Source organism: Dermacentor albipictus, chromosome 5 (genome assembly GCF_038994185.2).
Source record: "Dermacentor albipictus isolate Rhodes 1998 colony chromosome 5, USDA_Dalb.pri_finalv2, whole genome shotgun sequence".
In the NCBI taxonomy this organism is placed as follows: Eukaryota; Metazoa; Arthropoda; class Arachnida; order Ixodida; family Ixodidae; genus Dermacentor; species Dermacentor albipictus.
The window spans coordinates 44,413,929-44,486,017 of NC_091825.1; the positions used below are offsets into that span (position 1 = coordinate 44,413,929).

The window sequence follows — 72,089 nt, forward strand, 5'->3', positions numbered from 1 at the left end:
CTATCGGCAGGAAGTCGTCGCGGCGCTTACCCGATGCGATTGACAACGGACGAGGCAAGCGCGCTGTGTCTCTCGGTGTCAATCGAAAAAGCCGGTAGTCGCGATAACTGCTCGTGATTTTATCACTTGCCGCTATCCGTAAGAGCTTTGAAAATTGCAAACACTTCCAGAACCATGGTATATTCAACAAGACGTGAGGCGAGAGGACGATTAAAATGGTTTGTTCACCAGCCCATGATTCCGAGCCTATGCGGAGCGTGCTTAGCGTGCGTTTTGTATGTTTCAATTTATTAAGTTTGGCAGTCTACTGTGTACGGAACGCTGTTGAAATAAGGAGCCACAAAACAGAAGACGTCATTTTGCTGGCGGCATGCTTTCGTTATAAACAAGCCGCGCGCATGACGGTCTCTCGCCCATGGGTACTCTGTGAACACTGCAGTTATGTGCAGCGCTAGAGCCAGTTAGAAACTTTGTCGCAGGAGTTCAGCTTCGTGCTGCAAGAGGTCAATTGGACGCGTTATCTTGAACTTACACAGAAAACGCACGATGAATCCATGTTTTATTCTGAATAAAGTATAAACCCCATATAAGCGATCTTGCGCACGACAGCTAGAAGAGATGCGATGGAGATGCCTGTCGCGTTCGCTCGACGCCTAGAAGTCGTACACCGTGCGAGCGACGATTTCGAGTAACGTCTCCCCGCTGTTGCCTGTGTGAGGGCTCAGGCACATACCCAAGATTTCTTTCTTCAGGGGGGGGGGGGGGGGAGGCAACCAAAGGTAACTTTTCTATGCAAATGGAGGGGGGGTTACCTTTAGTAGTACAAATGTGAATAACACCCACCATTCGCCATATGTACGCGTAAACCCACAAAAGTGAAATGAAATAAGGTGTATATCACAGGTTGTGTGGATTAGGGGGTCAATCCCATCGCTCGTAATCAGTAGTCAGGATTGGAATCGGGCATGAATTAGATGGTAGCTAGCCCATGCCGTCGTCCAACTTATCCACGCTGAGGGCGTTGTTGAAGGGAAGGACTGCTTCTCATCGAGAACGAGGAATATGGGTTTATTTACAGTATCTACATCAGGACGTTGCAGTTCATCAGTCTAGCATGACTGCGAGATAAAGTACACTGAGCAGCCGCACAACAGCGGTTTATAAACACTCGGTCCCCCCTCGATCAAAAGGTGAGGGAAATGGTCGACCAGTCATCGTAAACGAGTAGCCTCTTTGCTCGAGAAATCACACACATACACTTCCGCACAGGTTCACGGTCCTCAACCGAGGTCAGACGGTCTTCGCAGAACTCGGGGCTGACGTCACAAACGGTGCGTGGGAAGGGCCCTCGAACTACGTTCCCTCGGGGACTCCATTGTTGACAGCAGACCAGGTCGGCGGTGGCGGGTTCAGGCACAAAGCCTGCTTCGTCGAACTCATCTTGGCTCCTGCGATGGAGAGTCGAGGACGCGCGTATTATTCTCCACACACAATCGACTTAGTGACCCCATGGCTAGAGGTTTGTGGTGGCGTTCCAGGAAAAGCTGACGCCGCTTTCACAACTGGCTGGCAAAAATTGCACCTCAGCGAGCTGTTCTTTACCTCTCCTTACCTCTCCTTTACTTGGCAAACAAAGAACCACGTCAAATGGACTTGCGCAGGAAAGATGTGCAGAAAGAACACTGCCAAGATCAACTAAAGAAGCGAAAGTGTAAAATAAAGATGTCTTTAGTAGAATAGAACTTAAAAGAACAGCAGTTGGCAACAAAGACACAAGCACCGCGCCGAAAGCACGCAAAATCGACGTCATGCGGCCTTTTGAAAATGGCGTCATACTTCATACCTCGGGAGCGTCTGTTGTTCTTGAAGAGTCTTTTCACCGGCGGAAGCAATGAGGTGTGCAACAGACATGGACAAAATATATGGAGTCTTCAAAAGTCTGCGATGTAGTTCATTTCACTGCTGCACCCGTTTTACTCATGAAACTTCATTGCCAGCTGAAGTGAAACTTCACCACAAATAGTTGTAGCGAAGTAAGTATGTTATTTTAGTTCAATAAAGAATTAGGCATTCGCCATTCCACTATAATAGGTGAGGGAAAAGGTATAAAAGTACACGCTAATAATTTTTTCGGCATTACCGCCTTATTTGGGTAACAAAAAATTTGAAGCATAAATTATTTGCAGCCTCGTGAAGGAAGAGTGCCTGGTCGTTATGAGGGCGTGAGCGGGCATATCACTTAAGTTGTATCCAACTATAGTAGCGTTTTTTTTAATTAGCTCTGCAAGAATTATACAGAAACATATATTTGCTGAACAATCACAGTTCTTTTCGATCCCTCGTTTACTGCACTATCAAGTGCCACAACCGACTTGCATTGTTATTTGGGAAGTTACGTAACGATTAGTGGCCGCCAGTCGCGTAAAAGCGCGTATGACGCAGGAATTGCGATTTTAGACGTACTGCGCCCACCGCGGAAGGTTAGAAAAACGCCCACATAAGCTCAGCAGAGAAGTGGCTACGTTAAGCGGCTCTAATGATAACTGTACATGCGTCATTCAGAACACACGGAATTGTCCTGCACTTCCGGCGGCGTTTTCTCTACTTCCTTTCTAAATAAAATGATGTTGATCCATAAATATTCTAGCTGGTTTCGGATCAAATTAGTTCAAGCCTTCGATCGTGCGACACTAACGCACTTTGTTCGAAGCCATCACTGCACATGTAGTACATCAAGCAGCAACATACACCATTCTGCAAACATCCGAATGTGGCCTTGCAGTACGAAGCGAAATGCGGCTAAAGATCGACCATGTGTTAGAGTTCCGTGTGAATTTCGGATTTTGCCTAAACCGGCACTAGACTATTTCTCGATCTCTAATTACCCCTGACCCGTGCTAGCTGATTCAAAGTTGCACCTGCAAATTTCCTTGTTTCATAACCGTACTGAGTTTCCTGCCTTTCTCGGCAGCGCCTCCTTTCCCCTAGCAGTAACTCTTTATTTCTAATGAAGCACCGATTGTATACCCTACGAAATACGCGGCCTGCCCAGCTCCAATTCGTCCCCTTAATTTCAACTGCCACTGCCCCCGCTTGCTCTCTGATCCACACCGCCCTCTTCCTGTATCTTAATGTTAGGCCTAACGTTTTTCGTTCCATCGCTTGTTTACGTGGTCCTTGACTTGTCCTCAAGCTTCATTGTTAACGAACAAGTTGCTGCCCCATTTGTTGGCACTGAAGGAATGGAATGATTGTACACTTTTCTTTTCAACGACAGCAGTGAGCTCTCGGTAACGAATCGGTAATGCCAGCCGTATGCTTTCCGACCCATCTGAATTCTTTTACAAATTTTCCCCTGACAATCAGGGTTCCCTGTGAGTAATTCACGTAGGTAAACTTACTCCTGCTCACACCTTGGAGGCTGACTGTCGATCATGAATTCTTGTTCGCTTGACAGATTATTTAAAGTTCCCCTTTTCTTCTGCGTAGGTATCTTTAACCTACTCTTACACTTTCTCAGTTAAGGTCCTCAATCAATTGGGGCAACGTGTACCCAGCGTTGATGAACAGTACAATGTCATCGGCAAGCTGAAAGTTGTTGAAATATTCGCCGTTTAGGGTCGCTTCTAATCCTTACCAGACTAACACCTTCAATATTTATTCTGTGCATGCAGTGAATACCAATGGAGAGATTGTGTCTCCTTGCATGACCGCGTCCTCGATAAATATTTTTCCAAATTTCTTGTGGATGCCTAAAACATGTGAAGCCGGAACCATCACTGAAGCAGAGTCGTAGCCCGTTCAGTTGCGGATACGTGCGCTATGGCTGAACGTAAGTATGGAAGTTACGCTTAAAGAATATTTGTGTTCTTAGCCGAATGCTGCAAGCACCACGGCCTTGATGTCAAGTGCACTCTACCCTTTAGTACAATCTATATGACAAGCAGTTACGCCGCTAATGAAGCACAAACGTCATAACTTCGTCCAAACGCAGTGCATTAAGTGATCGAACTGCGCGCCGTCGGCAAAGCATTAAAGACGGCGTAATTCGAGTGACGGATATGCTGATCTTGCTGAAACAACGTGTTTTAGTGACCGCCGCATAGCTTCGTGCACGCTTCACTCTGTTCACTTCGTGATACCAAGCTGCTGCGGTGCGATTTTTCATCCGTAACTCTGACCTGGGCGCGATCGGAGATCGTTATTCGCAGCGCGCGTACGGTTACGCCGCGCATGATCGGCCTAGGCCGCGCCGACGAGAACGCAGAACGCTACGAGAGGTGTGCATCGAGTTTTAGTTTATTATTCTTTAAATACAATGTGTTGGTAAGATTACAAGATACAGACGAGAGTCCCAAAGTCAAATACTGCAACTGGACCCTCGGTTAATAATAACAATGTAGAGATGTACTAAAGAAGAGCAAGCTAACTAAAACAAAGGAACACAATCGCGAAAATACAACATAGGAAAATAATATAAATGAAAACAAATTGCGTTTATATGAGCCTATAGAGCGTAAAAAAACTGTCAATACATACAAATGGCAAATAGAGTGTAATGAATGACGTAAACTTAGTTGCACATGTAAAACAGCTTAAGAGCATGACTAAATGTATGAAAGGGTGAAGATTTAATGCTAACGGGTAAACCATTCCACAGTTTTATAGCAGCGAATGATAATGTCACTTTTCCATAGTTAGAATGGACCGTAGGTAGTAGAAAATTGGCGTTACGTGCAAACCTGGCATTATTGTTTGTGATGAGGTGCCTGTAATCAATGAAATGGTATGAAAGCTGTTTAGTAAGTAATTTATAACCCATAATTATTCGGTGATATTTGAACAAGCTCGGTACAACAAGGATGTTATTTTCACGAAGTAGAGGAATAGCACTCGTGAGAAACCCACTGTTAGTGATAATGCGTATTGCTTGGTATTGTAAGTGCCGAATAGATGAGATATGACAGTTATATGTATTTCCCCAGGAAACAATGCCATAATTAATGTGACTGTGAACGAAGGCATAGTATAATGCTAATGATGCGTCTTTAGAGAAGTATGGTCTTGATTTGATTATTGCTCTAGCACCGAAAGTACACTTTTGCTTAATGAAGGCAATGTGTTCAGAAAACTTAAGGTTAGAATTTAATTTGATGCCCAAAAATGATGCAGTCGCAGAGGGAAATGTGATGAACATCTAGAGTTATCTCGGGTAAGCCAGGTAGTATTCTTTGGCAAGATCGAAAAATCATCAATTGAGGTTTTGAAGGATTGATAATTAATTAATCGGACGGACACCAAGCAGCTACATGGTGAAGCTCATTGTTTAGTTTGAAGATTAAGGTTTTTAAAGAATTGTTACGCAACGAGATAGTAGTATCATCTGCGTATAGTACACAATGTGCCGACTTAAGACAAGTGGGTAAATCATTAATATGAATAGAGAATAATAACAGAGCTAGTATGGAGCCTTGTGGTACACCTTGGTTGATAACTTTACTATCAGAATAAGCACTTCCGAAAAAAACTGTTTGTTCTCTATCATGTAGGTAACTTTTTAAAAGATTTGGTACTGGACCGGTAATTCCCAGGGTTTCTAGCTTAGTAAAAAGTATGTTATGATTAATTAAATCAAAATCTTTAGTGAAATCCAACAATACCGAACCAACGATGTTACCCGCATCAATCGAGTGACGAATGTAGTCGGTTAGAGATATTAAAGCTAAGTTAATCGAACTGCCAGCGCGAAAACCAAATTGAGAGGATTGCATCAAACTAACCTTTTTAAGTAATTATTTAGGCGCTTACAAAATAGCTTCTCAACCATTTTACTAATCGACGACAGAATAGAAATAGGACTATAGTTCAACGCCCCCGTTTTATCACCTTTCTTGCGTACAGAAATAATCTTAGCCCTTTTAAGCGAAGTGGAAAAAATACCACATTTAAAAATATTATAATTATTATACAAAGTGTATTGAAATAAGCGATGCAACAAGTTTTAGATGAAATACATAAATATTATCTAAGCCAAGGCCAGAATTCTTTAGAGCTAATACCATGGAACATACCTCATCTGCAGTTACGGGAAAGAGAAAAAAAGAATGATTGCAGCGATATATGGGATAAGTAGTAGTCATAGGACGACTGCTGTATATATTGTAGAAGTAGTCATTGAAACTATTTGCTATGCTAGAAAAATCAGTATGAGTTTTATTGTTGTAGTTTATTTTATCAGCAGCATTACCGGACTTAGGTCGTGAAAGCGTTAAGAAGTTGACATTGTTTTTTGGGATTTTTCTTGTATTTAGGAAATTCATTTTCGTAATACTGTCGTTTAGATTTTTTAGCGAGTTATTCAGAATGTTACAATAATTTTTGTAGCGTGCCGCTAAGTTTACATTAAAAGGTTTCTTTTTAGTCTTTTTGTATAGGTTTTCTTTTTTTCACATACTAGTCAGTAACCCTCTCGTTACCCAAGGGTTACCGGGAAACTTAAAATGTTTCTTGCATCGGACGGTAGAGGTGTTAGCGCGAACGGCCTCTAGAAAGATGGAAGACAATTTTTCCAGAGCTTCATTGTTATCATGCAGAGAGTTAATTGCAGACCATTCAGTATTTTTTATAGTGTTAAAAAAACTGTCTCGGTCAAACTTGGAGGAAAAGTAGCAAGGCTCGGACTGAGGTATTTCGGCCTCAAAGGAGACGAGTGGTCCTGCGCTCGCTATGAGATCGGCTTCACATGGCACGTTTGGTGGATTAAATTAGATCCAAACTCCGGCTGCGGCTACGGAATGGCACGTTCCGATTCAATCCATACACTATGTGGGGAAAATAGCGCTTATAAAGGGGGCGTCGGTTGTTGCGTTTGCGTTGCTCGAGGATGAAGCAGAGTGATCGGAGGTGGGAAATGCGTTTGAAGAGATCGAAAAATGTGAATTCGGGCGTCGCTTTCATTTCGAGAAACGAACAGTGTGTTGGTCTTGTGGTGAACTCGACATGCAGTGGAAAGTTTTTGCGACTCCACCTACCTACCACGAAGAGAAACTAATAGTTGTTAATTATAATGGTTATATATAATAGTTGTAAACACATATCACTAATTGAGAACGTGTTTAGGATTGAGAAGAAAAAATACGTTATCATATAAAGATTTCATTCATTGGAAGACGAGAAATGTTTTGTTTTGTAGCGTACTGTCTGCAAGCAGACGACAAACGAGGCACGTAAACTTCCGGGGAGTTCACCGCTTGCCGAATGACTGCTCTTCCCTCCCGTTCTCACAAATCTCGCATACTGCACACTTTTGTGACGCTGCCGCAACTGAACAGAGCGCGTTTCGAACAAAGATCTCATATCGCGCCCTCGTCAATTGCGCCCTGTGCCATCGTGACCCTCTGCCGTCGTTGTCAGACTTCGCTAAAAAGGAGCCACGTGACCTAGTGGGAGATGAAAAGAAGAGCTCAACAGGGGCAAAGGGGTCCCTAGCTAAAGAGAATGCTATCTTACACACGAATTTTACAGAGTTGACACACGGTGCATTTTCGGTGATTGAGCCAGATCGGCATCGAAATTATCGGCGATTGATTCCACTCTGCCGCGAAAGAAACAAATGCGATGCTGGCGGTTTGCGGCACAGCGACTGAAATGCGCGTGGCTGCAGGCACTTCTCGCTGACGCCAGAAGTGCCGGGACAACATCAATCATCAAACCAATCTAACCCAGCCCCCGTATCTCCAGTAGTGGGCCTCGCGCCCAATATACGGAGCTTTGGATTAGCGGTTCAGCACATTCCATCCGAGCTAACTCTATGGAATGAGTACGAGCAGTGCGTACTTCTCAGGAAGAAGCTGCCTACCGCGAGTGTGAGCGAGAGTTGGCTCGTAAATGGCCTCATCGTCGTATGGCCGACCCCAAGCGGCGCGCCAGAGATGCCGAGTTTAAACGGCAGCGAACACCATTAACAAATGCATGGCGCAACACTTGGTGTAACTAAGACAGCTTCGCCGTTCGACCATCTTCATGTACTGGAAAGCACCGCGATTTTTTTTCTTCTGTCATCGTAGTGACGTCAAGCGCTTTTGCTCAAGCCACAGCTTGAGCAAAAGCGCAGGCACAGGCACAACGCTCAATTCAACCTTTGAGCAATATAATAGAACGCTTAGGCTAACAGCACCAAACACGAAAACGAATTGCCCAAAAGCAACGAGTATTCATAATTAGAAACGTTTAGGCGTGTTTTCGCTGTTTCATATCGCATGGACAAATACAGCCTCAATATTGTCTGAAAAAATAATCAACCACATCCGTATCAGCGAGATCAAGCTCCGGCAAGAAAAAAACTATACAAGCGCTCAAAAAACGTCAATGGCAAAACACGTTGGCGGGCTTGATGGTTAGAGTCCATGGTAGAGTGTATAAGCGCGACTGGACGAGGACGTAGCGCTGTGTCTGTGTATTTGTTTCTTTCTACGTCCTCGTCCAGTCGCACTTATGCAGTCTACCAAGGGTCAATGGCAAACTTGACGGACGCTACACTTCTATTTTGTACCACCCAATAGAGTCTCATGACGCGCATGAAAAGTCAGGATATTGTGCGCAAAAGAAAACAGAACCTATAAAAATTTGGCAGAATTTCACAGCACAGGATTAATGCTCCTGCTTTCCACACCAATGCATGCCGAATAGACTTATGGCCAAAAGTTTCTGAATGCACATTGAGATTACAAGTCAGAGGACGCCACAAATGTGAAAGCACGCATTATTTTCGGCTATCAGTTATGGCATCTGCTCAACCGGCCGCAACAGCGCATTCCAGCAGTTACCCGTGTCAGCTCGAGCGTTGCAGGTAGAAATGATGTTCGTAAGACTGCTACACCATTATCGTAGAAATTTCTTCTTACATCTTGTAAACCGACCTACGCTTACCATCCGCACAAGTACTGAAGTTTGCACCTGTGCTACTACTACATGCATACCTTTTTGTTTCTTTTTTTGTTTACTACAGCGCTGGTCATTGAAGGAGCGGGCACCGTAAGTTTGCTAATCTTACGAGAAGTTTTAGCTTGGTGACTACGCGTTTTTCATAAGATTTTTTCTTTTGCGCCACAGTTTGTTCGCAAGTTCGGTTAGTAAATTCCAACCACATTTCCTCCATTTTCGGTATCATAAAAAGCGAACCGCTGCAAAATATATTCAGCATTTTCAATCATTGGTTCACTCCTCATTCCCCTCCCCACGTGTAGGGTAGCAAACTGGACTCAGTCTGGTTAACCTCCCTGCCTTTGCTTCTTCTCTTCTCTATCTCTCTGTTAATTAGTCTTCTGAGAGTAACATAGGTAGCAGCAAAGTATTTCCACCTTTGAGTACGGCTCGTATGCGAAGACGGCATATGTCTCATGGTCATAGGTTTTTAAAAAAAAATGGCTGTGGCTTAGGTAAGGTTAAGCCCAGGATGCGAAGCATACTAGCCTTTATTTTAGTTGTTGAACCACTGTTTAGCTTGGTGAACTGCTGTTGCTTGGCTATATTTGGTTCGGCTAGACGAAGAAACAACTCATGCGTTACTCTGCTTCGCCTTGGACGCCCCGCATTGGACGCGGTGAGCGTCGAGCAACGCAGCGTTCGGCGCGGCAACGAAATGTGTGCCTGAGCAAGCGACGCACGCCTGAGCCTTAGAAACAGCTCGTTTCTAAGGCAACACCGCATTCACTAGAGGCGCTTTTGTACCGCTTTGAAGCATCGTACTCGTGGCTCACTCCGCGTTCGGCATTCGAGGAGGAAGGACGCGTGATGGCTCGCTCCATGCGAGGTTCTTTGGCGGCCGCCGTTGGCCGCGGTGACAGGTTTTCTTCGGCACCCTCGGATTATAGGATGTTGCTGCCTACATTGCCTTCAGGCGAGAGCATGCAGCAGTGCGTTTTTTTGCACGGGGACCTGGCAAGAAGGCCATATCGGCTGGAAGATTTTCGCGAGCCATTGGAAGAAGCTGGTATCATCAAGAACATCACGGGTATTGGAGCCTACCAGATGAATCACGTCTGGCTAGTCAAGTTGCGCAGCAAGGTGGACAAGGATGTTCTCGTGAAAAAGGGTGGACTTCAAGTCAAGGGCGGCTTCTGCGCTGTCATTGACCCCGTCCAACAAGACGTCACCGTGAAAGTGCACTGGGTCGACTTTGCTGTCCAAAGTGAGAGCTTTCGGCAAGCGTTGAGTAGCTTTGGTGACGTGCTAGACGTGTCGAATGACAACTGGTCCGTCACCGGTTTTGAACATGCGACGTCCACGACGAGAGTCGTGCGAATGAGACTTAAGGAAGGTGTTGAGCTTGATGACCTGCCTCATCTGTTCAAGTTAGGAAGTGGCACTGTACTTCTTGTGGCGCCGGGCCGGTCCCGCTATGTTTGAGGTGCCGCAGGCAAGGACACATTCGACGGGAATGCCAGACGCCACGTTGTAGTGTGTGCCGGGCGTTCGGACACGAAGCCAATGATTGTGCAAGGAGCTACGCTAGAGTAACCAAAACGGTTCTCCCTACAGAACAAGACCAAGAGAATATAATGGACGCGGAGGAGGCCGAAGAGTCTGCCCAGAACAGCAACACCAAGGAACGCGAAGACAAGGCCCGGGAGACGGACGCCGAGAAAGCTGAAGGGACGACACCTGAGAGCCGCGATTTGAGGAACGCAACTGAGGAACGTGCCGAAATAGGCGACACGCAAGAGCCACTGCCCTTAAGTCAAGCAAGTGAAGAGGAAGACATGAGCGACAGCACCGAGATCACTACGGCCGAAGACCAAGCAGACGCTACGGGGGCGACCGCGGCACGCGGGAAGCGTCCCAGAACAGGCATCCCGAAGTTGACGGAGGACAGCACCGAACGCAAGGTTAAACGCCTGGAGCGTCAGTGGCATCGCGTTGCTGGCGCCAAGGGTAAAAAATATGTCCCCGAAGTCCGGTCGGCGTCTTCGTCGCCGGTTCGGGGTCAGGAACGCGAGAAGTAATACCCCGGTATTCCCACTGCAGGGTAGAACCACGGTAAGCGTTGTACTGGTGGTTCGCGCTTACAATCACCATGATTAGTATACCTGCACCATTACGCATCGGTACGCTCAATGTACGGGGTCTAGGGGCCAGTCGCAAGCAATATCAGGTCAAACGCATAATGCAAGAAAGAGACCTGGATTTGCTTGCGGTCCAGGAGACTAAGGTTAGCACAGAGGAAGCGACCGAACGCTTGGTAGCAAAATTTTCTTTTAGGTACAATGTATGCGTGAGCCATGCGGTGGGAACATCAGCCGGGTGTGTATTGTTTGTTAAAAATTCAATTGGCATTGTCGTTGAAACGGTTACAAGTTGCTTGCAAGGACGTTTTGTTTTGTGCGATCTTTCTTACGGGGAAGCAAAATTTAGATTTATTTGTGTCTATGCACCTACAAAGCCGCATGAGAGATGTCTGTTCTTTCGCGAATTGAGTATGTATTTTGATTGTGAGAGGTGCTTAATCGTGTTGGGTGACTACAATTGTGTCCTTAATCAGGAAGACCGTTCAACCACTGCTCGTGTAAATGATGAAAGTGCTGTGTATCTTAAAGAATGCGTGAGCAAATTCTCTTTAAATGATGTGGCACAGTTTGCAAGAGGTGGAAGTCGCCAGCACTTTACACACTTTCAAGGCACCAGCCATGCACGACTAGATCGAGTGTATGTGTGTTCGGAGATTTCACCTTTTTGTCAGAACTACGAGGTTGATACCGTTTCTTTCAGTGACCATTGTTTAGTGACCTTCGAGATCGGCCAAAAGCAAAAAAGGAAACTTGAATGGGAAAGGTGGAAATTGAACGCCAAGCTTATCAAGGATGACGTGTTCATAGATAAAACAAAAAAAGAAATAGAGCAGTTTTTTAATGACACACTACGCAGTGCCGCAGAGAAATGGGAGTTATTTAAACAAAGGGTAAAATTGAACGCTATAGAAAGAGGTGGGCATATAAAATATCAAGCTCAAAAACAGGAACAAGGTCTGCGGCAGGAGCTAGAGGACTTAGTGCGAATCGAAACAGCTAATCCGGGTTTGCTGACGCAAGAACTGCAAGACATTAAAAGAAAACTAGAAAGCTTAGAGGAGGATAAATACAGAGGTGCAGTTATACGTGCACGTGCTGAAAAATATCTCGCGGGGGAAGTACCAACAAAGCGAGCTTTATCAGATGAAAAGGCGTACGCTCGAGGAAATGAAATATTGGAAATAGAATATAATGATAATATATCCAAAGAACAGAAAGTTATCATGACGGCATTTGAAAGTTACTATAGAGAATTGTTCGCTTGTCGTGAGCCAAAGGTGCCGGGCTACGAGGATGACTTCTTGGCAGAAATGCCGAAGCTAGGCAAAGAGGAAACGAATTTATTAGAAATGAATATTAGTATAGAAGAGATTGAGAGGGCTATTGAGGAACTAGGCTCGGGCAAATCTCCCGGTCCGGATGGGATTAGTGCGACATTTTACAAGGCGTTCAAGACGGATATGGCAATAGCATTGCATGAAGTATTTTCAGAGGCACTCGAGCGGGGGTCTTTACCTCCATCGTTCAATCGTGCGCACACGGTACTAATCCCAAAAGGCAAAGATAGAAATACGTTACTGAAAATAACAGGATACAGGCCAATCACGTTGACAAATGTAGACTACAAGGTTTTCATGAAAGTTCTTGCAGCAAGGCTGCAGGGAGTTATACGGAAGTTAGTTGGACCGCATCAGACATGCGGCATCAGGGGCAGGAAAATATTTACAAATATTCATACAGCCAGAAGCATTTTAGAATATTGCGATAGCGCTCTCCTCAAGGTAGCGATGCTGCAAATAGATCTAGCTAAGGCTTTTGACATGGTACCGCATAGTGTTCTCTTTTTATTAATTAATTATGTAGGACTTGGTTCCGTCATATTTAAAGGCATCAAAATGGCATATCAAAGTTCATGTACCAATTTAATTGTTAATGGTGAACTCTCACAACGCATACAAGTACTCTCTTCTGTTCGACAGGTTTGTCCGTTAAGTCCTTTACTTTTTGCTTTATTTTTGGAGCCGCTCTGTAGAAAAATAGTTAATAGTACAGAAATCAGGGGTTTTAAGATACAGTCCTGTGAAGTACGTGTTCTTGCTTATGCGGATGACGTTGCCCTATTTGCTGTAGATAGGGAGAGTGTTAGCGCATTATTAAGAATTACTGAAAGGTTTTGCGAGAAAAGCGGTAGTGAAATCAATAAGCAAAAGTCCATTGGTCTCTGGCATGGCCACTGGAGTGCCACGCCCGGTGTTTTTGAAAATATCCGGTGGCTCGCGACACCTAGCTCTTACCTGGGGGTGCCTTTGGATGGGTATCGTGAAAGCGAGTCACTCTGGCTCGAAAAAACGGATGAAATGCGTGCGATGGCCGATGCATGGGGTGGCCGCGAATTGTCGATTTTTGCACGTGCCACTATTTGTAATGTTTTTCTCGCTGCGAAAATTATGTATCTTCTGCAGGCACTGTATTGTACACGTAAGCACATTCAAAAATTTCACCGAATCTTTGCCACGTTTATCTGGTGTTCTACGTGGGAGCGAACATCAAGGACAAATTTGTTTCGTCGAGTAAAGAAAGGTGGTCTGTCGGTGTGCACTTGTTTCTTCAGCAAGTTGTATCACGTTTCATATTGATAAGGGACGAAAGAGACCCGTTTTTGTGCAGTTTTTTTCAAACTATGTTAGCAGTTTCTATGCCTGATTTTTTTGTTTCTTCAGCCATTGGCCCTCATTACACAATTTCAAGGTTCTTGCGTGAAGTTGTAACGTCCTATCGTTTCCTTAGGGCGCGATTCTCTCTTGAGTACCTCTCTAATGTAAAAAGAAAGCGTCTTATGAAGGATCTCTCTGAAAGTGTGTTCCCTGTTCCAATGTATCGGCTAATGTTTCAAGAAGGGCCTGGGCAAGACGTACTTAAAAGGGTTAAAAATATGTGGATACCGGCAAACGTTAAAACATTCTTCTTCAAGCTTCACACGGGAACCTTGCCTGTTAAAACGTGGTTGGAGGAAAGAGGAATTTATGTGCCATGGGGAAGCAGATGCTTTCTGTGCAACAAAGCTGAAACGATCGAACATGTTTTCATTGATTGTAATAATGCCATATTCTTTTGGGATATATTACAGAGAACGTTAAAGATAGACCTACCCCTCAATCCACATGGCATTCGTTTTTTACCACCTGAACACGATTTTGATCAGATGGATGTCATCTTTTTACTTGGAATGCACGCAGTCTGGCGTAGTCTGTTGGCATATAGACATTGTGATGTTAAAGGCCGATCTGTGTATGAATATTTTGTGGAAATGGTTGTGAAGGTACGTGACGTGTACAAGACGAAGGACTGTGATGAAGCTGTGGTGTCAATGCTTGACACTTTGACACATATAAAACGAGTGTGATCTAGGATCACAATCTCTTTTGAAGCTTGTAGCCAAGCTGGAAATAAAGAAAAAAAAAAAGTACTCGTGGCTCAGTGGTAGCGTCTCCGTCTCACACTCCGGAGACCCTGGTTCGATTCCCACCCAGCCCATCTTGCAAGAGTTGAGCCAAAGCCACTTCTCCTCTGTCGTGACGTCACGGTGTCACGTGGTTTCAAGGCGACACCGCCGCGCCTGAGGAGCTGGGTTGAGCTCTCGTAATATGCTTCGCATAATATCTGTAATATATAAAAAACAACCTGTAGTTTTATACTGAAAGGCTCCCTCACTGTATACAGTCTCTTCCCAAATATTTATTCTGCTTAGCTTTATCACAAAGTTCATAAAAATCACTTATGAATAAAGGGAAAATCAGACATCCACCCGTTCGTAGCAATTGCTACAAATGCGGGTTTCCGCAGAACTACTACGTCAAACTCTTGCCATTGCTTCGTGTTGTCGACAAATTCGACTTCGCCCTGCCATCTGCTAGCCGCCTGGTTAGCTCAGATGGCAGAGCGGCTGCCCCAGAAAGGCGGTGGTCCCGGGTTCGTGTCCCGAACCAGGACGAATTTTTCTTCAACTATGAGGCTTCTTTTTTCGAGGAACCCGTATGGGTTTCCTTTGTAGCAATTGCTACGAACGGCTGGATGTCTGATTTTCCCTTTATTCATTACTTCTCTCCACCTTGAGGGTTTCCGCAGAACTACTACGTCAAAAATAACTTAAGTAGGCTTCCCGAAACATTATAAACGTTTTTTTTTTTTTCCGAAGCGTGTAGGAAGTTTGCCTGATCTTCTGACATAACTGAATGTGTCAAATTTCGAGCAAACAAAAAGCATTTTACGGGTGATGCGTCAGAGAAGTTGCAAGAGCGGGTGGTAATTACGGGATTTGCGAAAAAATTACTTTGACAAGTGATCGAAAGCGTTACACGGCCAGTATAGGCAACGTTTCCCGCTGTCTTAATAGAGCTGCACGTCGCACCAAGTTCATATTGTATAAATATAGACGCCGTGGTAGTAGTGATGTGTGGAGAAAGTATCTGGCCTAATTTTGGTTGCTGCGAATAATTACTAATTACTCGCTTGCTGCCTCATTCACGCGTTCCACGAGGAATGTTTGCGTGTTGCTGCTCTTTATTCGCTAAATTCAACTATATGCATACTCTTTATGGTCACTGAACACAAGAGAGAAAGCATAATTGTAGGATATAAGTTCTGAGTGGGTACATAAATGGGCACGTTTGCTGCAAATTGCGTGCAAACTGCGAAGACCTCCGCAGCGTAATGCTCTTCATTTACAAACAGCGCATAACTTGCCACGATATCCTGGGAGAACTATAATAGTTATCTAGATCACACAGTCAAACATTGGCGAACAATATGTATAATGTACATAGAAAACTAAATGAGCTTTTTTGAATTGCTGCCCTGGTGAATATTCCTTCATCCGGTGATGAAAACCGTTTTCCGGTCGTTATCGCCTATATATTCCGGTGTTCCGAGTGAACTGTGCCTTACACAGCTCTCATTTGTTATAAATGTCAGCGTTGTTTCTTTCTTTTCTTTTCTCCCCGCCTTTCCACTCTCCCGTTCTTCTCCCCTCGTCTGGGGAACGAAGCTCGCAGACGTCGGACGACAGCGCTCATTATCCCTGAAGTATCTCCCTTTATAACCAGCCGCCACCGACAACGTCCACACGCGACGTGGCTGCACTAACCCTTTAAGACTAACATGCCGAGGATGACGAAGCCGCCTTTGACGAAGATAGGTCCTCCTATCGAAACGTTGGCCAGCCTTTCTGAGGCACCTTATCCCTGTTTACAAACTTTATGCCACAGGGTTGTTTATAGTAACGTGTAGGAAAAATTACGTTGCCGGCTTCTTTACGAGGAGGACGAGGAATAAACGTTTATTGTGCGAAACAGCGAGAAAGTCTTTTTTTTCTCCAGCGTGCTTCGCGGCTTTCTCAGTCCAGAAATCCGTTGGCTATTTACGCGGCTCGCGCCAGCCCACCAGACTTCACTGATCCTCCAGGCTTTGTGCTGTTAACATTGCCTCCCACGTTTCTTCGATGGCTTGTAGCGGTTCTGAAGCTTCACCTTGATTGTATTTCTCGTGGTGTGGGCACACCAACACAATGTGTTGGGTGTGTCCGGTGCATCACAAGATCGGCATAAGTATGCGGATTTGTAGGGTGCATCCGGTGCATGATAATTCCATGCACATGTGTAGTCGTTTCTAGTCTGCGCAGAGTATCAACTTCTTCCTTGCTTAATTTGGATGCGGTAGTCGATAGTCTTTACAGGTTTACAAATATTCGATTAATTTTCCTTTTCTTTGCATCTTCACGCGTTATGCGACTTACCCGTGGAAACCTGGGTGAACAAAGAGTCACCTGTGACATGCTTGTCTCATTCTTTGTGGGTTTGTTATCGCACTACTTTGTCTGTTAGCAGGCACCAGCCAGCCTTCCAAGATGTCCTCCTGCAGTTATACTCAATTCGTCTTTTTAGATTTCGTGCGAATAGGCGGCGAGTTTTTCTGGGTTGCCCGGAGTTGAACTTGTTCGAAATAAACTAACCAGTAGAGTCCCCAGCTGCGTTTTCACACTAACAGCGCGCCGTGATTCAGCGCAGACGCCGTACGGAGTATTTTAGGCATAATTTACCAACCACCCGAATGTCACAAGCTTTGGTCGAGTGGTACAGGTGATGATTATTACAAACAAGCGGGTGACTTTTAAGATTCACTAAAAGCGTTTGGTTCACTAGGCTGCTGCAGTTTGCCGCAAGCATGCCCAGTCCTATACGCTTTGACATAGGAATACTTACCTATATCCCAAATGATATATATTGACATGTGTTAATAATAAAGTAATGCTCCATCTGCTGAAAACATGGTGGCGCAATATCGGGCAAGTTGCGACGGTATAGCTTACTACTCCACAGCGCGTCTATTGTGTCGGCGAACAGAAAATGTCACTTATGCACCCGTAAGTCAAGCGAATTGCATGGACTACAGGCCGACACAAGCTTGTGCATATCCAATGAACCATTTATTTCAGCATGTTCATGTGGAAATGTTAAGGGCAGCTCCTCAAATATAACTACGCCACATAAAGAACAACAGTAAGCTCGCATGCGCGTAAATCAAAATTCACATCGAAACAGAAATGACGCGAAACCGCTTAGCACCGTACACAAAAATCGTACGCTAAGAAGCTTTACCACCGTTTTCCTTCCAACATTGGTTGATAAACTTCGGAGTATGGCATAGGGCTTGGAAACCCCTCTGCGATCCCCAGCAAAGCTATTAACTCGAAACATCCCAAGATAATGTATACATTCTTGTGGGTTACCAACAAATCATAACGATCCACAAATCCGGCACAATTCACCACATTAGTGAAAAGTGAAAAGGCACACCTCCTCTGTGAGCACCACGATATTCTGGCGCCTGTGTGTAAACAAGTAAGTTTACAATCCATGATTCATCATGAAGAAATGACAGCCCCCACACAGTCATGCGAAAGCCTTTAAATGCACCAAGTGAGGCGGTTGTATGAAAATAAATACGAAAGAAATGCACTAGCGATCCCGACATGGCATTTAACCATTGGCCGGCGCGCGAGTCATCCACGTGTCGGGTGTAACAACAGCGCATGTGCGTCCCAGGCTCATACGGCCCATGTTTGTGTCGGCCGAGCAGTTGAAGAGCGGCGCGAACTCCACGAGGTGGCGCAGCGGTAGATTCACGCGGTACTCCGCGGGTAGCCAATGGCCCTGGTGTTCCTTGTACACCAGGTCGCTGTTCTCGCAGTTGTCGAGAGCGTAGTACACGAAGAACAATGCCTCGGCAGAGAGCTCAGGCAGCCGCTGGTAGCGGAAGTCCACGTTCCACGCTCGTCGAACCTGCGCATCCACATGACGGAAACACCGAGTGGAATTATGGTTAATCGTTTAATTTTCGTTGCGAGACATCTCTCTGAGTGGTACCGAAAAAAACAGCCCAGTGTTTTACAACGTTATCAAATCTATGGCCCATATCACTGTGCCACAGGCCCTGCGTTAAGCACGTGCACTCCATCTCATTGCATGCCTTCAAGTGCTTCCATTGCATGTTCCCGCTCCATTGGCCCTATACAGGGTCAACATACAGTCATTCACCCTCAGCGTTGATACAGTCTAAAGTAAATTGATCTGGCAGGACCGCATGCGACCTGACAAGAGCTGTTGGACTTACGGGTACATAAGGTTGCTGGAACTAAATGTAGGTTAGGACATGACCACAGAAGAAAGCTGGCAGCACAATGTTGGAGAAAATTGTACCTACAATAACCTTTATTTAAACGATTCCGTTTATCTTTCAGACCAAACTGATACAGTGCCAAGGATGCAGATGCAAAAGAAACCAACACGCGATTTCGTATTGTCGAATGCGCCCTTCCAAGTTGGTTCGTCGCACACAGCTCACCCAAACCAAACTACTATAGTCGTACGACCTGCAGTATGCGCCCTTCACCGGCCAAGGTCAAAGCTCTTAAAGGTACGGTACCAGCAACGTAGCAGTCTTACGAACTTATTTAGTCCATCTGCGCCGCTCAAGCTGACGCGGGTAAGTGCTGTAACGTGCTGTTGCGGCCGATGGACTAGAAGCCACAACTGACAGTCGAATATAACGCGTGCTTTCACCTTTGCGGCACACTCTTTTTTTCAATGCGAAGTTCAATGAGCAGTCTTACTCCATAATTGTATTGTGCGCGCGCTGCTGTAACATTAATGCTCTTCTGCGAAGTTCTACCTAATGTCTGACAGGCTGTGTTTCTCTTTGGGCTAAATAGCCTGCCTTGTCACACTCTTCATGACAATCTATTGGGTGGTAGCAGATATAAGTGGGCTGTCCGTAGGTGGTAACCATCACGTTTGTCATTCTTGCGTTTTGAGCACTTCTATATTACTTTCTTCTATAGTCTGAGCTTTTATTCGCTCATATTACAGAGAATGATTATTTTTCCAATCACTTTTCAGGCTATAATTTTCCATGCGAGGTGGCACTACAAAAAAACGTGACAACGTGTCTAATTAGCAAAACTTGCTTGTGTTGGATAATTCGTTGTCATCTTCCGTACTGTTATCGCACCCTTCTATTGTATGGTTCATAGCTACAATTAAGCACTTGGTAGAAGTGACGTAGTGTCTGTGTCCACAGTTTTGCTCATACTGCACCTTCCTTGAGCGAACGTATGCGTAGGACGGACGACAGTTTTGTTTATGATACAAAGCGGGACTTCAATACGATGGCATATGAAAAAAATAGGTGCTACGCTCTAAAAATTTAGCTTCTCGTAGGTAAGTCCTCCTGGCACCTTCCGCTGCCGGGCACCGTCGGTTGCATAACCACCTGGCAGCAACCTGGTTGCCCGCTTTGTTCGGAAATCGCTCTTCCCGCCTGCATTTCTTTGTTAAAGTGTCCTAGTGTTATAGCAATATTCGGGTATATACATGCAGTATATACGTGCGGTTATGGAAGCTGGTTGGGCCCCAGCGCTTCCTCTACCCTGCACGGGAAAATTAAAACTTTACACCCATGCGCGAGGTAATTCATTATACGCAGCGAGCGTTCAGCTTGTGATATACTAATATAAGCATCCAAGAAAAAGGAACAGAAGCAGATAAATATGATGACAGATGACAAGATTTTCAAGAGAAGAAAGAAGCGATAAAGCGAAAGAACGGGATAAAAGTTGATGGAGAATACCTTAGTAACTTGCGATTCGCTGATGATATTGCCTTACTTAGTACCTCAGGGGACCAATTGCAATGCATGCTCACTGACCTGGAGAGGCAATGCAGAAGAGTGGGTCTAAAAATTAATCTGCAGAAAACTAAAGTATTGTCTAACAGTCTCGGAAGAGAACAACAATTTACAATAGGTAGCGAGGCACTGGAAGTGGTAACGGAATACATCTATTCGGACAAGTAGTGACCGCGGATGCGTATCATGAGACTGAAATAATCAGGAGAATAACAATGGGTTGGGGTGCGTTTGGCAGGCATTCTCAGATCATGAACAGCAGGTTACCATTATCCCTCAAGAGAAAAGTGTATGATAGCTGTGTCTCACCAGTACTCACCTACGGGGCAGAAACCTGGAGGCTTACGAACAGCGTTCTACTTAAATTGAGGACGACGCAACGAGCTATGAAAAAAAGAATGATGGGTGTAACGTTAAGGGTTAAGAAAAAAGCAGATTAGGTGAGGGAACAAACGCGAGCTGATGACATCTTAGTTGAAATCAAGAAAAAGAAATGTGCATGGGCAGGACATGTATGAGGAGGGAAGATAACCGATGGTCATTAAGGGTTACGAACTGGATTCCAAGGGAAGGGTAGCGTAGCAGCGGGTGGCAGAAAGTTAGGTGGGTGGATGAGATTAAGAAGTTTGCAGGGACGACATGGCCACAATTAGTACATGACCGGGGTTGTTGGAGAAGTATGGGAGAGGCCGTGGCCCTGCAGTGGGCGTAACCAGGCTGATGATAATGATGATGATGATGATGATGATGATGATGATGATGAAAAAATGGCGCAAAAAGTAACATTTACCATCGTTGATACGAAAATATCAGGATGCTCAAACAAGCGTCATGCTTAGAAATATAAACCACCTCAAGAATTGAGCAAATAATCGTCGCATGAGTCCTCCTGTAGCCAATCGTCTTGAAGGAATACTCTTCTCTATGGGTAACAATGTTTGAGCGGACCTGTTGAGTTATAACCCAGTCACATGGGCATATGAAAGGTCATTTGAAGTTAAGCAGTGTAGAGCTTTAACAAGAACATGAGTTCAATTTATATGCGTCAGTGCTACATGGTCCCCAAATGGTCTCCCCTGAATCTTTTAACAGGAATGACAACATATTCGTGAACGCAAAAGTGACGAGATACGAAAACTGCTATCGATGCGCAGAAATATGCCTAGGACACATCGATGCGTAGAAGCCGATAACCAGTTCCCACATGGCAAACCATGTTGCGTCGGTGTTGCTGCCGGCGACAGGTCATGCCGGCGCTGTTGTACCGGCGCGTTCATGAATGAGATTGCGGGTGTTACGAAAGTGGTCAGTGCCTAAAAACTTTTACAAGGGTGTAAAACATGTTTTACCGGGTATAAATTCAACGTCCGTGTTTCAATAGAACTTTTCTTCTGTCGCACGCCTTCTAGGATCATAAACATTCCCTTGAGATTTCAAGGGACAAACGCAGACACCCTCAACTAAAAGCTCCCTTCGACGAGGCCTCCTTTGATGCACCCGTGTAGCAGTGCCAGTCCTCCATTGAAATAAAGCCTCTTGGGATCAAGGGACTTTGAAAGTTCCCCTGTGACGGGGGTATTAGTTTATACCTGTAGATTCTAACGGACTACAAAGATCCATGCTGCCATGAAGCGTCGCGTAACAGGTCTGCATGGTGTCGCCATAAAGTGCCCTGCAGTCCAACAACAGAATGTGACCTGACGCCCACCTTTCATTTCTCCGAATTGTTAACGTACGTTCAGTGTTAAAAGAACTACACCCTATAGTGTAGCAGCCCATATCACCACACATAATAAATGCATGGTTCTCAGACACCTACAATATTTCCCTAATTTGATATTGCCATTTTTTTAGCCATTCACAGAAGATGCGCACATATACGTTGTCTAGGAATGTACAGATAAGTTCATACATCTTTAGAGAGGCCTTCGCTTACGTCGAGTGCATAGGCCCGAGGAATGCGCGCAAGCACGCATGCACGCCCGCATTTTTATACCATATATAGCCACAGTGACGCATACCACTGGAGACACGTCTTTTATGGTAAAAACGTGCGCAGCACAGTGCTCATAAAGATGCCACTACGTTTTTCTTTTGCATGCGCAAAGGCAGTAACAGGCAACAAGCCATGGGAACACGAGACGTCAAATAAAAGCGATAGGAGACGACAGCCATCGTCTCATAACTGGCTGGAGATGCAGTTTAAGAAATCCACATTACATCAGTTGTGGGAAAAATGACGTCACTCATGTCTTTCAGTTGCTTCGTGCGATGTTCTATTTTTTCCTCCTCTCACTTAAAGTCTCAATGGGCGCTTCTAGTTTGGGCGCATTTTCTTCCCACCAGGGACCACGTTACGGTGCTTACCGCCTGAGGTGGAGTAGTCGAGTCAATACGACGGCGTGAAAAAGCCGGCAACAATGGTCTGCTATGGCAAAGTGAACAATGTCAGGCGCGCGCGTTGCTAAGCACCATATCAGCACGATCATCATTTACGTCACTTGAATTATGCCGTCTTTAGTGCTCTGCCAATTGCACACTGTTCGACCACCTGATTCAGTGTGTTTCGACGAAGCTATATACATTTGTGTGCCATTATTGATGTAAGTGCATATCATATATAGATTACAAAGAAAGACTGAACTACACATCAAGGCCACCGTGTTTGCAGCATTCGGCTAACTACAATTTTTCGTTCACTTATATGTGACTGACACTTTACGTCCAGCCATGGCGCATGGCTCCGCATTCCCACGGGCTTCGGCCCTGCCTCAGTGATAGTTACGGCTTCACATGTTTTAGTTCCTCAGAAGAAAGTGTAAAAATACTTATCAAGAAATGATTCAGGCACGGAAACACTCTCTCCAATGCTATTTACTGCATGCACAGCAGAAATATTGAAGCTGCTAGACTGGACAGGACGACGAGTGACGTTCAACGGCGAATATATACAAGATGTTCTGCTTGCAGATCACACTGTCCCTTTGAGTAACGCTGGGAACACGTTGCAGCAAATGATTGAAGACCTTGACCGAGAAAGTGTGAGGATAGCGCTGAAAAATAATATGCAGAACATAATGGTAATGTTCAGTATGCTGTCGAGCGAATAAGAAATCATTAAGCAGTCAGCCTCTACAGTCTGTGCAGGAGTGCATTTATCTAAGTCATTTATTTCCAGGAGACCCTGATAATGAGCAGAAAATTACAGAACCAAAGTGAGACGGATTGCATACGGCAGGCCCTACAAAATCATGACCGGCAGCTTACCGCTGTCATTAAATGATAAATTGTAAAATTATTGCATTCTACCGGTACTAACACGTGAGTCAGAAACTTCGTGATTAATAAAAACGCTCAATAACGGATTAAGAAGAGCGCAAGGAGCTGTAAAATGGAAAACAATAGGCCCAGTGTTAAGAAACACGAAGAGAGCGGTGTTGATGAGAGTAACCCGGCGTGTCCGATATTCTAGTTGACATTAAGAGAAAAATGCACCAACGATTACTATGCTCCCGAATGCGAAGTTTTAGCGCAGCTCTATCGTGTTTCATTTCGCGATATATTTTCTGGCACGGACAGTCTGTCTGGTGCAGCACATTGCAAACTAACTGAAGTGCGGTGCAACTGCCCCACTAATCGGGAGATCGCGAGAGGCAGCGCGTGGATGACACGTAGGCACGACTCACAGCAGCCGCTGCAGACGCACCTCCGCTCATGCCACGCTTTGTTCCATATATGGTTTCGCACTCGCCGCATGGCATCGGTCAACAAAAAACGGCATGCTACTTTGGCCCCATCTCGCAGGGGCCATCGCTGCATAACCCGTCTTGCGCGGCACTGCGCTTTTCTTCTCGTGCTTTCGCCATACCCTCCTCCTCCGCTTTCCTCCTCATGCTTTCTTCGTTATCGCCGTCTTTCTTGCCCCGCTGCGCTCCGCGTTCGCTCTTTCATCCTTCGATGTGCTCGTTCTTTAAGTTACGCCGAGGAACTACGCCGAGGGACGCCGCTGAGAGACACCGCCGCTGGAGCTCGCCGCAGTAACGGGCGCCTAAGGGCTGCGCTCTAAGCAGTGGAGCTGGGCAGGCCACGCGATTCGTAGGACAGATGATTGGTTGTCCATTAAATTTACTGAAAGGAAGCGTTGTGGAGGATGGAAGAAAATTAGGTGGTGTCAGGAAATTGGGATATTTTCGGGCACATCTTGGAATCAGCTAGCACAGGTAAGGAATAACTGGATATCACTGGAAGAGCATTTCGGCCTGCAGTGAGCATAAAAATAGCGTGATGATGTTTTAAAAGTTTGTCCCGAATTTTAGCAGATTGTTGGCCTTGAAGTGCAGTTCGCTTCGTATTGCATGGCCGTATTCGAATGTTTACAGAACGGCATCTACTGCGGCTTGAATACACCACCCTCACCTGAGCCTCGTAAGATGTGTGACGGCACGGCGCCTCACAAAGTGCGTAGCTGTAGCAAGAGCGGCGAGTTGAGCCGATTTCACCTTGTATTAGCTAGAACGTTGAACTGTTATGTGTTTTGCGCGCGGTGCTGCGCAGTATGCTGACTTGCACTTGAACGTGTGTTCTTATGAGGCTGGTAAATTTACGGAAACGTTGGCGTTAATCATTGTGGTATTACAGCGAAGCTCCATATGGCTTGCCGTTTCGTCCGTCCTCCCGCCTGTCGCGTGTACGCCGAAATCTCCTCCGGCACAACCCCATGCCTATACGCGAAAAAAGAGAAAGAGAGGCACGCGATTGGCTGCGCCAGTAGTGACGTCGTCCGTGCACGTAACAGTATCTCTCTGGCTCCGAAATGGGCAGGCCACGCGTCATACGTACTCCTGAGGAGCAGGCAGCTTTTGATTAGCAACACCACGGCAGAACCGGGAACGAGCTCTACGACGTGCCGATGCTGCGGCCCAGACGCAAGAGCAGGCTCGTGCAGCCGAGCGCATGCAGCAACTGCGTACTGAGGATTCGTCAGCCTACCAAGCCATTTTTAATGAACCGTCTGGATTCACCCAGTGATAAACACCAGGGCCGCACTTTTCAGCTTCGCTGGTTAATTATTTACACGGAGCTCTTGGGCGGTGATTTGTTTGACTGATTACCCTTTACTTCCAAGATGTGCCACTCGGAGCTCCAGGCTCTGGTGTCACCAACTTATGGTCTATTACCTGTCTGCTAATTTGAAGTGTAGGCGCCTTTGTGCATTTTAGCTCTGTCGTAGTGCACAAACGTAATCGTAACCTTCAAAACAATCTCTTCACTTGGTGCCGAACATCGTCTTGTTTTATCAGCTGAATAAAAGCCAAGGAGAACCAATGAATGTTCATGTGACGCCAAGTGTGATAGGCAGCGGAACGTGCATGAATGTTGCGTAGCGGTTATATGTCAAATTTGACACCGCCTGTGGTCAATGTATTTTTTCTGCATTTGTTTTTTGTGGCAGCTTTCATAGCTCTTCCTGCCCTCAACAGGGATTCTGTACTGAAGGGAGCGCGCTTTTTCAAGCACCTCAGACCGTACTGGCTGTCGGGGGAGCAGATGGCACGCCTATGCGCGGTATTAGAGCCACACCAGCAACCATGTGCCGCGAGACCACATGCCATCCCTATGAATGTGCCAGTGCTGATGGCCTTGCCTTGAGGTCCCACGAACTATTTATTATGAAACTTTTTTTTTTCCTTTTTCCTAATTCGTATCGAAACAACGGCTATGAGTCGCGCTGTAGTATGGCGGTGATGGTGGTGTTGCTACAGCTGGGGTAGTTATTCCTTCCCCAGCCCCAACCCTCCCCAGCGATGAGAGACCTTGTTGTCCAGCCCCGACCTACCGACCCAGCTCGCGCTGGCGGCTAGGGGCCAGGAACTACTGGACACATGTGGGACCTGAGAAGAAGGTTCCACCTCATCTGGTGCCAGCGCGCAGCAGCCGTCCCTAAGGGCTCAGTACAAAAGTTGATTCTCTCTCTCTACAGCTGGGGTTAGCCTAGCAGACCTGGCCGGCAATTGCTCTGTCTCGGCATCTCTTGCTGCGCCAAATATGCCACCTTGTGTCTATCGGTCCTGTCTCTCGTAAAATTGTGAGAACAATGTGTGACACTGCCGTTCTTTTGTTGGCGGTGCGGTGAACGGGCGAGCGCTTATCGACGCTGTAGGAGGCGCCCAGAAAGGCAAGCTGTTCAAGGAGGGGTGCGCGGTATTGTTTCATGAGATTATTGCCTCAACTACAGACGCATGATGTGCGATCATTCCATCAGTTCACTGCGCTTTTTCTTTCTCTGTCGTTCAATCCGAGCTTGGCATTCATACTACGACGTTAGTTGAGTGCGCTGCCACTTCGTTTGCACCCTTTTCGTGGTGTAAGAACTTTTGTCTAAGAAGTTGCGTACGAACAGCGCAGCTTAGTAAATGCTGCCTCTGATCATTTTCAAGGAAAATGGATTGTTACCCAGGTATTTAGAAATTTCTATTGGAAAAGCTCCTATTCACACAAAAATAAGAGAACCAGGAAGCTAACGAGCAAATACTACTCTAATCGCGTGGACTTGCGTGGCACTGCAAGGAAAAGCTTTAAACGTATAGAGATGCCAAAACTGGATACTGGAGCTGTGCTTTAGAAAAAACAGCGGTGGAACCGTATTTTGCAACTCAGAAAGGAATCAAATGTAAAAAGCGTTTCCAATAATTCAAAGGGCAGTGCGCTACTGGTCGCAGCCAGATCAGGATATCTAAGAACATGGTGTTATGAGACATAGCTCGCCGATGACAAGTGTACATGCGTCGAAGGAGAAAATAGCAGCGAAGTGTTAGGGCATATTTGCCAACCACTTTGCTGCATCTATTCATACATGAATAAGGACGCAGTAACCCTGCCCGAGGCCTCGGCCTTTAAGGACAATTGAGGAAGCGTGTACTAATATGTGGTGGAAGAGAGTAAACGCGACTGGAATACTGGTAGTGCATAGCGGGGTACACACAATAAAAATACAATATTCTTTAACGCAGCACATTTACTCCAATCTCCATGGCTTGTTTACACGAAGAAGAAATATCAAGAGCCCATTATAATGTCAGGTGGCATGTAAAAGTAGCTTTCTTGGTGCCCTTCGCCACCAATCTATTTCAAAGGGGATGTTTACATATTCACCCATGCACACATACATACATACATACATGCATACATCATTCTGTCCATCCACACAGTTTGTCGAATTAATGATTCTGCAGTGGATCGCACTCAACTAGAATGCGCAATAACGTTCTCACGTTCATGAATGTTTCTCCACATTGAAGAATATACGCGCTGTGCTGTATAGCCGGCATTTCTATGGCTCATCCTACGACCAGGTAAGTGCCAATGCAAGCTTCTATTCGCATGCAGTCAGGTATATTTTGGCCCGTTCTTAAAACGTAGTAACACTCCTTGGAAAAACAAGCTGGCCTTTTTGGCGGAACTGTCTCAAATGCATTAGGTCACTACGCCTAGCCTTGCTTCTTCTTATATACATCTAAAAACAGATGGGTTGTTGTACGCAACCGCTATGACTGTTGGAATTTAGCTGCACTTAAATTACGGCAACTGCAAAGAGTTCATTTTTTACTTACGGCTTCAAAAATATTTCTTATATGTGTGAAAATTCCGAAAGCAAACATAACTACATAAAGCAGCAAGTTTAGAAGTGACGAACACGTAACGCCACAGCCGAAACAGGTATCGCAATTTTATGCACCTAATACAGAACTTAATCATCAAGTCCATATACTGCATTTCTTGAGTTCTACTATGGAAAGCTCACATATAGTGGAAACAACTGTGCCGCGCAAATTTTGAACTGTCGCGTAGCTTTCATTACGGAGAGGGCGAATTCACAGGCACTCATCAAGAGCAGTTTAGAGATTACCATGTTTGCCTATATAATTAAGTCAACAGAGCAATTCCACGAAGTGACACGTGGCAGACAAATGAAAGGCTGCGTAAACGCTACTTGAACCTTTATCGAGTGCCCTCATTGGGGAGCGAAGAGGGCGAAACAACCACCACGATAGCTCATTGGTTCTGGTGTTGCGCCGCTCAGGACGAGGTCACTAGTTCGATCCCAGTCGCAAAGAGTGCATTCTGATTCAGGCGAAATTTTTCCCCACTCGCGCGGCCTGAAACTAGCACACACTGAAGAACCCCAGTTGGTCAGAATTTCCCCTGAGTGCCTCACTGCAGTGCGCCTCCTATTCACAGTGCAGTTTCAGCATTCTAAACCCTACAATTTTACTTTCAAGAGATCCAAAAAGCGTTCCGTCACCTGCCACAGCTCTTGAAAGGCTCGAAAGGCCAACTGCAGCGCCGCCGTTTGCTGCAGGACCGCTCCGCGCGACGTCGCGGGGTCAGGGGCCACGGGACCTCGGAGCGCGGCGGGAAGCTCGCGCAAGTCCCACTCGAAGCACTGCAACAGCACCTCGAGCCTGCGCCGTGACGCCTCGTCTGGGTGGAAGTGGCCACCCCGCTCGTCCGGGAACAGGGCTTCCAGCAGGGCGCGGTAGAAGCGCACCGCGTAGCGCGCCAGCTGCAGCGAGAAGCCCGTGCTGTCGCCCGGCACGGAAGTGTTGAACAGGGCCGCCGGCACCAGCACGCGGCCCAGCGACCGGTCGTAGCTGGGGCGCACCGAAGACGGCCGCATGGGGGCGTCGCTGATCGCGGTGCCGCCTGCGAAGGTGATGCGTGCCAGAGGAATGCTTAGTGTAGGTGCCTGCGTAGGTGCGGAATGAACGATTCTCGGAATATCTTTTAAAACGGAGTCGTGCTTTGCCAGTGCCGCTAAGTGGGTTAAGTTTGCTTTCAGCCACGTCCTCTCCTTACCTCTACGATCCGATGCACTCGGGACCAAACCGTCGACCTTTCAAAAACTTCGTTGATGCAGCAACATAAATTGTATGCGAAGAAATGTTATCATCGAGCATTTTCCATTATAATTAATGCGTTCATCGCTTAGGAAGAGCGAGCGTTCATTTGAAACAATGGGAAAATAATACTGAAGAATGGTGCCCCGCAAGGATGCTATATATCTTCATGATCACTGAATTTTAGTCCGGACAATCCAAAGCGCGAAATTTAGGACGAATAAATATTATGAATAACGCTGAGCCAAATATCTCAGCAAGCGCAATTTAGAGACTACGATGTTTGCCTAAACAAATGCTGCGATAACATTAAGGGTACACTAAACGCAAATACTAAGTGACGTGGGCTGTTTAAATACCATTTCAGAAACCTCGCAACGCTTGTTTCGTTCCAAGACAAGACTTCGTTTACGAGAAAATTGCATCTGAACGGCCCAAATACCTTTTCCATAATTCAAATATCCCGCCACCCAACTGGGGAAGTAATGACGTTGCATACGCCATCATCACCCTTTGCTGCCGCCGGTGAGCAAAGCGGCACCCGACAGACGCCGGTACCGAGCCAAGACAAAGCCGTGGATTCGCCACTGCAGCTGCTTTTTCGTCAAGTGATGTAGACCGTTCGGGCATCCCGCAACATCACATGGAAGTTGAATTTTCTGCGACTTGCAGTTTGTCCGAGTTTCACGAGTCTTCAAAACCAACTCAGCACTACGTGATAACGAAACTACTGAAGCGCGAAAGCGTGGTCGGCGCACAGTCGAGCGAAAACGAAACCTTTCGACCGCCCGCGTCGTTGTCAAGAGTAATTTCAATGCGTTCTTTTTTCTAAAAATGAAATAGAACTGGACAAGACGCATGTTATTTCGTCGTATAATACGATGCAAGGATGTTTTTACAAGCAGTGGTTGAGTATAAGTGACAAAATTTAACTGAGGAGTGCCTACGTTATCGGGCATGTACTTGGATGTCCCGTTGTAGTCTCTAACCATGTCCTGCATTCACCTCAATTTCATGATTATTAAGGTTGTGTTCGCGATAGCATTGACACCTTACATATTCTTGAGCACTAATCTACCACTTCAGCTTGATTTCATATTTGCCTGCAGTATACCTTTAAAGAAGTTACTGAGGCCCCGAATACAGTGCCAACAAAATTTTGAATGTTAACGTTAGAAACCTCTGAAATAGCTAAATGAGAAATGAACGGTGATGACCAATAGGCAGCCACTATAGGGCGGGTTGCATATTTATTCTTATATTGCTTAGTTTCCTGGGCAACTACCACGCATATAAACATATTGAAGCTCCCGTGTCACAAAAAGACACTGCATAGTTCAACACATGGCAAATATTCTGTGCATATCTCACAACGGTTCCGCGATTCCGACACCTAACATTGTCACCTCTTAAAACACTTATAATTTTAGTGCTTGTTCCTCGTATTATTTCTTGTCCCGCTCCTCTTGTAAGTTGATACAAAATGAATAAATCAAGCTGTCAGCGCGTGCAGAAGAAACACGTCTCCGTAATAATATAGGTTACAAATGATAGAACTTTATCTGCCTAGCATATAAACTAAATTCTCATCTACAACCTGTAAATTAGTCCCTGTAGATGGTATCACTAATGTTTTTCGCTGAAACCAAAAAAAATAACGTTGCGGTTCCCCCCGAAAGGCGCAGGACTGACTGCGGCAACTTTACTAAGTAGGGTTAGTGGTTTAATCAGCTATGTAAACAGATGTTAGCATTTTCTACTAGCACGGTGCCACGCACCCTCAGGCAAGCATCATCCATCTATCTCAATGACCGCGGACGCTAGCTGTGGGAACACTGGCGTGAAAAGCAGCAGCGGAAGCAAGCAAATTCCCCCCTTCATCCTGGTTCTCGCTTCAACGCAAACTAGGCGCCTGAGAACACAGAACACACGAAGCCTCAATTACGTCGAGACGGCCGCGCTGAGCCGCACCATGTGAAGCTGCGGCCGGGGTAGAAGCGGAGACGTGCGCTACCCTGTATCTCTCTCCCTCCCCCCCCCTCTTTGCCAGCACAAGAAGGCGCCACCGCACAAGCCACCATTCTTCTTGGCTCATTCTCGTATACTTTCCTTCGCACATCCAGCATCGCGCTTGGTTTTTAGTTTAGATTATGGGGTTTTACGTGGCAAAACCACTTTCTGATTATGAGGCACGCCGTAGTGGAGGACTCCGGAAATTTTGACCACCTGGGGTTCTTCAACGTGCACCTAAATCTAAGTACACGGGTGTTCTCGCATTTCGCCCCCATCGAAATGCGGCTGTCGTGGCCGGGATTCGATCCCGCGACCTCGTACTCAGTAGCCTAACACCATAGCCACTGAGCAACCACGGCGGGTGCGCTTGGTTTTTACACGGGAAATCCCGCAGATGGCTACGATGTCGGCGGAAATTGGCCGGGAGTGTCCATGTAATTGCTATCGAAATAAAATATTTTGTAGCCCAATGCAATCAAATTACCTTTGTCGCGATACTACAAATATTTTCACAAGTATTTTTGCTACTTATTTTCACGTCTACCTAAATACTCTCAAACACACGAAATCTTCATTTAGCTGCAATAGATACAGTATATCGAAAGTTGTCACTTTATATATATATATATAAGTGCGCTGTATTGTCATTTGTCAGTAGCATTTTCCGCTCCCTCTTGTAGTAAGCATGTGCACTTTTGGAAATTGCAAACGTGAGTGATATATAGGATTCGCCACTCTTTGCATTGAGCATTGTGATTTTATATTGCTCCTTATTTTTATAGTTTCTTTGACTGCTCTCTCCATGCATTCCATTGATGTTTTTGTACTTAAAGCGCACTTAAAATGTCTCAAATTACTATACAGGCTGTTTCCTGGACAATACAGAGTTTTTATAAAAAAACTGTAAGTGAAGGGAGCGTGGCGTTCTTGCAGAGGAGTTCCTAGATGGCATGAATCAATCAATCAATCAATCAATCAATCAACCGATTATTTTTGAATTTCCACACAGGTAAGAATGCAGGGACTGCAGACAAAAAGCTGCTCTGAGGAAAGCTTTTTCAGGCAGTATGCCCATCACATGGCCTCGTTCTTTGTCGCTAATAACGTGAGCTTGAGCGGAATGAAAATTTATTATTTAGATTTCAGTGACTTAGGGGCACTTGTTTAAATGGCCAATTTGGAGGCAGCCACAGTTTAATGCGCCCTCATTTTCGTGGGCGTTGAAAGTAGCAGTTGTCTCGAGATATTTATCATCGAATTTCAACGGTAAATGCAGGCTATATAAAAACCGAGCAGCGCGGGGGCACCGAAACGGCGGCCCCACTATCGTATCACGCGGAAACGCCCCGTGACGACCAAGCGCGGAGATGCTTCAAACTGACCCGTTCGTCCCGACCATGCACCCGCTTTGCCTTGCAAGCAAGCGCGGCTGTGTGTCGGGTCGGGATTCGCCCGTGGCACGCTGTCGTGCAAGCTTCGCCCAACACTTCTTTACGGGGCGCCCCCATCTGACGCGCAGCGAGACGCGCTCAGTCTCGACGTTGCCTCACTTGGGCTTTGAAATTTAACTGGGAATAGCTCGAATTAGTTGCGATTTTCAATATTTTTAGAAGGTGGGCGTGAACGAAAATTTCACTATCTTCAAATTTTCCACTTAGAAAACTGCCCCCAACGCATTAATAACGAGGTAAATTAATGAATTTTTGGCAAGTAGTCTTTGAATCTCATGTTAATAGCGGCAATGTATTGGCACCTTGCCTGAAAGCTCGTCTGCAAAAACACTACTTTCACGGTGCTCATTACTTTACAAAAAAAAATCAGCGTGGTCTAAAACCACACTCTGTACATTCTTATGCTATCTGTATAGGAATATGACACCTCTCCATCGGGCATTTACTCTTGAGCCTACACTACCTTAAACTTATTCTTCCTTGTCGTCGTATGCCATAAGGGTTTGTCAATTCCTAATGACATAAAGAAGCATATGGCATTTATTCTTGTTTAGTGAAGCCTTTCTTACTAGTTTTAGTTTTCTTTCGTTGACGGACACAACACTGTCGTGACATTAAGAGTGATTAAGCCCAAACAAAATGCCTTAAAATAGCTTTTCGCCCAGGCACATCTTCAAAAAGTTGTCCTTCCGCGCCAGAAAAAGAAACTGAATTGAACTGAAACTTTAATTTAAAAAAGAGTCATGGCGCTTCTGCCTTATCAGGAGCATATCGCGGCAGGTGAAGAAAAATGGGTTACAGGTCATGGTACACAGTCTTAATTACTTCATCGGTAATCCTTACGAAAAACCTTCAACCATACCATTCTTCATGAGCTACGCTACAAGGTCCTAGCTCGGGGTTAATCAAGCTTCTTAAAAATCGCAGAGTGAACAAGTAAGCGAACAAGGATTGAGCTAATAATAAATGAGAACCACTCTGTACCAAATATTGTGCAAGACCGAGAAGAAGATATATTGAGATTGAGAATACAACACAGCTGCGATGACCTTATATGCAGAGCCGATAACTGACCCATAGGAGTAGAATAATAGGCGTGAAGGTGAAAAAAAAATTAATGCGACAGAAAAATGGTGTGACGGTGGACGTAACGCCACACAGGATCAAAAAAAAATATCTGGTAGAGGCTCTTCAGCATCAGTTCCGACCTAAGATAGTGACAATTCTGTTTTACGTTTTAAGGCCATCTGTCTTATAGACCAACAGCTAACGCCTAGCTATTGCTATTGCCACGCGCCGTGATAACATAGTTTCACCTACCGGCAACGACGCGCCTCCACCTGGCATGCTGCTGTGCCCGGGATACGGCTCGATAGAACTCCACGGGACTGTCCGTGCGCCAGGACACCAGCGAAGGCGCGCAGGAGTCATTGCCGCCCGTGCTAGCCACGGGACTCAATTGCGAGGCTCTCCGGCGCTTGATTCGGTAACGGTTAACGAGGACCTGCTCGTCGCTGATCCACACAAGGTGGCCGATGTTGCGCGCGAACGCGTCCTCCAGTTGCGACAACTTCTCTGGCACGCGCGCACCGTATTCGGCGTCCCTAAAGAAGTCTGACGACAGCTTCTCGAAGCACGCCGGCAGAACGTATTCTACTGCCATTGCGCACAATGCCGACGAATTAGAAATGTCGGGAACCGTACGACCGCGCATGCTCTTGGCGAACAGCTGCCTTAGATGCACATGCCGTTCTGGCAAGAACGCTGACAGGTGAACCAAGGCCAAGAAGCCCATGTAGTTAAAGATTGCGCGGGGCGTCAACTCCCGCGTTAAGGAGGCCAAGTAGACACGGAGGTATCTCGGTGGCCTCAGTATGACCGAGGTGGTGGGTTCGAACCTGGCGACCCCGTCGAAAGCCGTGGTTAGGAAATGTATCACGTCTGCGTCCAGCTCGGACAGTTTCACAGCGGCGGCCGAGGGTTCAGAGAATTTCGTACCCCCGAGGTCCACTACACTGGGACGCACGGAACTTGATCCCAGCCGTATGAAAGCGTTTGTAGTTTCTTCGAGAATGTCGGCCTTGGGGGCTTGCGTAAACTCCGAGGCTAAATCGCGCAGTGCGGCCCGAAACAGCGTTATCACGGGCGGTCGCGAGGCGCCGCTACAAACGAATATGTGAGTCGGCTTTCGCAGCTCAACGATCGCGTTGTCAGAGTATTGGGAAGCAGCGGCTAAAACCGCATCCAGAATGGAGCTCAGACCAAGGTCTCGAAAGAGCTCGCCGGCGAAGTTCCAAACGTCTTTCATCGTTCCATTCATGTCGCGAGGCCATTGGCGTATCGTCCACGTCTTGAAGAGTGCCTTGACGTCATTGGCCGCCTCGTCGGCCTTGTCGCGATCTACGCACGCCTCGTATACGCCAGCCGCAATACCGACGTCCTTCGCGGTGCTGGATGCGAGTAATGACGTCAGCTCCTCATCGAGCCTGTCCTGGATAATGGTGTCGCTGGAAACAGCGGCGCCGGCGCCAGTGGAACTGTACAGCGGGTGCGCCAGAGGCCAGGCTCCGCAAACGTACTCGTAAAAATTCTCGCAAGCGCTTTTGCCACTGGCACTCACCAAGGTCTTCACATAATCGCCTTCCCGGTCGCAAAACTGCGAAGAGCAGTAGATGATGCCCGGCGCCCTAGATGTCTCTGGTGAAATTTGAGTCGTCGGTAGCAATGGAACGGAAGTCGTCAGCGAGTAGATAACGGCCAACAGCAGCATCAGACTACCACCAACGAGACCTATGGCGCATCCAAGCAAGGACCATGAAGGTCCTCCGTCGACGAACGTCGGTGCCGCGTGAGACTCCCTGCACTCTTGTCGGTTCACACGGACTCGCTTGATCTCTGCGTTTTGTTCTTGGGATTCAGTATTTACCAACGCCTCTTGGTTCCGCCCGCCAACACAATCTAGTTTCTCCTCGACAGTCGTTTGAATAGTGCGTTTTTGCGATTTATTCTCCTCGTGGACTGCTTTTTTTTCCTCTTTGCCCGCAGTGCCACAGGTGCCCACTTTTTCTAGGCAGGTGGACGGCGTGTTGCTGCCAGATTGCGGAGGCTGCATTGTATGGGGTCCTAATAACTCATAAGACTTTCTGGTAAAGGTGTAGGTCGAGTTTTCTCGGCAAGGTGCAGTAGGAGTGGCCGCTTGCTCTAGCATCGATACGAGATTGGAGTCCACTGCGACATTCGTATCGTTTGTCCGCTTCACTACATCTGCAACAGACTCAAGAGCACCTGGTGAAGCGGGACAGCGCAGCACTTCGTCCACTGCGATAAGTAGGGAACGGCATGAAGGCCCGTATGGAGAAATTATTACTGTGTACGTTTCCCTCACATCAGTGAGCGTCATTACTGCTGGTGGTTTGTACGCAAGGTTTGTCGACGGCTGAGGCTTTGTAGCCTGAGGGCTGTCGCTAGCTTCAACATGTCCTAAATTGGGTTCTAATTTGCCTGCTACTGGCTTCGACTGCTCCAAGTGCCTTTCTTCGTCCAGTGAGTCGGTCTTTAGGTCTTGACGGGTGAAGACCTTCAGCGCAACCTTCAGCGCGGCGTCCGAACGGGTTATCTTTGATTGCTCTCGTCTAGCAGTCTTGATTTTACCTTTCTTTGATGCAGTTGTAACTTTATGTGATTCTACAGTCATGCTGATTTTCCCCTTCGCTTTCCTCACAATTGATGCAACAAGTGGCTGCTGCCCAAGAGCCGTTTTAGCAGACGCCAACTGACTTTCATCGCGAAGCGCTCCTAATGGCCTCCTAAAAATTTCGAGATTGTCAGTGCTGCTTCGTTCCAATTTAATATCTCGGTCCTGTGTCAGTGGATCCTCAAAATTCATACCTCTGGTGAGATGTCCGCCTTCACCACATTTTGCTACGTTTCTTGCTGTCAGTGGTGACTTATCCAGTGCGCCTTCTCCCCCACCGTGAAGCGGCTCATTTATCATGGCTTTGCGCCTAAGCAGACTCCAGGGTCCGGTTGAAAAAGGCACTTTCCAAGCAGTCACCACTGACCACTTGATCTCAGCATACTGAGTTAATGGCTGCGGTGGATGAACGCTTTGCGGGCCTCGCATTGGTGGCGGCCGGAAACGTGGAAAGGGTTGTCGCGGTGTTGGCTGCTCCAGACCACCGCGAAAAGAGCCTCTCCAGATACCAGGTGGACACTCGGGAGGCATTATAGGGAAACGGACCTGTAGCAGCGGCGGGCCTCGCATACGCTCAGGGCGGGGCAGAAATCTCGGTGCCACAGATGAAGGCGCCGCGGCACTTGGCGCAGCGGCCGATGGGCTCAGCCCGCGCCATTGCATAGGTGCGCCGGGTAACGCACCTGCAGTGCCAACGGGTGCCACTGATGAGTCACCTCCGAGTGGTTTTTCTTCAGCGCCGGAAGGAGGGGGTTCCTCGAGGACAGGAAACACTCCTCCCATTTCGTGAGCAGTATGTTCCTCCGGGGGCAAAGCCACAATGCCTTGCTCAGTTTGAGGAGCATGATCAGGCTTACTGTTGACGGCAGCTTCCTCTTCTGTCACTTGGAGTACCTCAGTTTCCATGACGGAAGGCTGAGCGTGGATGGAGCCTGCGCTTGCGGTTTTCTGCACCGTTTCGTGTACCACGAGAGGTAATACAGTTTCAATGGGTGAACCTGTGGCGCCTGTCTGCTCCTGTACCTTGTGCATGATAGTAGCACCTGCTCGGTTTGAGCCCTCTACTTCCAAGACAACTCCTGGAAGCACAGGAGCTGCAGTCTTGGGCCCTGCAAGCAGAGTATCAGAGGAAGTGGGGTGAATTCTTATCTCTAGGGTTGGTGTCACGATGGTGTGCTGGTTTCCCTGACAGTCGCCAAGGCGTTGTGCTTGCACATGAGCTGCCGTACTGGGCCCTGCAGTCATAGTGCCGGAAGAAGTGGGGCGAATTTTTATCTGTAGGGCCGATGTGACGAAGGTGTGGTGATTTCCTTGACAGGCGCCAACACGTTGTGTTTGAAGTGGTTGCAATGCAGCGCGTTCCTGTTCACACAGCTGATGCAAGATTTCCACGCTGCTTACTCTATGGTGGTCGGGAACGACTGCTAGTGGTACAGGAACTTTTGCTTTGATCCCTGTAATGGCGGTGTCGGACGAAGCGGGCCGCACCGGTGCTGAAACTGATGGTGAAGACATAGCTGGCTCTGACGTAGACTTTTTTGCTGGAAACTGGGTGGCGTGCGGAGGGACAGCTCCTGGTATGGTGGCCGCGGATAGCTTTTGAACTGTGCTCACCACTGCAGGTGTGGTACGCGTGGATAGCTTTCGAGCTGTGCTCGCCATTGCGGGTGTGGTAGGTGTGGATAGCTTTCGAGCTGTGTTCGCCACTGCGGGTGTAGATATCCTTCGAACCGATTGGTCTTTACCAATAGGCGCTGCTTTTCCGACCCTACTTACGGACGGCCGACGACTACGAGTTCCGACGTTTGGAGTGCTTGCTTTGCAAGACGCCTTTGGGCTCTCGCCTACGATCGCTGCTTTCTGCAGCTGACCGGGTACTGCCGGGGCATTTGACGGCATTGACACTGAAGACTTCCGCCTCTGCACGGCTGGTAAAGCCTGTTGACCAGATTGGGGATAGACTTTCTCCGCGCTAGATTTCGTAGCAGCAGCTTTTGCTACAAACGTAGATGGCCCAACTCCTGATATACGTCTTGTATTCAATGGCGCTCCGGAAGCCTTCACATCGCAGCCCACTCCTGGAACGCCTCCAGCTAATTGGTTCTCTAAACTAGCAACTTCGTGCAGCAGAGTTGTCGTCACCATTAATGGACAAATGGGAGCCGTAGCTGCCTCGCTCGCACTAGCGGGGGAAGTGATAGATTTCCGCAACTGAACCCCTTCTGCCGCTGCGCATGGTGCACCACCTGAAGCCGGATGAGCTTGAGCCACATTCTGTGCTTCTGAAGTAGCAAGTTGTGCTTTGAGCAGATTTGTCGCCACCACCGAAGCGGAATTTGCTGTAGTGGCACCGACATCGGCACTTGCTGGCACACCGCTTGACCTCCGGGAACTCTGCGCTGTTCTAGGCAATGCGACATGAGGCATCGCTTCAGCTGTCACCCCCCTTGATTTGTCGCCAAGCAATCGCAGCCACTCCCGAGGAACATCGAGGAGAACTCTATTAAGGGCAGTTAATTGTTCCGCCGACACGTTCTCAGGAATTAGTTGAACGTTTTGATGCATAGGTTCACTCGCCGTTTTTTGCTGGGCGTACGGTGACGGTACTGCAGTAGCGGTAATAAATTGGGCTGGGCCAGACTCTGTGAGGCTAGATGAGGCAGGGCCAGATGGGGCGTAATCAGACGGTGCATGGAGAGCAATGGCTGGAAGAGACGGTGTCCGGACAGCCGGGCGGGAGGCACCTAGCAGGGGAGCAGCAGTGTGGGAAACAGTCTGGTCGGGTACAGTCGGTGCGGGGACAGCCGGGCCGAGGACTACCGCGCCAGTGGCCTTGGAACCACGTCGAGCAACCCCGGCGTCTGCCGGGCCAGTAGCACTCGAAGGTCGTCGAGCCGTACTGGGGACAGTCGGTGCGGGGACAGCCGGGCTGGGGACTACCGGGCCAGTAACATTGGAACCACGTCGAGCAACCCCGGCGTCTGCCGGGCCAGTTGCATTCGAAGCTCGTCGAGCCGTACTGGGGACAACCGGGCCAGGAACAGCCGGGCGAGCCGCACCTGGCCGGGCAGCAGCAGTATGGGAAACAGTACGGCCGGGTACAGCAGGAGCGGAGACAGTCGTGCCGGAGATTACCGGGCCAGTTGCAGTGGAACCACGTCGAGCAGTAGCCTTCGAACCTCGTCGAGTCGTGCCGTGGATAGCCGGGCTGAGAACAGCCAAGCCAGGGACAGCTGAGCCGAAGACCGAAGGAGCTGTCGTCGTTGCAGCTTGTTTGGCCGGCGCTAAGCTCTCCACTGAGGGCTGTCCAGTCAAGCCCTTAGCGACAGCGACCTTAATTGGTTCGGTCTTCGGGAATGATTCTAATGGCTGGAGAGGCGGTCCAGGTGGTGGAAGTGATGGCGGCATGTTGTGACACCCAGTGCTGTCGCTTCTATCCTCCGCGCTTGCAACAGCACCGTGACCATGTCTAAAAGTTGTTTCAATGGTCATTTCGCGATTCTGGCTTCGTGGAAGTATAGTTTCAATCACGGCGCGAATCGTAGAGGCAAATGCGCTGCCAATACTGGGGCGCCCGGCACCTACAGAGACCTCGACACGCGTGCGCTTTTCCTGAGAAGAGCTGTCCATAGTTCGCGTCCGCCCGAAGCTGTCGTAGCTGATTGTGGAGTCCATCGCAGATATAGAGCGACGCGCTGCTCGGCTTCTGGCCCGAGTGCTATCGGACACCGAAAACAGCGCCTCCATGCGCCTGTCTTGACTATCACTGCTGCTCTGAGGAGACATTGTAGAGGTACTCGATGTGCTCTGGCTCAAGGCCGGCGCTGTGTATGGTGTGTACCATGGTGGCCAAGGCGGGGGCGGATCCCGTGACGAAAAACACGCTACATCTCCCTGGGAAGGCACGACCTGCGAACGTCAGGAATAGAATAAGTTGCGATTTTTCTTTCTGCAGTTGGCACATATTGGAGGAGAAGAAACACAGTGTGATTACACAAAGCATCGAAACCATTTCGGCCGGTTAGAATGTTTAGATAAACCTCTTTACAACATGTTAGCATGTGGGCTGTGAGCAGCTCCTCCACGGAATAATTCCGGTACCTAATCTGCGAACATGCCGTCGATATTTGGAGTCGACGTTTTGACAGAACATTGTCCACCGCATTTAGTGACGGTAGGTTGCACAGGCGGGAATACATCTCAATGGCGCTTGCAGAAACGGCATTTTCGAAGATAAACGACATTTTGCCTTAGTTATACTGGGAGGTCGCTAGAGTTTACTGTTGTACTTGTGATGTAAGGATATATTTAAGAAAGCATATTAAATCGTTCTAATGCTTTCATTGTGGTGACAAAGTTACAAACAATAACTTTAATTACATCTCTGAGAAATGTAGTAACATTGCAAAGAACGAGACGAGCAGACGGAGACAGATGAAGCGCGACATTCTACATCTAGAACTAGCGAGGCGACAGTGCCATTCCTTTAATAGATTTTCCCTTGACCTATATACTTTCGTCGTCGCGGCCAACGTTGCCCACAATGACCAACTAGTAGTGATACTCGCCAATGTCATTTTTCTTGATCTCCGAAATTCCTCGCCTACTGCCCTTTGTACATTACTTGAGCAGCATCTCCCACTTCATCTATACTTCCACTGTATACGTGTGCCCACACGCCTAAGTCAAAGTGTTCTCCGAGTTCCCACCTTTCACTAACTACTCAAACTTGCAGATTCGTTCTTACTCTGTCAACTCCTCTTTATCCTCTTCCATGCAACTTTCTATCTCCCTTTTCTTCCCCTTGTTTCAAACTCAAGCATGGCTAAATGATGTAATAGCATACGCGTTTCTGCCTCTGATACTACAGCAAAATACAACCTCTTCTTGCGTACTTTTTTTTTCCTATAGCCTCCTCCTACACGGCCTCCTTGGGGAATTTATTCGACTTACGTAGCTACAGGTGTAGTACCCTACAAGGCGCACATCATTTGCAGTAGAACTAAGTACATTCATTACTAATTAAGCTAATTACTTCAACTGCCTCCTTAATTACAAACTTCATGAAGCATATATTAAAACGCTAAAGTGTATCGCCATAAAAGTGTCGTTGCATGGTTCTGCTTTTGAACATTGCCAATTTCAGTGACAAACTTCCATTCATCTCTGTATAAGTACAATCGTACGCCTGCAAAATATCGCGAATGGGCCATGAGGCCATCGTTTCAGTCAGAGTGTACTATATCTACCTTCAATATGACGTAAGGTCACTGCTAAAAATCCGCTCTTGATCACCAGCCTGAAGAGCGGGGGCGCCATCTTGTAGGCTAAAAGCAAAACACTTTTACCGTCCTCGGTCTCACAGCTAACCGCGTTAAAACAAACAATTGTAGTAAGAACTACAATACCACACAAATACTTTGTCTTCACGAAAAGCTGGGAATAAGCAAAGGTTGAAGCTACAATTTATGTCTTGCTGTCACGTTACAGAGCAAATAACAAGACCAAATTTGCATCGGAGCGGGCGGATTGGCAGCTGCCATGTTGTTACGCAATCTCTCGGTAACCGCCAGAGGGCACCGCACGAACTTCCGAGCGAAATTCCGGGCTATTGCCAAAATTTTCCTGCTGCCCAAAAAACCCAGTGACCTGACAAGTGACGGATTGTGCTCCAGGACGGTAAAGCCCGCAGCTTGTCGCTGTCGCTTGTCCGCATTGCTCCAAAGCCATGTGCATTTGACTAGGCCTTAAATCAATGTACACGCGCTTTGTTGCACTCTGCCCCCATTGAAATACAGCGCCTACGGCCGGCTATTGAACTGGCGACATCTCCTCGGTAGCAGAATGGCCTAACCACTGAGCGACCACAATGAGTACTTGTAACTGCAGTAAATAATGTTAACCGGTGCGATTGAGCGAGAGTTTCTGCGTCTCGTAGCGCAGTATACTGCAAAAGAGTCCGCAATTACGTAATACCCGTTTAGCACCTGAAAGAATCAATTCAAGGTGAACGCTGAATTTATATCGCCAAACGGAGGCTCTACATTAATTGTGCTTGAATACAACGCTCTTGTGCTCATAATGATTCATACTTCAATTGTTATTAGATTGAAGTGGTATAAGGCTCCTCATAAACAGACGAGAACAAAAGGAACCAAGGGGCCCAACTGCCCGAGCAATGACTTCGCTGGAAGTGTTCCTTCTCTGCCCAGGTTTTAGCTTCATGCCTTGACAATCTGTTTGGCATACGCTACGTGTTCCGGGAGACTCCTTCGAAGCGGTGCCGAGTCACCGCAGCGATTATTTCGATTGCGTCGCAACGCTTTTGCTAGCCATTTCCGTGGTAAATTGTGCGCCGATACGGATGAAGGACAGCGCGGAGTAGAGCCCTTAAGTCTGCCCCTTCCAGTTTGCAGCGCTGATAGAGAATCAAAGTTTAGCACTAAGTCACCCAAACCGTCGCCTTGTTGAACCATGTCTGCAAAGTCATTTAGCATGCAGATTCGACCGGGCCCCTTTTGCCTTGGCACGTCTAGTACTTTTTTTTAATAATTATAACTTTTACCGAATTAGTTGACCGATTCATGCCATTGACCGTGTGGCCACGACAAATGCCGTGTAATTTTGACCACCTGTGGTCCTTTAACGTCGACGTAAATCGAAGTCAACTAGCGTTTTCGCATTTCGCCTGAGTCGAAATGCGATTGCCGCAGCCAAGAAACAAGCCAGCGACCAAGTGCGCAGTCGCAGAACGTCATGGCCATTGCGCCTTTTCAGCGAGTGCTTGTCTAGCTGCATGCATACGTATCTCTGATACCGATACTGCTTGACCACATGCCTGCGAGCATCTTCTAAGAACTCGAGCGAAGCTCTGTAATGTAATGGTGGACATGAACGGCCCTACTGCTGCCATTTTATTGCAGCGCGTTAAAACCACCTCTGCAGCTTCAATCTCCCCTACGTTAAATTCTTCGGAACTTTAATGACCATGAGATCATGCTGTGCTAAGCCGTGAAGCTCATCTTATTGGCTAATCCTTGCGCTTACTATTTTGCCCTAAGTTCCATTATGGCGCTGAGTTAGGTTATAAAGCCGCCACTTCTAGGAGGCCTAACAGGTGCAGACATGAGCGCGACAGAACAGTATCCAGCGCATTATTTTGTGTTCATTCTCTAGTCGGACGCAGAGAAAAATTCAAATTGATTCACTCTGCTGATTCTTTCAAAATGCTCCCGCAATAGATGTGCAGATAAGAATCAAAGCGAAGCTCCTTAACTATTAGAGCTGTGTTTCCCCGAATATACATTTTGCTGTGTCTTGCATACAGTACTTCCAATACACAGAGACATTCGTTCGGGCGACGCCTGATCTACGGTCAAGCTAAATGGACTGTCAATACAGACGCAATATAAGCATGGCGAACTTTTTTCTGAAGATTAGTCATTATTGGGCTAGTAGGTCTGACCTGTATGCACTGAGGATGAACGAGCGCAAATATTGAAGCAAGGGGAGTACTGACATAACCGTTTCTACAATTGTCCTTGTCTTAACGTGAGTGCAGGAACTGGCGACGCATGCAATGTGGTAGATTCATGTATTGGTTTTATTTTGCGTGACACGTACGTGTTTTTGTCACGCATATTCTTGCGTGCAGAATATGTGTGAAGTGAATACGATCACATGGCAGCAGGACATCGGGAAGTTTATGCGCTCTTTCCGGCTCACTCGCTATTCTGATACATTGCTACGTCGAGCTGCGCAATGAGCCGCAGCATAGCATATGGGCTAGGGAACCCGAACGTGCGCTGAAACATTGCAATGTTCCGCTTCCACGTTATCGGCTTCTGTGCCATAACACCACGACATGAACTTCAAGGAAACGGAAACGAAACCGAAACTGGTTCGCAGAGCAGTACTATATTACTGAAATTCCTTTATTACTGACAAGTACTGCCAGCCTCCTAAGCCAGTTTTCCCTTAAGTCGGATAAAAAATTTCCCGTAATTTCCCTAGATATGGCAAAAAACTACTTACTGAGTTCCTGAATATTGTGATGTAGATAAAGAGTAGGCAAAATTATATTTATAATATATATACAGAGAAGTTAAAGCCAAGATGGCAGAATAACCACGACCACGAACGAGCTCTTTCGATCATGCTCTTCGTCGTGCTGCTGAGCGCCTTATTGAGAATTAGGGAGTGGCTTGTAACAACCCCCGCGATCGGAGCACAGTCTCGGCACTTAGACAAGGCAAGGCCTGTAGGCTGAAGCGTACGGCTAGAGACGGCACATATGCACTACATCGGTGAAGGGCACTGGAAATGACGAGCGACCATCCAACAGAGTTATTTTGTATGTGACCTCAATGAGCCCGCGTAAAACCTTGTATGGCCCGGAGTATTAGGAAAGAAGTTTCGAAGACAGGCCCACGTGGCGGCAAGGGGTCCAAAGAAGGACCAAGGAGCCTGGTTAGAAGCAAACGGTTCTGTGGTGGCTATCGTAACGGGCCTCTTGAGTCAGCTGCTAGGCAGACAGATAAAAATAAATTATAGGGTTTTACGTGCCAAAACCACTTTCTGATTATGAGACACGCCGTAGCGGAGGACTCCGAAAATTTTGACCACCTGGGATTCTTCACCGTGCGCCTAAATCTAAGTACACGGGTGTTTTCACATTTCGCCCCCATCGAAATGCAGCTGCCATGGCCGGGATTCGATTCCGCGACCTCATGCTCAGCAGCTCAGCACCATAGCCACTGAGCAACCACGGCGTGTGAGGCAGACAGACGGTCCAGCGTGATATGACGAGCCGTTTGAGGACGACCAGTAGCACCACGGGCATATTTTGTAGCAGCGTGCGGAGCTGATGGAAGTAGTGTCCCAAAGGACAATGTGAGGTGGCGGCCAAACAAGAGATAAAACGTGGAAAAGCAGGCAGCGTTATGGTGAGACGAGTTGTACGCGAATGCCACGTAAGGCAAACTTTTGTCCCACTCACGGTGATCTGCTGAAACGCACATGGATATCATCGTGATGAGCGCGCGGTTGAGGCGTTCTATAAGTCCATTAGTCTGCGTGTAGTAGGTGGCGGTTAGTTTGTGACGTGTGGAACAAGAGCGAAGAGTATCGTCGACACCGTGTGAAAGACCGACCACGATCTGTCAGCAGCTGCCGTGAAGTGCCGTGGTGGAGGATGACTTCGTGAAGTAGGAAGTCCGCAACGTCAGTAACGCAACTTGTCAGCAGTGCTCATGTGATGGAGTATCGTGTCGCGTAGTCAGTAGCTACGGCGATCCACTTGTTCCCCGAAAGAAAAGTCGGAAATGTGCCAACGAGAAAAAGGCCGATGTGGTAGAACGCACTAGTTGAAAGGTCTATAGGCTGAAGTGGGCAAACGACGAAAGCAAGGAAGGACGCTTGCGGCGTTGACAGGACTCGCAACCAGCTACGCACCGACGCACACAATGGTAAAGGCCTGGCCAGAATAACTGACGCCGCACGCGGTCGTATGTGCGAGATACTCCGAGGTGGCCGACTCTTGGGGCATCGTGGAGCTGGTGAATAGTAGAACGGAGGGTCGTAGGTACTGCGAGCAAAAGCTCAGGACCGTCGAAGTTCGTATTGCGACGGTGGGGAATATTGATCTGTGGCTGATAAGTCGCGTCGTGAGGCTTCATGTTGTCGGCGTATTCTTGGCTTCAAGGCTTCGCCGGGACGGCGCGGTGTCGTCACTACGTCGTCGTTTCTGTGGAGAATTTTCGGCATTTCGATGTACAGCAACGGCACCTCGATCGCTTGCTGCGTTTCATTTTCCAGGTAGAGACTACACAACTGGCCACGGGATGGCATGTACTGTCGGCACTGCAGCGACAGACCTGGTGGCGGCGAACGGGACGGTCGTCGAGGGCTTCATTGAGTAGCGGCGAGGTGTTCGTCGATATCACGAGGCCGTTCACCTTTCTGTGGGCGCGGCGCGTTCACGGCAAACCCTCATAGTCCGAAGTCGTAGTATGGGCATCGGTGGTAGACGTCGCCGACATTTCCACAGTGATAGTAGAGTGGGTGGTGGTCTGGTGCGCGCCATACCTCTCTGTTCCTTAGGTATTTGCCCTGGGCGACGGGTGGGCGAGCTGGTTGGAACGGCGGACGAAGAAATTGCGGCTTTACGCAGCCCTAGCACGTACACGGAGGGCGACCTAGACAGTGTGTGACGGCGGCGTAGGTGGTGGCTTCCGGCAAGGGTTGCGGCGATGTGGGAACTCCTGGTACTTCCAGTGATTCCTGAAGTCTTTACTTGACTGTGCCAGCGATAAAGTTCACCTGGGTTTGCCATCTTGGACACAACTTCAGCAGCTCTTCCCCTACGACCGCTTTGATTGTGTCGCACAGGTTGGCGGTGCCTGGCGCTTGAGCTTCGGCGTAGTTTGTTGTCAGCGTGCCGTGGTTCTATTCCTTGGTGCGCATTTGAAGCGTCTTCTCGATTGTTGCGGTCTCCAAAACAAACTCGGCGGTAGTTTTGGGTTGGTTGTGTATCAATGCAATGAATAGCTGTTTTTCACACCCTGCATTACGAACCGAATTTGATTTTCTTAAGGTATGTCTTGGCCAGGGTGATGGAAGATGTTTTCGTTTGTTAGTTGTACTCGTGTTTCCATGAGAACCTCGGCCCTTACCTTGAGTACGACACTCGTGAACGTATTCAAGAAGTTTAACAAAATCAGTCCCGCGTCGCTAGGCTGGTCTCTCTGTTCTCGAATAAGGTCCGAGCATCGTCAACCAGAGAAAAATAGACATGGTGCAACTTGTGCTCGTCGCTCCAGCTGTGGAACGCCGCGGTCCTCTCGTACGTCTCCAGGCAGGTTCAAATGTCTTCAAATGATGATCCACGGCCGTCAATGGCTCCCTGGGCTATCGAAGTACGATGGCTACTGAGGATCCTGGGTCCGTCACCGTGGCTACGGCCTCGGTCTTTGCCTTCCTGGTCTTCACGGGTAGAAGCCCGAACAACGGGCGTAGGTTTTGCAGCCGGAGGCTAGCTCGATAGTCTGGGGAGATGTTGGTACTGTGTCCGGGGTTACGGCTTGCATCACGGCATTGCAGGGACGTCCGGTACATGAACGAAAAAGCACCTCCACCTAATGTCACGTTGTAGTGATGGTAATAAACGACACAGTGTCAAAACTATGTGTTACAAATTTTGCTCTTTATTGGGCTAACTTGTGCACAGCAGAAGCAGTAACACACAAGCACAATGATAGCGGCCAGAAAAATCGGCGATCTTCGAAAACCTGTTGTGCGCTTCGCGTGCGTCGTATTCTTTACATGTCTGCCAAAGCTTCCAGCGTAATCTGTGGTGCCCGCGGGCCTTCCAGAAAGAACAATTCGTGTCCCACATAAAATCTGATTAAACAAGGTTCAGCGAGAGCATACACAACATATAGAATCAACGCTAACGTTCGAGTAAGTTAGAAATAATGCCGGCAACACCCCCGCTTAGCGACAAGATTAAGTTTTTACTGAGGTAAATGCAGTCCTCTGAAAAATAATAAATAAGTACGCACGCCATTATACACCGAAATATTATTCAGTAGAATCAGGGCAACAGTTCACTTAAATCTGCGACGGGAAGAGGCTGGCTTCAGGAAAGAATAACCTACAATACCTCACATCTATACCATCAAAGAAGTAAATTAGAAGTCTGCGGAGTACAATTAACCTCTCTACATGATTTTTATACATTAAGAAAAGGCTTTTGGTTCTTTAAAGGTACCAGTAGTCACGGAGGCATTGCACACTCAAATAATACAGCAGACATACGTGAATAACATGGGAAATGTCTACAAAGACAACAGATCTGCCTGACTCATACACAACAAAACCAGAAAATTATCTATCAGGAAAGGGATCAGGCCCGGAGATGCGATCTCTCCAATGATATTCACTGCAAGCCGAGTTTTCAAGCTGTTAGACTGGAAAGACTTAAGAGTGAGGATCAACGGTGAATATCTCGACAACCTCCGGTTTGCAGATGACACTGTGTTGTTCAGCAACACTGGGGATGAATTGCAACAAATTATTGAGGATCTTAACTGAAAAAGTGTAACAGCAGGGTTGAAGAATAATATTGTCCCGCGGTGTGGCAGAGCAGGGGACGAAAGAAGAGGAGAAAGAGTTCATCTCGGCGCGGTGGGTCGGTGCTTGTGCTTAGTAAAGTGCTAACGCCTGAAGATCAGCGTGTGCTTTAACTATGTATACGTGACAATTTCGGTGGAGGTTGCTGGGTAAGCTCGACATAAAGGAGTCCCCACTGGTTGGCAAGATCACCGTTCCATAATTGGAGCTAGCTCCGGTTCACCGCACAAGCCGGCGAATCCGAGGCCTCGCAACAGAACTTGGAAATCTTCAGGAAAATGTGATAACTGCGACCGTGGCGAACACTAAAGAAAGGGTGACGCCGACTTACATGACGCTGATGCATCAACCAGTGCATACGGCTTTTCATGACGATGCCTTTGAAGACGTGGAAGATTTGCTGGCTTATTTCGAGGGCACAGGCTGCGTTTAACGAATGGGGCAACACCACCAAACTCAAGAACGTCTAATTCAGCTTCCAGGATGTTGCTGGCAATTGGTTTATTAACCGTGAAAGTGCCCTATCATCATGGCCTGAGTTCCAGCGCAAGCTAATGGAGACTTTATCCAGCCCTGATCGGCGGTAAAAAGCGCCACGAGCCCTTCAGTCACGCGTTCACAAGGCCAATGAGGGCGTCTCACGATGTACATGAAGGACATGACGCGTCTCTTTCAGTGAGCCGATCCAAGTATATCGGAAGAGAAGGTGCGTCACGTGAAGAGATGCGTAAAATAACAGCTGTTGGGCTGTCTTGTTGGGAATCCGCCGAGAACTGTTGCTAAATTCCTTACTGGAGGGAGCCACAGCTATGAGAAGGCACTTCAGCAGCGGTCCGAGATGTACAGCCGATCAGTAAATGCTGCCTCCGCACCGGATATATCAGTAGGCTGGTAGGGTACTCCAGTAGGCGATTTGTAGGCTGGTGATGATGATGAAAATAGGTTGGAGTACATAGTGCAGGGATTGCCATTTCCTGACTATAAGCTTATCACTGTCGTTGAAAAAAAGTACAATAATTGGATTTTACAGGTACTAAAATATGGGGCAGAAACATGGAGGTTAATAAAGAAGCTCGAGAACAAGTTAAGGGCTTAAAATGTAATGAAGGGAACGAAAAATGTTAGGCGTAACGTTAAGAGGCAGGAAGAGAGCGCTGTGTATCCGAGCAAACGGGGTTAGTCGATATTCTATTTCCCATTAGGAGAAAAAGATGCAGCTGGGCAGGACATGTTATCGTATAGCAGATATCCGGTGGACCATACGTGCTATAGCGTGGGTGCCAAGGGAAGAAAAGCGCAGTTGCAGAGGGTAGAAAATGCGGTGGGGTGATAAAGTTAAATAATTTGTAGAAGCAACTTGGAATAACATAGCGCAACACAGGGGTGAATAAAGATCACTGAGCGAGGCCTTCGTCTTCCAGTGGACATAAGACAGGAGGGTGATATTAGGCTGACTTTGACTTTGCAGCGCATATCCACTTGGAACAAGGTTCAATGTTGCATGGGCTCAGATATATTCGCCACCTTACTAGCGGTAAAGATGCAATGTTGTCCCGCTTACTTTCTCAACACAACGCTCATTTGTGTATTGTAGCACAAAAATAACTAGAAAGCCACGTATCTCGAAACTGGTGCCATCATGAAAATTCATTCAATGTGGATGCGCCTTGGAAATTCACCGGCTACAATTTGTAAATTGCAATAATTGCCGCAAAGTAATTAATTAAAAATATAGTTTACCATTTTTGTTAATTATTTGATTATGCATTTCGAATTTTGGTCGGTGTAAAGTCCACCGCTTCGAGTCATCCATCTCAAGGACTACAATTACGCTATGTAGCATCGGTCATTTCTAAAATTTGCGAAAGTTCAGAAGTTATCCCTCCACATTACAGGCATATTGGCGAAGTTACCATCTTCCGTTATCTGCTCTGTAATCCACACCGCTGTCGTCCTTTGTTAACGTTGCGTCTACATTTCTCGCTCCGTCACTCGTCGCGAAGTACTTAATTTCTTCACAAGCTTCTTTGTTAACCTCCAAGTGTCTGCCCTATACGTTATTACCAGCACAACGCAGTGATCGTCCTCTCTTTCTTTTTTTCGAGGTTATCGGCAAGCGGCTGGTCATACCTCGTTTACAATACCTGCCCATCTTTGTAATGTCGTTGGTCGAATCCGAACCTGCATGACACAACAGCCACCCAAGTAAAAACGAAGCCGCATACCTGAGTGCCAGGCGGGACATTTAGGCTTTCGTAGTTTACTGCAGGCTGCATATCTGTCACCGTGGGAAGCGGCATCGCCTTCTGGCCGATAAGCTGGGGCCTCTCGGCAGTACCACTGATGAGATGTTCCGCTGCATACGCACAACGAGGGCAGCGCGAAAAAAAAAACTAGTTAATGGTCCACAGTGAGAAACCGAGAACAAACGTCGTTAATTAACCGCTATTGAGTGCGCCAAGTCTCAAGAGTGCTCTGATGTGAAATAAATATTAAAAAGAAAAATGCATTACCATTAAGTCGCACCTCTTTGATGTCGCGGATCCATGACTTAAACCACGTTCGCCACATTGCTAAGTGTTGTTCAGAAGCTCACTCGACACAGATCCTGCCTCTTCGAGGAGTGAAGTCCAACTGACAGTGGTCCGGGGCAGAATGCCAACAGTTGCCTCTTATGAAAATGACTGTTGAAATGTTATTGGCATATTGTTGACGCATTGTTGCCTCAATAGCCTTTCAAAAATACCTCAACAATAATGAAACCACAGAGCAATAATTCCACAGTTAAGTTGTTGGGCAGTTCACAACAAAAAAGTCGTTGACTAAATTCTGTTGGTATATTGTTGAATAGTATTGAGTATTATTGAGCCATTGTCACGCTTAACTCGTTAAGTCGGACGTGTGTCGAGTATATTGTATTCCACTATTGTCGACAAAGAAATAGGCCCGAGAAGACGTTCTCAGAATTCATGTCGTCACGGAGAGCTGGAGTGGAAATTACAAGGTGGTACCACGACCTGGTATCACCGTATCAGGTGGTGCCACGTCGTACCGACCAGGTGGCGCCTGCGTATCTTTTGTGCGCCTTTTCTTGCTTATAGGAGGCATGCGCAGTCCTCATCGAGGCAGCAATATTGTTGTACAACCAACACGGTGAAACGCTGCGCTTCATCGTTGTCCCTAATCACCAGCAGCACAGTGTAAGCTGCAAACAGAACAAACAGTTCGGCAGCATCTGACACTCCTGCAACACGTGAAGGCAAAAGCCTGCTGCACACTTGGTAATACATTAGGTTTACACGATCGGAGTGGTCAGACTTCTTGCAAGACATAATGAGCCGCAGCGTGATGTACTCCCGCGGCGCTTTAGGTCGACTTCCTCAACGGCACACTCCAGCACTTAATGTACTACTTAAAGGTTAAAATTAAACTATGGGGCTTTACGTGCCAAAACCACTTTCTGATTATGAGGCACGCCGTAGTGGAGGACTCCGGAAATTCCGACCACCTGGGGTTCATTAAAGTGCAACTAAATCTAAGTACACGGGTGTTTTCGCATTTCGCCCCCATCGAAATGCGGCCGCCGTGGCCGGGTACTTAAAGGTTCAGCATGCTTGTCGTCCGTAAGTGTTACACAGGTGTAACTGAATCAATACACAATTACACAGGATACCCTCACCAGGGGAAAGCAGCACTCGCGGTCGAACACCTTCCTCCCACTGCTTCACACATCGCACCTCATTTCTCGCTTGGCGAGCATTCTCGGCCGTAGCGTACTTCCGCGGCCTACTACACAATGTAGTAGGCCCCGGGCGAGCGTCCTCCATCGCCGTCTCTCTCGCTTCTCACTCCACTGTCGCCACGGCCGCCGCGACATCAGCGACGCAACACTTCTTTCTGTCTGCGGGCAAAGCTCCTTCCCCTCTCCACCCGCCGCTCGCTCGGAGGTCATGTGTTTCTTTTTTTCTTTTTTTTTTTACCACTTGACCAGACGCCACATTTCTTTCACGCCCATCGCGTAACGAGCCACCTAAAAGCCCCTCATCAGGCCACATAGCAAATTTTGGTTACACACTGGAAGTTGTAACGTGTCATCTAAGGAGCGTTCTGTAGGAAAAATTTCTGAAATTGTCTCATTAATAGTCAAGACAGTAATATTTCAGTGCCGCGAACCCAAGGTTTCAGGATGCGAGCGCCACTGCCAAGAGAGACACTCTCTCAACTTGCCCCGTCTCGCCTCGGCAAGGGAAATTCCTTCCCTGCGTTCTCCGGTAATATCGGAGCTCGAGGATCGCGTGCCGACACGTAACGGGCCCCGCCTTCATATTTCTTTGTTCTCGCTTTTTTGCGTCGTGGCACATTTCCGCTGACGGCGTCGCGCGCGTGCTCTTGCGATGGTCTCGGTTCGTGCAGAGCCAGGTTTTGCGCGTTATGCACGAGGACGCATGACTAGCGATCCAAGTCAGAGCTGGAGGAATACTGAGATAGACCTAAGCGCATCACAAAGCATGATGGCGCGCTAGAACACGGTAGGAAATGGCATAGTTTCGGTATCTTCCCAGGCGACTGCAAGACGTGAGAACAAGCAGACGAAACAGAAGTGCACATCTCTTGCTGCGGTTCAAAGTAAAAGAACACGCTGACATTCGGTTTGTGTGTTTTATTATTTCTCTAAGCATTAATTCGTCTACTGAACCAACATATTATACAAACGAGAGATGTTGCCTTGAATAATTCTCGAAGTCACGTGTCGCTATGAGCGACGTCACAGCACAAAGACATATACGTAGGCGCACTAGCACGTAACTTCACCCTCCAGCGTGAAGTGCGGCGGTCGCGAGAAGGGTAAATGCCCTTCGGCTTGAAATTAGCAGACGCGATCGTTAACAGACACTTAGCAGGCACGATCGTAAGCGCGCAGTGCGATTGTTAGCTCAAAATGGCCAGATGTGGCGATGGGGCCTTTAAGGCTTTCGCCTTGAAAATGGCACGCGCGACCATGTCAAGTATATTACGAAGCATTCTCTCAAGGTACAGGTGACTTTTCCTTATCTGTTGCAGAAGGGCAATTTACTAATACAGCTCACCTAATAGCTCTCTTTTGTCTGTTTAATGTGCACCCATAACCAGTTCTTGCATTAGGAAGCTTTAGACATGCGCAACAAAATATAGGAGACGCCAACCGCTGGGCTTACGAAATAACTCAAAAAAGGCATACGAAAGAACCTAGAAGGGGTACAAAGGAACGCAATCAGGATGTGGCGTTTTAGGTACGCAAAGGAGATTGGATGAATTACTTCTAAAACTCCATATTCTTAGACTACATCATTCCTGGATGAGATCAGCCGCATTGCGGTTGGTGCACGTCAGTAGCATCGCACATAATGTACTCGGTAAGCTCGGGTCCTGTCAACTGACCTTCAAGCAGCGGTTCATTATCCTGCGGCGCTGAGACGGCCGTCGTAGCACGTAGCGGTTTCCGGTGGCTCTCAGACGGTCGCGTCGCCTCGTTTGGCGCCCCGGCCATGGACTGCGCAACAATTCGAGAACGGCTTCGCGGCATCTTCGAAGCCGAGGGGTCTTCTGCGAGCAGATGCGAGAGGCGACGCTGGGACACGACCTGCGGCATCGTTCCCTCCTGGTTCGCGAGTCTGGTCCCACGCGGAAGCACGCTCGTGAAGGTGATGACGACGACTCCATGGCACCTACCCACAACAGGGGATCGGCGAAGAGGCGAGTAGTAGAATAATAAGAGCGTAGGGAATAGCCGAAATAGTGATAACAATAATATTAGAGCTCAAATTATTAATGATATTGTTACGGAGGAAGACGCAGACGAAAAGCTATGTACAAGTATATTTACAAAAAAATACGCTGCGCTTGGCCAAGAGGCAACAGCTCGCGCTAGCTTCTAATCGTCGTCGTCGTCTTCTTCCTGCTCGGCTCTTCGTCATTGGAAAGACTATCCCGTAGCACAACCCCCGGCGGCAAAAGCGCCGTCCCGGAGCGACTAAAGGCCGGAGTCTGAAGCAGTGTAGTAGGTCTTGAGCCTACTGACGTGCACGACATCAGTAGATGATAGAGTAGATGACGAGGTTGAGCTTACAGGAGCAATTTCGTACGTCACAGGCGTCACCTGGCGCAGCACGCGGTAGGGCCCTGTATCGCGAAAGGAGCTTTTCGGAAAGTCCGACGCGACGAGAGTGCGACCACAGGAGCACGAGCGCACCAGGCGAAAACTGTACGTCACGGTGGTGGGCGTTGTACTGACGCTGCTGCGTGATTTGCGAGTCCGTCAGTCGAGCACGGGCGAGCTGGCGTGCATGGTCGGCGAGGGCGATGGCGTCGCGCGCATACTCGGTTGTTGAGATCGCAGCAGGAGGAAGTACCGTGTCAAGGGGCAAGGTCGGTTCGCGACCGTAGAGTATATAAAATGAAAAAATCCGGCGGTGTCGTGCCGCGAAGAATTATAAGCAAATGTGACGTAAGGAAGGGCAACGTCCCAGTTGTGGTTGTCTTTCGAAACGTACTTGGACAGCATGTCGGTAAGAGTACGGTTTAACCGCTCTGTCAGGCCATTGGTTTGAGGATGGTATGAGGTAGTCAGCTTGTGTTGAATAGAACAGGAATGCACAATGTCGGCGATAACTTTCGAGAGGAAATTAGGACCACGGTCAGTAAGCAGCTGTCGGGGGGCGCCATGCACTAAGATAATGTCACGCAAGAGAAAGTCCGCATCGTCAGTGGCGCAACTGGTAGGGTGGGCTCGCGTGATAGCCTATCGGGTGGCGTAATCAGATGCGACGGCTACCCATTTGTTCCCAGAGGATGACGTGGGAAAGGGACCGAGGAGGTCTAATCCAACACGAAAGAACGGCTCCACAGGGACGGTGATCGGCTGTAGATAACTGGAAGGTAGCACCTGAGGTGTTTTCCGACGCTGGCAGGGATCACAGGCAGCAACATAGCGTCGAATGGAGCGAGCGAGACCAGGCCAGTAGAAGCGGCGGCGGACGCGGTCATACGTGCGGGTTACCCCAAGATGTCCTGCAGTGGGTGCGTCATGCATCTCAAAGAGCACAGTCTGTTGTAGATGTGTTGGCACGACAAGAACAAGATCAGGGCCATCAGGGAGGAAGATCCTTCGGTACAGAATGCCGCCCTGGAGGACATATCGGCGAACAGATGCGTCGGTAGGTGTAGAACGCAGACGCTCGATGGGTACTCGCAGCGATAGGTCTCGGTACTGCTCATCGGCGATGTTAGCGAAGGCAGACACAGAGAAAATGCCGTCGGCGGTACTACTGTCGGCGTCGTCAGGCTCATCTACCGGGTAGCGAAACAGGCAGTCAGCGTCCTTGTGTAGTCGGCCAGATTTGTAGGTGACAGAGAACGAATATTCTTGGAGGCGTAAGGCCCAGCGACCAAGTCTTCCTGAAGGGTCTTTCAATGAACATAACCAGCAAAGCGCGTGATGGTCTGTGACAACGGAAAAGGGTCGGCCATATAAGTATGGCCGGAACTTCGCAACCGCCCAAACTAGGGCCAGACACTCACGCTCAGTGATGGAATAGTTGCGCTCCGCGGGCGAGAGGAGCCGGCTGGCGTAAGCGATAACACGGTTGGGGCCAGGCTGGCGTTGTGCCAGTACTGCGCCAATTCTGTGACCGCTGGCATCAGTACGGACTTCGGTAGGCGCAGAAGGATCGAAATGGGCCAGAACGGGAGGCGTTGCGAGAAGGTCGGTTAGAAGCGAGAATGCAGAGGTCTTGTGATCGCCCCACTGGAAAGGGGTGTCTTTTTTCAAAAGCTCGGTTAGTGGTCGTGCTATGGCCGCGAAATTTTTCACGAAACGGCAGAAGTACGAGCAAAGGCCGATGAAGCTGCGCACATCCTTGACACACTTCGGAACAGGGAAGTGCGTAACAGCATAGATCTTGCCTGGGTCCGGTTGCACTCCGTTCGCGTCAACGAGATGTCCAAGGACGGTAATCTGGCGACGGCCGAATTGGCACTTCGATGCATTGAGTTGCAGACCGGCTCGCCGAAAAACGTCCAGGACTGATGAGAGGCGCTCGAGGTGCGTAGCGAATGTTGGGGAGAATACTATAACGTCGTCGAAGTAGCACAGGCAAGTGGACCATTTGAAACCGTGGAGAAGGGAGTCCATCATGCGTTCAAAAGTGGCAGGAGCGTTACATAGACCGAACGGCATCACTTTGAATCGATAAAGACCGTCGGGTGTTACAAAAGCAGTCTTCTCGCGGTCAAGATCGTCCACGGCAATCTGCCGATAGCCGGAGCGAAGGTCAATAGAGGAGAAATAGCGAGCACCGTGGAGGCAGTCAAGGGCGTCATCAATCCGAGGTAGAGGATACATGTCCTTTTTGGTAACCCTGTTAAGGTGACAATAATCCACGCTAAAGCGCCATGAGCCGTCCTTCTTTTTTACCAGCACAACAGGTGACGCCCATGGACTACATGACGGTCCAATAATGTTCTTGGCAAGCATTTTGCGAACTTCGGTGTGAATAACTTGACGCTCAACCGGTGATACTCGATACGGGCGGCGATGAATAGGAGGGGCATCACCGGTATTAATGCGATGTTTGACAGCTGTTGTTTGGGCCAAAGGACGATCGTTAAAGTCAAAAATATCTTGGTAGGAAATCAGCACGCGGTAGAGCACACGAGCGTGCTCGGAAGGCATGTCGGGTGCAATCATTTTCTGCAAGTTGGCGATGGTACAAGTTGCCGACTGCGATGGTAGAGGAGGATCGGCTGAATGGTCGTCTACTGAAATTGATGCTATAGAGTGATCCTCGAATGAGCAAAGTTGGGCCAGAGACACCCCGTGTGGCAGCACTTGTGTCGTCAAGCCAAAATTGACCACTGGCAGGCCGACGCAATTCGTCGTAATAGATAAAACTGTATCAGGTACTGTGATGCCGAGTGTAAGGAGGACGTCTTGCATAGGAACCGTGATGTAGTGACCATCGGGGACTGGTGGGGATGACATGAACTCAACGTAAGTCAGTGCCGAAGGCGGCAAGCGAACGAAGTCGCCGGAACTGAGGTGAGTAGGGTGTTTTAGCAGGGAAGAAGTTTGGGCGTGTTGGTGGTATGCATTCAGACTGGGATACATAGCGCAAAAAATTACACAGGGACACGCCCAAACTTCTTCCCTGCTAAAGTGCATTTCTAGTACCTTGGGCCTTCCCTATGCTGTTCCTCCTGATCTTTGTTCTTTGGTTACTCGTGCGGCCTATGCCGAGGTTCAAGCTCGTGCCCTCTCGTTCTGCGTTCGGTCCAGGATTTTACCTCCTGCAATTCTGGCTATGCTTGGGGGGTTCCCTCCGTCTTTTAACCATGGCAGAAGGTTGTGCAAGATTTTCCGTGCTGAGTTAGCGCTCGTCCTGTGTTCTGCTTGTCCCTGTGTAATTTTTTGCGCTATGTATCCCAGTCTGAGTAGGGTGTTGTTCAGTGGGAACCAGAACAGGCAGGTCGAGGCGGAGCATACTGTCGGAACAATCGATGAGAGCAGAATGTGCGGAGAGGAAGTCTAAGCCGAGGATGATGTCGTAAGGACAGTGAGCGATGACTGTGAATAGCACGATTGTTGAGCGATCGGCGAAGGAGACGCGGGCGGTACACATACCAATTACAGGGGTGGTTCCGCCATCGGCGACACGGACAACAGCGCAGCGATATCATGTGTCGTGACTATTTACTTAAGGATATAGGAGAAATAAGAACGTGTTGTTTATCTGTCAGTCTTCTGTAAACTGTGCTGCAAAAGTAAAAGTGCTGTATAGAATGAACTGAAAGATGAAACATGTGCGATGATTATGATGCTCCCTAACGCGAAATTTTAGCGAAGCTGCATACGTGTTTTTTTTTCGCCATATATGGAAAAAAAGAATTTGAGACCGAAACCACCGCACCGACTGGCAGGCCAGTGCCGTCGGCGCCCTCGCAGAGGGAGGGGTAGTATGGCAACGCCAGCACGATCAGAGACATCGGAGCCAGCTGCGGAAGACGACGACGACCAAGGCAAGAGCAGCGACACGAGCGCATTCGCGCGGTTAGGCCGAGAGACTGCGGCACTCGACCCAGGAACGGATGCCTAGTAGGTGCGCTCTGGTGGTGGTGGTGATAAACTTTATTGAAAGGGGGAAGGGTAATGAGGGACGTGGCTGAGCGTTAGGGCTCAAGTAAGGCCCTGGGCCTGCTTGGCCTTTTCCGCCCAGTCCACCAGTTCCAATTGCCGGTCGACGTCCCCGGAACTGAGCCAGGCTGTCCAGTCAGTCTCGCTGCTGACGGGTGGATGAGAGAACGGGAGCGAGGTGCATTCCCACATTATGTGTGTGAGTGTTCCTGTTTCTGAACAGAGCCTACATTTGTCGCTTTCCCTGCCCCCTGTGATTTTGTTAATGTATTTTGGGTGTGGGTATGTATTTGTCTGAAGTCGCCGAAACGCGACCGCTTGCGTTTTGTCGAGTTGCTTGGCCGGTGGTGGGAGCGCGCGACGCCTCAAGCGATACCGATGGGCTATTTCATAATAAGTCTCGCAGGGTTCCTCGTGTGTCTCCTCCTCATTCACGCCGTCCGCATCCGCGGACGAGGCTCGGCGCGCGAGATCTCGAGCCAAACTGTGAGCCGACGCGTTGCCGGGCACAGCCGCGTGAGCGGGGGTCCACACGAGGGTTTTCAAGCCGCTTAGGGGGCGTCGTGTGAGGACATGGTACGCCTGTTTGCAAATTCTACCACGGACGAAATTGCCGATGGCCTGCTTGCTGTCGCTGATGACGGTATTTGCGTCCGCATGCATGGCCATGGCAATCGCGGTTTCCTCCGCTTCCACCACTCGGCCAGCCGTGATTGCTGTATGTTCTAGCAGTCCTCCGTTGTGATCAGCTACTACCGCAGTCATGAGGTCGCCGCGAGGGTGTCTGGCTGCGTCTGTGTAGACAACTCCATCTTGCGAGCCATAGCGTCGCCAAATGGCTTCACTACGGGCCTGCCGACGGCCCTGATGGAACTCGGGGTCCATGTTGCGGGGTAGAGGTGGGGCATAAATATGCCCCCTCACCTTTCGCGGAATCGTAACGTACTCTGTAATTTCGGGGATAGCCTCGAGACTGAGCTTCCGGAGGACTGTGCGGCCAGCCGGGGTTAGCGAGAGACGACGGACTTGGGCTGTGTGGCGAGCGTCCAAGAGCTCCTCGATCGTGTTATGCATGCCTAAGGCCTCTAGCCTTGCGGTGGCCGCGTGGTCCGGAAGGCCCAAGGCTGCCTTTGTGCTTCGTCGGATCATGGTGTTTAATTTGGCTAAATCTGTGACTGCGAGTTTGACATATGGTGTCGAGTACATGGTTCTGCTGGTTATGTATGCCTGCACAAGTCGAAGCAGATCGCCCTCGCCCATGCCGTGGTGCCGATTAGCCACCCGGCGAATGAGCTGTAGTGTGTAGTTGGTCGCCCTCTGGAGTTTCTTTAACATGAGCCCGCAGCGCAGCGTGTTCTGAAAGTCTAGCCCCAATATTTTGATACTGGGGCGCTCCGGGATGGTAAGTTCTCCGACTTTAAGCTCAAGGAAGCGCCTTCTCCGTGGTAATCCCCTGGGACAGCTACTTCTGCTGGGCTTGATCAGGAGGTATTCGGATTTTTCCGGTGAGCACGTCAGGCCCCTTGACTCCGCATAAGCTTGTACGACGTCGATGCCGCGTTGCATGATCTCTTGAAGAGCTTGTGGATCATCCGCCGCTGCCCACAACATCACGTCGTCAGCGTAAAGGCTGTGGTGAAGCCCAGGGATAGAGCACAGCAGTTCCGGGAGCCCGCGCATCGCCGCGTTAAAGAGAAAAGGGGAGATGACTGATCCCTGCGGCGTGCCTCGGCTCCCCAGCTCTATAAATTCAGTTTCATGTTCGCCGACTTTGATCCGGCACTTCCGGTCGGTGAGAAAGTCTCGGACGTATTGGTACGCACGGTTTCCGACACCCAGTTGGGTCAGGCCCTCGAGCACCGCTGCGTGGGCGACATTGTCGAAGGCCTTCTTCAGGTCGAGGCCCAGGAGGCACCGGAATCGGCGAGCGTCCGCCGGACTTTCGGGTTGCATCACCTGCCTTTTTACCTGAAGGAGCACATCTTGGGAGGACAGGTGTGGCCTGAAACCAAACATAGAGTGGGGTAACTCGTCCCCATCTTCTACGTGTTCATTGAGACGGTCTAGGACCACGTGCTCCATCAGTTTGCCGACGCATGATGTCAGTGAAATCGGCCTGAGGTTGTCCGCATTGAGTGGTTTGCCTGGTTTTGGTATAAAGACGATCGTGGACGTCTTCCACTCTTCCGGGATGGCGCCCGTCTTCCAGCATTCGTTCATGAACATAATCGGCAGAACTACCATCACGATGACTGTCGAGAGCAGTGCGTTTAGCATTGAATCAAACTAGCGACACAGCGTATTAACACCCAGTACTGCAGCGGATCTTGTTCCGCGCTTCTCTAACACTCGGCGCCATCTAGCTAAGCCATCTCGAATTATGGTCGTGACCTCCGAAATGCATGGCGCACGCCCGTGCGCTCAAACGCGGAGAAACCCGCAATGCGACAACTAATCTCTGTCGCGTTTCTTTCCGGACACACTGTGCCACATGGTGGCGCTGCCCAGATGTCCGCGCGTTGCCTCCCAGACGAAGGCGTGGCGCGCCTAAGGCTGCAAACGATTAGAGCTGTTTCCTCGCTGGCCGCACACCCACTGGAACATGCTCAGTGACCAAAATTAGCGAGATACCCATTCAAGAGCGGCAAATACCCAGTGCATTGGAGGCGCCGCTCTCTAAGGTGTTGGCAGTCACTTCAGCATACGCTAAAGACGATGAATACGAAAGGCTGCGTGCTCACGAGACATTCATTACGTTACTTGACATTTTCATTGTAGTGTGTTGCTACTTCTCATTACTTGCTTTCTTCCACCAAAGATCGTGGGTTCAAAGTGTCTAAACCAACTCTGCCCTAATTAACACCATAGGAAGTTCTGACGCGTCTTCGTCTCGGCTTCACGCTTTCTTATAGAGAAATTTATTACCCAATTCACCCTAATTAACACCAAAAGTCATGGGCTCCACTTCAACCAAAGCTCGAGGGTACGACTCGCTATGAATTTTGGTGCCATGAATTTTGGGGCGATAACTGCGGACTTCCAATTTTTGCACCCATAAGCTAAACTAAAGCTTTCGCCTTAATAAAAAGAAGTCACATGACTTTAGTATACGCTTAAGAGATTGAAGGCGAAAGCCTGCACGGTCACAAGACACTCATTACATTATTTGGCGTTTTCATTCCAATGCGTTGTTACTTATTATTACTTGTTTGTTCTCACCAAAGGTCGTGAGTTCGAGTGCCTTAATTAACTGCACCTTAATTAAAGGTGCCTTGATAAACACAAATGGTACTAAATTCGACTATGCACATTCCGATATCAATTGGAATCCTACTTAAAGATATGACCGGTTCGCCCATATCTTCATGTTGTGCCACGGGTTCGAGTGCCTTAATCAATTTCACCTTAGCAAAGATCGTGGGCTCGACTCCCGCCAAAGGGTAAAGGTTCGACTCCCACCAATGGTTGTTTGCTCGACTCCCTATGAATGTTGGGGCCACAAATTTTGGTGCCACAACGCGAGACGGCATAACGCCGGACATCGGATTTTTCGTCCCTTGAGCTGTCTAAGACTTTTGCCTTAAAAAGAACGATAAATCTCGTCTTCGTGCATACTGTTTACTGCAAGCCTTCCCGGTAAATATTACACTTACATGAGCTGCATTTGCCAGGAAGTGAGGGAAGCAGTATGGAACCCTTTAATGCTCTTGCATTCTACTCTTAAAGGCGAAGCTTAAGCGTCTTGAAGTTTTCAGAGTGAAGCGCAAAACGAAAACAAGGTGAATGCAGGAGCCTACGTTTCGACAAGTGGACTTGTCTTCTTCAAGGCGACCTATGCTTTCCTCGCCACAGTTTATATAGGTGGGGTTCTTCTTGTCGAAACCTTGGCTCCTGCTTTCAGAGGAAAGCACATGCCGCCTTGAAGAAGACAAGTCCACTTGTCGAAACGTTGGCTTCTCCTTTCACCTTGTTCTCGTTTTGCTCGTCGTCTTTAATTTCCGTCTCCCGCCTTCCCCGTGTTTTCCAACGTTTTCAGAGTGTCACATTTCCTGTGGCACATAGCAAGTTACCCAAGTTGGCGTCAGAGACGATCACTGAAGAGCGGCACACAGCTACGGGCACATACCTGATGGTTCGAAGAGGTTCATTGAAGATGTCAGTTGCATTGCCGTCGCGTGAATAAAATAGCAAACGCTCGCACCCTCGCGAGCGTGGGTGCTGCGCTCGGCACGCGCCAGCACTGGCTAGCGTTCGACAAATTAAACCTTGTCTGAAGACATCGCTGACGTCTCCTATCTGCTCTCGTCAAAGGCGAGTCAAGACCTACGGGTTCACATTGCTCATAGCCACAGAGACCACCAAGTACCGAGAGGCACATACCTTGTGCTCCGAGTCGGCGTCAAAGAGTTTCTTCGAAAAGTGGTAGCTACTAGTGCTTCACTATATGCGCCAAACCGTCTAACCAGTTGAACCGGAGGGAAGTGAATCCGGTCTCGAAAACCACTTATTCGGGTATACGGATCTTAAGAAACGGATGTTGAGGATATCCGGCTTAAGTAACGGGTTTGCCAGATATTCGAATCTACTAGATATTCCCGCCCAGATTAATGCAAGTGCCAGCTATATTAGTGCAAGCGCCAGTGAACTTAATTCAACTGCCACACATTTAATCTCAGCGCCAAACAATTTATCTAGGCACCACATATTTTAATCCTAACGTCAGTGAATTTAATCCATAATAAGATGCATGCAGCCGTGGAATCGGTGATGGGTAAAGTCAAAACAAGATACACTATACTGATAGACGACATCAATGCCAGGGTAGGCAAGAAGCAGGCTGGAGACAAGTCAGTGGGGCAATATGGCATAGGGTCTAGGAATAGCAGGGGAGAGTTATTAGTAGAGTTTGAAGAACGGAATAATATGCGGATAATGAACACTTACTTCCACAAGCGGGATAGGCGAAAGTGGACGTGAGGGAGTCCAAATGGCGAGACAAGAAATGAAATAGTCTTCATACTCTGCGCTAACCCTGGCATCATACAAGATGTGGACGTGCTCGGCAAAGTGCGCTGCAGTAACCATACAATGGAAAGAATTCGAATTAGCCTAGACTTATGGAAGGAACTGAGAAACTCTAGCATAAGAAGCCGATCAATTAGTTAGGGGTAAGAGGGAAAATAGAGGGATTCCAGATTAAGCTGCAGAACAGGTAATCATCATCAGCCTGGTTACGCCCACTGCAGGGCAAAGGCCTATCTCATACTTCTCCAACAACCCAGGTCATGTACTAATTGTGGCCATGTCGTCCCTGCAAACTTCTTAATCTCATCCGCCCACCTAACTTTCTGCCGCCCCCTGCTACGCTTCCCTTTACTAAGGTAATTGCAAATAGAATCAGGAACACCTTAGAAATTTAGTAAACCAAAGGACCAGGCAGGATTCCGTAAAGGCTACTCAACAATAGACCATATTCACACTATCAATGAGGTGATAGAAAAATGTGCGGAATATAACCAACCTTTATATATAGCTTTCATTGATTACGAGAAAGCGTTTGATTCAGTCGAAACCTCAGCAGTCATGGAGGCATTGCGGAATCAGGGTGTAGACGAGCCGTATGTAAAAATACTGAAAGATATCTATAGCGGCTCCACAGCCACCGTAATCCTCCACAAAGAAAGCAACAAAACCCCAATAAAAAAGGCGTCAGACAGGGAGATACGATCTCTCCAATGCTATTCACAGCGTGTTTACAGGAGGTATTCAGAGACCTGGATTGGGAATAACTGGGGATAAGAGTTAATGGAGAATACCTTAGTAACTGGCGATTCGCTGATGATATTGCCTTGCTTAGTAACTCCGGCGACCAACTGCAATGCATGCTCACTGACCTGGACAGGCAAAGCCTAAGCGTGGGTCTAAAAATTAATCTGCAGAAAACTAAAGTAATGTTTAACAGTCTAGGAAGAGAACAGCAGTTTACGATATTTAGTGAGGCACTGGAAGTGGTAAGGGAATACATCTACTTAGGACAGGTAGTGACTGCGGATCCGGATCATGAGACTGAAATAATCAGAAGAATAAGAATGGGCTGGTGTGCGTTTGGCAGGCATTCTCAGATCATGAACAGCAGATTGCCATTATCCCTCAAGAGAAAAGTTTATAACAGCTGTGTCTTACCAGCACTCACGTACGGGGCAGAAACCTGGAGGCTTACGAAAAGGGTTCTACTTAAATTGAGGACGACGCAACGAGCTATGGAAAGAACAATGATAGATGTAACGTTAAGGGATAAGAAAAGGGCAGATTGGGTCAGGGAACAAAGGCGAGTTAATGATATCTTAGTTGAAATCAAGAAAACGAAATGGGCATGGGCAGGACACGTCACGAGGAGGGAAGATAACCGATGGTCATTAAGAGTTACGGAATGGATTCCAAGGGAAGGGAAGCGTAGCAGAGGGCGGCAGAAAGTTAGGTGGGCGGATGAGATTAAGAAGTTTGCAGGGACAACATGGCCACAATTAGTACATGACCGGGGTAGTTGGAGCAGTATGGGAGAAGCCTTTGCCCTGCAGTGGGCGTTACCAGGCTGATGATGATGATGATGATGATGATGATGATGATGATGGTGGTGGTGGTGGTGGTGGTGGTGGTGGTGGTGGTGGTGGTGGTGGTGGTGGTGGTGGTGGTGGTGATGATGATGATGACATGTTCTATATAATGCACTGTTATGGACATTGCTGCCATAAACAGGTCATGTAAAACGTAGCTATTTGATGGCTTTGCTAACATGCATTGAAACAACGGGAACAAACCGATGATTTCTGAAGCTGATAAAAACAGACTGAAGGGTGCGTCACGTGACCTCTCATCATTTTGTTTTCTACAGGACACAATTAGATGGATATCAAATGAACGAGCTTCAAACAATCTCTGCGATTATAAACACGACACGCATCTGAGATCACATGGAAGACGGTGTTACGGAATCTGACGCAACATTCGCCAGCATATTCCTAATTCTCAACCACATTGACATGGATGTCAAACGATCGAACTTCGAAGGAGCTCTGTGATAGTACCCACGAAAGGTGTGCTAGACAACAGGGTAAAGGGTGTCACGTGACCTTGCGTAACTCGTAACTTTCGCAAGCCCACATGTGATTCACAAACGCAATGAGATGGCTGTAAAACGAACGGGATTCTGAAGAGCTGTGTGATGGTACACACGTAGCGAACGTCAAATCACGTGGGAGACGCTGTCCCGTGACCTCACGTATATTTCGCTGGCCCATGCGTGATTTGCAATCATACTGACGTGGACATCAAACCATCGGACTTAGAACAAGGTTTGCGATGGTACGCACTTCGAGTACTTCATACCACGTGAAAGAGAGTCACGTGACATGACATAATTTTTAAACAATTACTCTTTAAAAATATTACACCCTTTGGGGCTGATCTCTTCCCACCACAATAGTCGTCATCTGTCTTGCCCGCGTTTCCTTTCTTTAACGCTGCGAACTCGGTACTTCCCAGTAATATGGTTGGAAAAACGCCGAAGTTGCCCTTCAACCGGATGCAGAAATCTCCTGCAGTGTGTGCAGCGCTTTCCTTTCACTTGCTGTCCCTTGCCGCGGCATTGTCATGGTGCCCTTTAGATGGATCCCACACAGCGTTGGCCTGTCCTCGCAGTGTAGCGCCAACAATAAAACAGAAGACATGTTTAGAGCGTCCACAAAGGTACCTTTACTGCCATCCATCTTGCGAACTGAGCATATCTTTTTTTTTTGTTCAGAAAGAAAGAAATCACTCGTATATCGCCGGTGGTTCGATTTCAGTCACCAAGCACGTTCCAATATGTTCCGGTTGGTCCACCTTGTGACGGCACGTGCATCCCTCGCCGCACTGGGTTCCATTTCCCACAGGGTTGCACTGTTACACAAAACGGAGAGAAACAGATCGAGACAACCGGTGAAACAATGACGAACAAGTGCCATGATCAGTTACTTAACGAAGAAGGTTCGTCAGCGTAATAAAAAAAAAACTCAGAGAATACGGCATTCTCCTCCTCAAAACGAGGCTCCGGCTTCTATTCCTGCCGTGGTCGCCGCACTTTGATGGGAGCATAATTTATAAAGTTGTCATAGTTGTGTACTTTGATTTAGGCCCGCGAGGTCAAGATTATTCCAGAACTTTCGATTACGACGTCTGTCATAGCAGCAGTGTACCTTTGGGACGCCACGCAAGCCACGTAAATTCCTTAAAATAAATTTATTTTTCCACTCAAAAATAACAAACTCTCGATCCATCCTGCTCCATATGCCCAACCACAAGACAAACCACACATCACCACTCTGAATGCTTAACTCCCTATGAAACAAGAACTAATGCTCTCAACTTTTCCGTTTTCCCCCGTACTATTGAAGGATGGAACGCACTACCATTATCATTGTTAAACAGCAGTGACTCAATTGATCTGATCAATTTTTCATCTGCTAATTTTGCAACACAAATGTGAGCGTTTTGTTTGCTTTCTTCTGAACGCATGTGTACATATTTTTTTTGAAATTTTACCAGTCTTGCTTGGGCCCGCATGAGCCTGCAGTATTTTGTAAATAAATAAATAAACCGTTAACGTAACCAGCACACCGACACTTTCAAAAAACAATTATTTTTACGAATGTGCATTTGAATGCTTGTAGGACTTTTCTTCTTTGAATTACACAGGTGGTAGGGTGAAAAACCGTAGTTGGAGAGAAGGAGTTAATTTCGACCATTTGCGGGGCTACCAACTGCCATAGAAATGTCATTGTATGGGTGTTCTTGGACTCGATCCAAAGAAGAAATCCTCTAGTGTAGTAACCACCTCATGCTGATCAGATAAACGTCATAACAGGCAAGCAAAACATTGTCGTGAAGGTCAGCCTGCACAAAATAAATCAGGCAATATGGAAAGTCCTACACCTAGCAAAGAGAATGTGCAAGAAATACGGAAATTAGTGAAAAAACGGAGCACACAAGAGCTATAACCTAAGAATTTATAAGCACGGAAATTTAAGAATATTTCGGATGATCTCTTCTAATGGATATATACTTTTTAATGAGATTTACCGATGCGAGTATGTTTTCTCTACTACTCGTCTTCTAAGCATGGCTGAACGAATTTATGCAATTTTCAAAACTTCATCCGTTGTTTAGTTCTTGTAGACAAAAAAAAAACGTTTGAGAACCCAACCCGCTTGATATCCAGGAATGTGGTTAGCGTGCTTTGGGAGATGATTATTGGTGGCACCATTTTGCGCTGCGTGCACCTTGCCTTACCCGTACGCGAGAGCCAACCCGTATTTCTAGCACCACTTCCTCAAGCGTCCGACGTGAATCCCATGCAGCGTCTGGCACCGCTTGCAGCCACACAGCGTCCGAAACAAGAGCGTCTGCGCTTCGACGGTAGGCGCAGCGTTTCATCGAAAGCTTCTAAAAACGACAGTTTTTTAGAGGGAGAAACGCGACAATGCTGCCCTTACCACTGGGCCACCTTACATTACCGCACGGTACCACCTCTGCCACCGTGCTGTAATGGCTCTCGTATCACTGACAACAATGGTATCACCACACGGTAGTACGGTAGCACCATGGGGCTTTTACTGCTGTGTTAGACCGCAAAGTCCTTGGGATTCGCCTAGGAAAACGTTTACACACTCAAAATCATTGGTGGTTAGTTCCCAATGAAATCTGAACGCTTTAAAAAAATTAAACTCTCGGGTTCTACTTGCCAAAACGACGGTTGAATTATGAGGCAAGCCGTAGTGAGGGATTTCGGATTAGTTTTGAACAACTGGGGTTCTTTAACGTGCCCCGATTCAGTATACGCGGGCGTTTTCTTCATTACACTTCCATTGAAACGCGGCCGCCGCAGCCGGGATCCGAACCAGGGCCCTCGGGCTAGTAGCGCAACGCCATAGTCACTACGCCCCCACGGCGGGTAGCAAGCCGGTTAAAAATTGGTGGCACACCCGTGCTTTGAAGGTGATTGGCCACGGTAATACGATTAAGATTATTTCTTGTGATGGCCGTTTGAATGATGACGAATGTGCTTTATATGTTATGATGAATAATATGATATTACTTCGTTCAAACCAATTGGAGGTTGGTCGCATGCATTTGCTCTAAGCGAGTGGGGCAGAACTCCGCCGGCTCCGCCCCCTAGCGGCGGCGGATGCGTTCTTCAAACTCCTGAGCGGTAGCCAGCTTCTTTGTGTGTGGCATGGAGACGGTAAAACAAAAGCTACACGTGCCGAGCGTTTCAAACAGCTGGCTGGCTTTGGAACAAGGCAACCATGCGCGTGAGTGCGGCGTAATGGTTAGAGCACCGGACTGCTGCGCTCGACGGCACAGCTTAGATCCCATCGTGAGCCATGCGTTGTTTTCTTTTTACTGCGAACAGCGGCGGCCACTCGCCCGTTCAGTTCCGCCATGTTGAAGGCACAAATAGTGAAGAAAGAAAGCATCACCATGTCTTTTAAATATTATTCCTTAAAAAGCTGTTACCATTAAAATAGGTGACGCGGTATACAGATTGTTCACACTAGATTTGTTTTTATTTCTTGTGGTAAATATTTCTGCATTCGACAAAGTACCTGACGAAAAGCTGCTCCTAAAGTTAGAACGCACAGGCATCGCCTCTGATATTGTTGCGCGGAATCACAGTAGGTAAACTATTTACACGTGTGTCTACAAGGGGTAGTAAGCACTGGCCAACCTGGAAGCCAGCCAACACCAAGCAAGGCACATCGTCGTCCTCAGCCAGAGGCCGCTTATGGGCTCACTCACTAAATGCAAGTGCCAACATCATCTTCTTCGAATAGATCGTAGGTAATATTATTCGATGGATTTGAGTGTGCCTTTTCAATAGCCAGCAGTAAGTATAAATAGGCTCTTCGTCATCGGGGTGTCCCTCAAGGAAGCGTGCTGGGCCTTTTATTGTTCTCTATTTACAGAGATGATATTGTGTCAGCAGTTCCTGATGATGAGACAATGAAAACATTCGATAACTACTGCATTATATTAAAAAAATGGCTGTGGCTTAGCTAAGGTTAAGCCCAGGATGCGAAGCATACTAGCCTTTATTTTAGTTGTTGAACCACTGTTTAGCCTGGTGAACTGCTGTTGCTTGGCTATATTTGGTTCGGCTAGACGAAGAAACAACTCATGCGTTACTCTGCTTCGCCTTCAAGAGTGGAACGCGATAGCGTTCCCGTCAACCCGCCAAGGGGTGTAAGACAATGGGCTACGGCGCAGCGACTACGCGCCCCACATTGGACGCGGTGAGCGTCGAGCAACGCAGCGTTGGGCGCGGCAACGAAATGTGCGCCTGAGCAAGCGACGCACGCCTGAGCCTTAGAAACAGCTCGTTTCTAAGGCAACACCGCATTCACTAGAGGCGCTTTTGTACCGCTTTGAAGCATCGTACTCGTGGCTCAGTGGTAGCGTCTCCGTCTCACACTCCGGAGACCCTGGTTCGATTCCCACCCAGCCCATCTTGCAAGAGTTGAGCCAAAGCCATCTAGAAAATCAGTCTCTGTAGAACGCCGCAACCTTAGCTTCTCATTCCAACGAGCAGCTCTGTCTCCAGGAGGCATCTCACCTCGTGAGTGTCTATCAGAGGCAAGCGCAGCTGCTTATATACCGCCGCGACGCCGCGAGCGGCGGCGCGAGTTGGAGCCCCGTTTCTCCTCTGTCGTGACGTCACGGTGTCACATGGTATTGAAGGCGACACCGCCGCGCCTGAGGAGCTGGGTTGAGCTCTCGTAATGTGCTTCGCATGAAAAATCTCGTCACCAAGCAACCGTGACTCATTGCAGAGTGCTGTTTCCACTACTGAAGAGTGGTGCAAGCGTTACGACGTGTGCCCTAACAATGAAAAAAATACTTCGCTTATGCGTATAGTGGGAAAGAAAGCTCCCAGTGTTTTTTTCCTATCACCTACAAAGTAGCTCTATTTCAGGAGTTCCAAAATGCCAACATCTCGACGTGATCATTACCAATTGCTTAAGCTGGTCTATACACATATCTGACGTTTGTGTGACCACCGTAAGTTATGGTATTTAAATAAAAACTCAAACGAGCCCAAGCAAGTATTAAACTTCTCGTATTTGATGCATGCGTAAGAAGCAAGCTGGAATACGCTTCCACAGTGCGGGAAACGCCCACTAAGCAATAAGTCATTAGGCATGAGGGCGTTAATACAAACGGGGCTAGATTCATTTTCGGGAAGCACAGAAGAGAGGACTGGCCATCTCATTTATTGCAAACAAATAATATCCAGGCAATGGAAGTACAACGTAAGGTTGGTCGTCTTGCATTTCTTTATATTATTTCATTAGGTATAATTAAGGTAACAACCCCGAATATCCGCAGCCTCCTAGGAATTAACGAACTCGTCAAAGCCACAGTCACTCATTAGCTCTATATCTTGCAGGCTTGAAGTCATACACACAGTTGTCGTTTTCTGTTATCTATAGAACAGTCAGATGATTTACCATTCGATACATGTATTTGAATCTAACGACCGTTTGCCTTCACTGGAACGCCACTTTAATAATCTGTGTTTTCATATGTTGCTCACCAGGCGTGTTGTTTGCTACTGTTGATATTCCTGTTTGGATAACTTGTAATCTTGTATGATGTCACCCCTCCTGCTTGGGCCAAATTCTGGCCGGCAGTATTTTGAAATAAATAAAATAACTCTAGCCTGATTTTGACTTCTGAGCTCTACGTTACTGTCAGGCGGTCTTAGCTGACACGGCCGCTCACTCACTGTAATCAAGTGAACATTTAAAATCACACAAATCTAATTAAGTACTGCGCATACAGCAGGCATATATCCAGAAACATTTATGCCAGCAACATACAAATAATACCTCGTTTGTAAACGGTTTTAGAACGGTTACTGTATTTTTATCTAAAACGGTTAACGCCAGTGCTTGCTGCATTCGGCGCAACAATGTCTAAAAAATAAAGGCTACTTTCATATATCTGTTTTATGAAATCGTTCATTGTAGTGAAATGAATGTGATGTGTGTACGTAGGACATGCTCAATAACGTGGGAGAAACTACAGTGGCATTGGCATGTAGAAAATATCACAGCTAAGAACAATAAGCAAGGTTTTACTTTAACATAACCACTTATCCGCACCATTCTCACTAATTATGTTGCTTCATTTATATTGTAGTGCTCTCTGATATAATGCCCTTGACACGTGGTACGAAGAAACGCTGTTATATTTTATACAACACAGGTACCCACTTATAAAGACGGCATGGAAAATTGTAGCAGCCTGACAGGAAGGCTTAGAACTTCAGACGCATACATTTTTTTGCACTTATTTTTCGTACCAGTCTCGTATAATAAGACTTCCGCA

General features: G+C 47.7%; 1 protein-coding gene and 1 long non-coding RNA gene across 3 annotated transcripts in view; both read right to left on the reverse strand.

Annotated features, from left to right (window-relative positions):
- Positions 1–17,539: 17,539 nt before the first annotated feature.
- LOC135900498 (uncharacterized) lies at positions 17,540–54,186 on the reverse strand. Of its 2 annotated transcripts, none has more exons than XM_065429978.2 (5): positions 53,912–54,186; positions 50,719–50,849; positions 33,988–40,270; positions 28,609–29,009; positions 17,540–18,403 (listed from the first exon to the last, which is right to left on the reverse strand). In XM_065429978.2, the coding sequence occupies exons 1-5, from the start codon at positions 54,120–54,122 to the stop codon at positions 18,101–18,103; spliced, it is 7,329 nt and encodes a 2,442-aa protein (XP_065286050.1). In that variant the 5' UTR covers positions 54,123–54,186; the 3' UTR covers positions 17,540–18,100. The 2 variants fall into 2 exon arrangements, with proteins under 2 accessions (XP_065286050.1, XP_070394461.1); XM_070538360.1 differs by lacking the exon at positions 17,540–18,403 and adding an exon at positions 23,185–23,359.
- A 12,203-nt stretch (positions 54,187–66,389) lies between these two features.
- LOC135900535 (uncharacterized) overlaps positions 66,390–72,089 on the reverse strand; it is a 10,217-nt gene continuing 4,517 nt past the window's right edge. Inside the window, exon 3 of the long non-coding RNA XR_010563897.1 lies at positions 66,390–66,599. This is a non-coding gene — a long non-coding RNA (uncharacterized lncRNA). The remainder of the gene's footprint in view (positions 66,600–72,089) is intronic.

Excerpts from the sequence above, each read along its gene's own strand:
- LOC135900498 (XM_065429978.2), bottom strand. The coding sequence starts at position 54,122 with ATGCCGCAGGTCGTGTCCCAGCGTCGCCTCTCGCATCTGCTCGCAGAA. Across the intron at positions 29,010-33,987 it reads GTGGAGGCGCGTCGTTGCCG|GCGGCACCGCGATCAGCGAC; the intron begins GTAGGTGAAACT and ends TCACCTTCGCAG. Across the intron at positions 18,404-28,608 it reads CCTTTCAAGAGCTGTGGCAG|GTTCGACGAGCGTGGAACGT; the intron begins GTGACGGAACGC and ends GTGGATGCGCAG.